Consider the following 71,313-nt stretch of genomic DNA (forward strand, 5'->3'; position numbering starts at 1 on the left):
ATAATTCTCTAGATGTTAAATTCTAAGATTCTAGAATGCTGTGATTCTAAGACTAGCTTGACTGGGGAAGGAAAACACCTCAGTCATCATGTCCTCTTTATAAGATTCATGTCTCTGAAGAGAACCCCACACCCTAAGTCCAAAGCCAAGCAGGCTGCTTTTCTTCTTTCTGCCTCTAAATTGTCTTCTTGCTTCTCGGTGTCTGCTCATCTACACGCTCCCCCCACAGTCCCTCCTCCAAGGCTGGCAGCCACACATTTGCCATCTGCATATAACCCAGTGATTAGCACAGCCGAGCAGAGAGAGGGGTGTGGATGGAGCCCTCGCTGCCTGCCAGTCAGACGGCCTTAAGTCGACCAGGCCGCAAGGAGTCACCCCCAACTCCCCAAAAGGTTCTGAGCAGGGAAAGGGAGACGCATTCACGCAAACACACACACACACACACACACACACACACAGTGAAATGCACAAAGAAAGGCTCCAGGCACACAGACATACAAAGACACGAAGAGAGACATGCACACCACACATGGACATCTTCAAACAGAATGCACTCACACACATGTAAACAAATCAGATACAGGCAGACACACAACCGCACAGTGACACACCCCCAAACACAGAGATGTGCAAAGTCCCAGAGAAAGATAGGCACAGCACACATGGTTATTTGCAATGCAACATACAATTGCATACACACACACACACCCATAGAAATAAAGCCACACAGAGAAACACACAATGGCATGTACAGATACACATATGTACAAACACATGTAAACAAACCCAAATGAAGAGATGCATATTACATAGACCAAGCCTCAGGATGACACGGCACTAACTTGCCAGTGTCCTTGCAAATAAGAATTGGTGGGGAAGTCACCCTCTTCATCTCCCCCTCATCTCTCTGCCACTCCCGCTCATTCATAAAACATTATTGAAGGCCTACTATGCACAACCTGGCTTTGGGCTCTAGAGACGTTCCAGAGCTATGATACAGTGGAGTGGGAGGGAACAGTTCAGTTAGGCCATAGCAGCTCAGAAACAGCTGCAACACATGAAGGCAGTGAGTTCAGGAAACCATTTCCAGAGTTGTACAAAATAGATTGCTCAGAAAGATAGTGAGCTCCCCGTCACTAGAGGCAACCTAGTGTAACAGAGAAGTTCACACATTAAATAGGAGAGGGAGCGCTGGGAGGAACTTTAAAATCCTTTCCAGCTCTAATATTCTCTATAATTTCCACTGAGTTTCAAAACAGTGGTCTTCAGAATTTTTTTTATCATATTCCCTATTAGTAAAAACATTTTAAACATGCACCCCAGTGTATGTTTATTTATTTATAATCGTATTGTATACTACTTAGACTACTATGTACTTCATAGAACAGAAACAAAAAAAGAAAAACTTGAAATAATGAGGTGAAAATACATAGATCGCTGCCTTAAAGGACAGGGAGAATTGGAAGGAGAGATGTAGCATTTATTGTGTGCCTCCTGTATGCCAGACTCCTGATAAATTTTATTTCTTAAATCTTCAAAATAGCCCTGAAAATAGCTGAGTGTTTTTTTTTTGGGGGGGGGGATGTTTTTGTTTTTCTTTTTTTTTTTTTTTACAGATGAGAAACTAAAGCACAGAGAGGCAAAGACTTGTTCCCAAAGTAGGGCCTCCTGTAGCTGGCAGTGCTGGTATCTGGACCCAAGCAGACTGACTGTAGAGCCCAATGCTCCACCCTGACACTCTCAGGTCTTGCAGAGAAGGGGTGGGGCTTGCAAGGGAATGGGGAAGACCCATTCCTCAGGCAACAGTTGCCAAGATCTGGTAGGCAACAGTTGCAAGGTTCTAGCCTTCAGCTGAGTGGGAGGGGCTGCAAATTTTGTCAAGAGCCTCAAATGACATCCCAAAGGATTTGGGCTTGACACTGAGCAGCAAGTAGGATTCTCAGGCCACAGTAGTCAAGACACTTTGCTACTTAAAGTGTAGTCCATGGACCAGCAACTTTGGCTTTACCCTGGAGTTTATTAGAAATGCAGACTCTCAGGCCCCACCCAGGACCTGCTGAGTCAGAATCTACATTTTAAAAAGTTAAAGTTTGAAAAGCCCTGGCTTATGTTAAATCCGTCTGTTTTGTAATTCTACCCCATTGGGATGATGAGAAGCAAGTCCAACCTTGGACATTCTGGGGCTCCCTCCTTTCCAGAGTGTTCTCAGTTCCAGAGTCTTAGAAAGTCCAGGAAAATCTGAGATGGCTTTCAGAAATCTGTCTACATCATTTTCTCTGTAGCTCCTGGGCCCACCTTGCTCTAAGTAAAAGGACCGGGCCGTGTTTGCTCTCCAAGTTCGCCTGCCCCACACTCCCCTCACTCTCTCTGCTGTAGTCTCCCGCATGCTCTGTTATCCTTGAGCATGCCACCTCTGTCTCTTTGTACTAGTTGTTTCTTACACTGATATTCCTGTGGTTCTCCCTCTCCCGTTTTTTCAGAAAATACCATTCCCTGAGCAAGACCTTTGCTGCCACCCTATACAGAATGGCAGCACCTCCTCACACTCACCAGTATCAATACCTCTCCCTCACCCTGCTTCCTTTTTCTCAGCAGTTATCACTGCCTACATTGTATGCAGTGTGTTGCATAACTCACATGTTTATTTTTTCATCTCTCCCACTTGAATGTGAATGCCTCCAGCACCCAGCACCCGGCCCTGGCCTATAGTAGGTACTCAATAAATATCTGTCAACTGGATGAAGGCTGTACGCATTGTCCCACCCAAGGGCTGGCTCAGCAAGGGCCTTAGAACTCAAGTGTGGCTGCCTGGGGCTACCATAAGGCCTGGCCCCAGGTCACATCCCCCCACCCCCAGTCCTGTTGGGGGAAGGGCAGCACCCCCACCAGTCTGGGATCCTCAGCTTCTTAAACATGTTTTGCCTTTCCCCCAGCCTCTTCCAAGTCTCTCTGGTAATTTCTTTAGTTTTAGAGTTCACCAAAAACTCAGAGGACCTTACTATGGGTACCCTTCTGCCCAAATCCCCACACCACCTATTTACTAAGTTCAGTTACTTGCTTAAAACTGGGGAGAAGAAACATGAGGAGGACAGGCACAGACTAACATGTTCTAATTTGGCCCATCATGCTTCTAGGTGGTGAGACTTGGTACCACCCCAATTCCCTCTCTGTGCCTCGATCTTCTTATCCATTCCAGGGGACAATTACTGTTTTCTTTGCTGGACAGAGAACAAGACTCAATGAGAGAGGAAACTCTAATGGTGGGATTGCAGGTTTGAACCACCCAGTGACCCAGGCATTTGAGGTGGGAGCAGGAAGGAGTGTGGATAGAGGATAAGGAAAAGGAATAGAAATTTGCTATCAAAAGATCTGGGTTCATCCCCCTTGCTTGCCACTGACCCTATATGTCACCCAGTCAGTCTCTGCCCGTCATGGAGCCTCTGTTTGCTCATCTGTGAAAATGGGTGGTTGTGAATGGCACAAACTCCAGCCAGGAGAGGCTGGCATCCGAGTCCAGCATTCACACAGCAGGCCGTGAGGCTCCACTGAGGTAACAGGCCAAAGAAGCGAGCTCTGGGTGGACCTCCCATTCCACCTTCCTTCTTGTTCCAGTGGCAATGGCGCAGTGAGGCCAGCATGGCCACCTGCTGCCCCGAGGCCACAGGGCCGCCTGCTCAGAAGCTGGGAGCAGAGAAAGTGGTGTGCTTTGCGTCAGCTTTCCCTAAGAGCCAGGCCAGTTGCTGTCCAGGGACAGATATTTCCTCTCAGGAACAGGAATGAGGCCAAGTGGAGTCCTGGCCTCTCTTCCTGGGAAGGAAACCCAAGCTCATCGAGGACATCTATTTATCTAGGAAACCCAGGCCAAGCCAGGCCATCAGGGCAGAGGAGCCGGCACCCTCGGTCAAGCTGCCAGTGCCTCATGGACATAGCTGCTCGCTCTCAGCTCCTTCTTCTGCCCTGTCAGCAGCTGTTTACTGAGGCCCTGCTCTCTGGAGGCACTACTCTGCTCTGGGTGCTGGAGGACAAAGACCTGGCATAGAGCTCACATTTGAGTGGAGGAAAGCCACAACCACCAAGAGGTATATCATATTCATATGCTATCAAGAAAAAGAGAGTGGGGTAAGGTAGTATGAAACGATGGCACAATTTTAGAGTGGTTGGGACACTCTTCTCCAAGAAAGGGACATTTAAGCAAAGATCCAAAGGAGGGAACAGAACCAGCCAGGCAGCCAGATGGGAAGAGAGGATTCAAGGCACAGGGAGCAGGAAGTGTAAAGGCCCTGAGGTGGGCTGCCGCTGGGCATATTCAAGGAATGAATGCAGAAAAGATGCGTGTGGCTGGAGTGGAGTTGGGTGGGGGTAGATGAAGTCAGAGAGGGGGTAGTGGGAGGAATCACGCAGGGCCTTGTGGGCCACATTAAGAGCTTGGAGTTTCATTCCAAAAGACCAGAGGGAAGACTGTTGGGAGGTCTTAAATGAAGGAGGAACAAGATGGGGAATCCTGTGAGGAAGGAGGAAAGCAATAAGGAGGCGGCTAAACTGAGGGATAGAAGTAGGTGGGACCGCAGGGTGCTACAGTAGTAAGGAGTGATTAGATTCTGGGCCTATTCTGAAGATAAAGCCAAGAGGATTGGCTGGTAGGACTGTGAGTAGAGAGAGAGAGAACGAGAGGGCTCAAGGAGGACACAAAGGAAATTTGCTCAAACAGAACCGAAATGCAGAAGACGGGACAGAGGCAGGGGCCAACCATGGTTCTCAGTGCCGTGTGGTGATTCCATGCCCTAGCCACCACCCTTTTTATCCATTAATCCTGCCTTCAATCTGTCTTCAGAGGAGGAAACTGAAGCTGAGACCCACCCAAGATCGCACAGCTGGTGAAGAGCACAGCCTGCCTAGAGCTACTCACACAGCTCTTAACTACTGAGCTCTGTTGTCCCATCACAACTGGGAAGAGTTAAACTCATCTGTTCATTCATTATTTCATTCACCAGATCCTTCCCCGCCTACAGTGTATCCGCAGGCCTGCTGCTGGACCACAGAGGGGCCTGAAAATCATCGAGCCAGCCCTTGGGTGGTAAGGGAGACGTGGAGAGGGTACTGTGGGGCTGCCCAGGCTCATAGCAAGGTAGAAGTCAGAATGTGCAGCAGCTGGGAGTGGGGGCTGGGGAGTGAGGAGGCGCGGATTCCAAGCCCATAGCTGCGCACTCTTGCACAAGCCCCTTAACCTCTCTCTGTGCCTTAGCTTTTCTCATCTGTGAAATGAGGATAAGAATTATGTCTGGATAACAGAGGGAGTGAGAAGCATGAGAGAATCTACAGAAATCCTTTGGGCTTGGGGCTTAGTAAGCACTCCTACTTTTTTGCTATGATTAGTATTACTACTGGCAGAGTCAGCACTTGAACTCAGGTCTTCCAGTGTATGCTGAGGCAATCAGCTCTCTATCCTGATGACATTCCTTGTATCACCACCCTGCAGGGGACGCCCACCTAGGGGTGTGGTGGGAGGCTCAGCTCCTGGAGAGCTGGATCCCCAAAGTCAGAGAACAGTGTTTAGGACCTGACAGAGCAGTCCCACCCCTGATGAGCTCGAAGAGCTGCCGGCTTGCCTGCGGAGTTGCTTAGTCGCTGACTTCCCCAGGAAAGCACTAATTATGGCATGTTCCTCCCCTCCCCAGCCATGGCTCTGTGATCTGTCACAGTCCCTCAGCTTTGGGACAATGGCTGCTGTTTCTGTCACCCCCCTTTGCTTTGTCTGGCAGGGTAGGGACAGAAAACAGAGGGATAGACAGATTGACCAACAGGAAAGCTGGGGCTGGGCTCATGGACAATTCCCATGAGTCCGTTCAGTGGTTCTCAAAGTGTGTTCTCTAGACAAACAGTATCAGCAATACTCAGGAACCTGTTAGAAATGCAGACCTGAGACCTGCTGAACCAGCAATTCTGGTAGAAGCCCTGGGATCCCTGTTTGACAATCTCATCAAGTGACCCTGATGCCTGTTCTATTGAGGAACCACAGCTTTGAGTCCAGTGCAACTTGGTGGTGGTGGGGGATGGCATGCTGTGAAGAGGTGACTATAAAGTGGGGTGCACTGAAGCACAGGCTCAGAGAGGTCTGCATTCGAATCCAGGCTCTGCCTACATCTTGTCCTGTGATCTTGGGCAGATCTCTTTTTACCTTGAGAACACATTTATTGACAATCTACTATTTACTGTTGAAGGCCCTGGGGCTACAGTGCTGGGAGAAAACAATGGCAATAGCCAACATCTTTTCCCATAGTCATTCACTTGAACCTTACAAGAAAACTTCAGGTACCGTTCTATCATTACTCAATCTGAGCAGGTGAGGCACAGATGGTCAAAGTAACCTGCTCCATGGCTAATCTGAGGCAGTGCTGGGGTTTGAGCCACAGATGTGCTTGCAAAGCCAGGTGCTGGGCCACTGGGCTGGGCTGTCCTGTGGCTCGTTAAGGAGATGGACAAAATACAACATAGACACAGAACACTGGCAGGTCATGATGGGTGCTTTGAAGACAAATAATGTAGGGAAGGGAATAGACTCTCTGAGATGGGGTGGGGTGTAGGCAACTATTTTAACAGGGTGGTCTGGTGAGGCCTCTCTGATTTGTGAACAGAGACCCCTGTAAAGCAGCTTTTTTTGGTCTGTAAAATGTATTATTAGTACCTCCTTCTCAGGTGTGATGTGAATATGTCACAAGAACATGCCTATAAAGCCTAGTACATGCTGAACTGTTGTTATTTGAAGAAATAAATTCAAATCTTAATTGACTCAGCCCCTCACTAGCTGGGTGTCCAGGGCGAGTCACGTCATCCCTCTGAACTTCTGTTTCTGCAGCTATAAAATGGCTGCTAGGACCCTTGGCAATAACTCACATACAGGTCAGAAAACAGGGCAAGGGCGCGGTAAGGGCACCCCTACCGCCTGCTCCCACCCCACTTTCTCTCCAGGCTGTCAGCAGCTCCTCTGTGAGGCTTTTGGTTCCCTGGCCCAGGCCGCCCAGGAGTCCTTGCTGTTTTTATTTTTATTATTCTGGCTCCAAAGCTGAGGCCTCTAAGTGGCTCTTCTTGCCCAGAAAAATAGGTCGTTGGCAGCTCCAGCCTCCTGACAGGCCCCACACAAAGGCGGCCTGGCGGGCCTGCCTGCTGATGCCAGCCCAGGGTTCTGGGAAGTGAGGAGCGGAGCCCCGGCAGGGCTGGTGCCAGGCAGAGCTGGGTCGCTGCAGGTTCCAGCGTGCCCCAGCAGAATGAACTTGGTCGAGTCACTTTCTGCCTCTGACCTTGTTTCCCCAACTCTGGGAATGCAGTGAATTGCTGAGGCCTTGGTGAGACAACGCATATTGAAGGGCCTGACATGTACAGGGGTGCCATCACCCCACCTGCCGAGGCAAACTCCAGATATGCTCCCACCATGGTTGCTTTCACACCCGTGCCGCTGGGAACAGGGTAGACCTGGTTACTCCTCTTTCACAGATGAAGAGACTGAGGCTCATGAAAAAGTCTGCCCAAGTGGCATAAGTTAAGTCAGCAGAGTCTTGGCTTCAGAACCCTGATCCTCCCCTTCTCACACTCATTCTAGTCTTCTTCCAGCTGGTCCTGGACAATAGGGAAGGACGTGATCGGACTTCTATAAAAGGATCCCTCTGGCTCCTGAGCGGATAATAGATGGAGGAAGAGGGAGGCAAAGGTGGAGAGAAGGTGCCTCAAGTGGGAGATGCTGGAGGCTTAGACCAGGGTGTTAGTAGCAGCGGAGGCACTAGAAGTGGTTTGGTTCTGGATGTGAAGGGAAGATCCGGCCAGCAGGACGTGCTACTGACAGATTGCACGTGGAGAGTGACAGAGAAGAGTTGAAGCAATGCAGGATGGAGCCGCTTCTGGCTTTCGATCTCAAGTCTTTCACACCTTGCTCAAATACCACCTCCTCTGAGGCCTTCCCTGACCCCCTCCCCTCTCATTGGCCCTCCTGCATCCATCTCCTGCTTTATATCCCCATATAGCTTTATCCCTATCCAACGGACTAAATATTTTACATACTGATTTGTTTGTTCACTCCCTCTAGAATGTAAACTCCTTGGGGCAGGGGTTTTTGTGTTTTTCCCACCTGCTGCAACCCCAGTGCCTAGCACAGTGCCCAGCACATAGTAGATGTGTAATAAATACTGTCGAGTGCGTAGTAAATGGTATATGTATGAAGGCAATTCAATTTTAATCCAAGGCAGCCCAAGATGACTCCTATGGAGCTGGCTGATTTACCTCCATTATCTGCCATAATCTCAGTGTGTAACCTCAAAAAAAATTGTTCCCCAACCTCAGTATACCTAGCTGCCCATTGGTCTCAATGAACTCCCAGCCCTGATGGTCGGCCAAGGATGATTTTTCTGTGGATGCTGGATCGGGAGAATAAGACTCAGGGCCCTTCCTGGGGCAGAAGTGAGGATGAAATGGCCCTAGTGTTGGGAAGCCCTGCTGGGTGCCTTTGTTGGAGGTACTATATATAAATAGCAGGTGGTTCAATTATTATCCTTCCCTAATCCGCAATTTCCTAATCCCAGGCAGGTGTGTGTGTGTGTGTGTGTGTGTGTGTGTGTGTGTGTGTGTGTCTCCTAGGGAACAGTTAATGGCATAATCTTCTGGAAGCCCAGAAGTCTGTCTCATTTCTGACCTTTATCAGCAGCCCCTGCCCCGACTCCCACCCTTGATGGATTCCAATGATGGATTTTTCCAAAAGTCTCAGCTGGTCACCTTTATGGTCTCAGCCAGTTGTGGCCTGAAGAGTTAGAGACTCTCTACCTCCCTCTTCATATACTAAGAAGACCCCAGAACAATCTCCTAACCAGTGCCCTGATTCCATGCTCGCCTCCCTGCAGCCCACTCTCCACTCGAAGCCAGAGTGGACTTTTAAACACATGAATCAGAACGTGGTGCGCCCCTACTTAAATCCTCCAGTGACTCATATCTGCAGAATGAATGCAGGCACTTCACCAAGGCCCGCAAGGCCACCCAGCTGGACCACTTTCCCTCACCCTTTGCCCATTCTCCTGCAGTCACACTGGCCCCAGGGCCTTTATATGTGCTGTCCCCTCTTCCCCGAATCCTCACCTTGCTGCCCCTTCTTACGATTCAGCTCATAGCTTCTCAGGAAGGCCTTATCCTTATCTAAATGAGGGCACCCTTCTCACTCTCTGTGCTCAATCTTCTGTTCATTAATTATTTCTACTTGTCTACCTCTCTGTCTCCCCACTAGAATGTAAATGCTTCATGGACAGGGACCTTGTGTGGGTCCCTGCTGTATCTCCAATACCCAAAGGAGCAAAAAAAATCCCCTTGTACTTCAGATACTGCCCAGAATCCTGTGGGCTCTGAAGGACTGCTGTCAAACACTTTACTTATTTATCAAATACTATGTAGCACTTGGGACATGCCAGGCACTCTTTAAAGTGTTGTACAAATATTAATTCATCCAATTCTCACACCAGTTTTTTTTTAGGTTGATACTAATTTCAGATGAAGAAACTGAGGCACAGACAAGCTAAGGTACTTTCCCAAGTCTACTCAGCTCATAAGAGGTAGCCAGCAGTATCTGAACCCAGGGAGTCTGGTCCCTGCTATCAAAAGCTGCACCTTGCCTGCCTCTCTGTCTTAGCACAACACCAGGACTAGGGGGTGTCACTTTACAAAGGTCTTTACCCTGCGAATCAGGAATTCAAACCTTGTTTCTACCTTGGGCCTTGCTGTGTGGCCTTAAACAAGTCCACTTCCTCTCTGGGCCTCAACTCCTTTTTGTTGCTTCATTCATACTCTTTAACAGCCTCGCAAAACAAAATTGGTTATTGCTTATTTTCAAGTCCCAACCCCTCCAATTAGCAGAGGGTCTTGGACTTCTTTCTCTCCCACAGTCCAGAGCCACGTTTTGCCAGGTGACCAGCACTCCCACTGCCTGTCACTGACCTGGCTGCTAATGGGAACACAGCTTCCCTTCAAGGAAAGGGGGAGAGGGAGAGGAAGAGAGAGAGAGAGAGAGAGACAGAGACAGAGAGAGAGAGAGACAGAGAGACAGAGACAGAGAGACAGAGACAGAGACTCGGTTCTTCTCCTTTCTTCTCACCTTCCTCATTGTCTTTCTCCCAGAGCCCAGGCCTTCAAGTTCCCTCTCATCTCCACCCAGCTCCCCCCAGTCTGCCACCCCTGACAGAGAGCCCACTTCCCTAGGGAGGCCCGGACCCTTCCCTCCTAGTTTCCCGAGTTACAGCCCCCCTTCTCGATCGTTCTTCACCCTGCGCCTCTTTTCCAGGCGGCACTGAAGTCCTTCCTACACACACGCTATTTTTGTACGATCACTCTCTCCTTCCTCTCCCCCTTCCCCCTACATTCACTTACTTCCTGCTTTTCCCTCACCTCAGCCCAGCTCTGAAAGAATCGGGAACGCTTTGGCCCAAGCCCACCCCCAGAGCGGCCTGCAGCTTTTGGGACACAGGGGCAGGGCCACCTGGGGAGGTGCAAAGGCAGACACCCCCGTCCCCCCCCCACCCCCCCATTCCCCGACTCCTTCGCCGCCTCCAGCCTCTAGACAGAAGGAAGCGGGCACTGACCACGACCAGTCTGGAGGCAGGGGAGGCCAGCGGCAACTTCCCCAGTCCACCTCAAGAGGACGATATAGCCAGCTCGCGGCGCTGACCTTAGAACAACAAGTTTGCGCAAAGTGGAGCAGGGGGCCCGGCCCTGGGGCAGCCCGGCGGCGCTTTCACGGCTTTGCAGCCCTAGCTGGCGGCGCAGGTCCGAGCCCGGCAGGCAGTAGGAGGGGGACAAGGGAGGGGGCAAGTCCAGGGCTGGTGACAGCCACGCGGGCTTCTGAACTGGCACATTGTTGCAGGCGGAGGCTGGTCCAGTCCCGAGACTAAGCGGGGTGCGCCGGCGGCGGGGGCTGGCGGGCCGCCTCCCGGGGCAGCAGCGGTGGGCCCGGGCCGGGGTGGGTGCCCGGGCCGCCGCGCGGCGCGGGCTAAGGGGAGACATCGGCCTCCGGGCCCGGCGCGCGGCACCAGCCCTCGCTCCCTCCCTTCCCCGGGCGCGCTGCTGACGGGCGCTCGCCGAGAGGGTGCTGGCGCAGCCGGAGCCCCGCAGCCCCCAGCGCGGGCAGGAGAGAGGAGGGGGACCGGGAGGCGGGAAGGGGCCGCGGCCGGGCGGGCGGGGGCTGCGGCCGGGACTGCGGCCGGGAGCGAGGTGAGCCGCGCGCGCCGCGAGGAGCCGAGGAGAGGCGAGTGGGCAGCGGCGGGGGAAGCTGGGGTCTGCCCTCGGCCCTGGCTCTGGGTCCTCCTCTCTCCCGCGCTGTCTGGGTCTGCGCGGCGTGTCTCTCTCTCTCTCTCTCTCTCTCTCTCTCTCTCTCTCTCTCTCTCTCTCTCTCTCTCTCTCTCTCTCTCTTTCTCTCTCTCTCTCTCTCCCTCCCTCCCTCCCTTCCTCCCTCCCTCCTTCCCCCTCCTTCTTCCTCCCCCGCTGTCTCCCCCTCTCTCGCCACTCTGAGTCTCGGGCTCTCTGCCTGGCTCCCCTGGGTCTGTTTCCCTCTCCCGCCGCCTCTCTCTGGCCGCCCGGGCTTTCTTTCTCGCGCGCTTGGGGTCTGTCCTCCTCTCCGTCTCTCGATCTCTCCGGGGGGTGGGGGGTGCTCCGAAAATCGCGGCCGTGACGGCAGCTCCTAAGCCGCTCCAGGCGCCCGTTCCGGGGAAGGGGGGGAACCCCGGCCGGGAGGGGAGAGAGGGGAGGGGGGAGTCTTAGTCATTTCCCCGCTCCAGCCCGCGCCCGCCGAGCGCGCACTCACGGCCGCTCTCCCTGCTCGCTCCGCAGCCGCGGCCCATGGAGCCCGCCAGCCCGGCCCCCGGCCGCCTCGGGCCGCTGCTCTGTTTGCTCATCGCCGCGTCCTGCGCCGGTTCAGGTAAGCACCTCTCTCCCCTCTGCCGCTGTCCCCCAAACTGCGGGCTCAGGCCTCTCAGATTGCCACTGGGAGCCCCTCGGCTAATGTCAGCAGTAATAGGGGTAGAGAGATACCTGTAACCAGGGTTATAGATGCGGAAACTGAGGCTCAGAGAGGACCAGCAACTTGCCCAAGGTCACACAGCCAAGGATAGAACCCAGACTACGACTGTGTGGCACCGGGCTGGGCACTGGGACACACCCAGGTGAGTTGCTTAACCCGACCCCTGCCCAAACTGGAGGTGGAGGCAGGCTGTCGCCAGCTTTCAGAGCAAGGCACCCCTGGCTTCTCTAGAAGCTCTCCCCCTGGACTGATGCTGTCCATATGTTTGACTTCAGCGTCTGAGAGAAGGGGGTGGGGGCAGAGGTCTTCCAGGTACTGCCTGGGATGGAATAGAAACAGGCTGTTGCAGTCAGGGAACAGTGAGCATTTCCTCTGGTGTGCAGAGTAAAACAGTATTAGTGCATGTATGGGGGAGAAAGAGGAAGGCAGACCACTGTAACCCTGGGGTGAGCTGCTGCCATCAACAGATCTTGATATGAAAACACGGTAGATTGTCACTGTAGTTGCCAAAAGCTTCTCACTGGATGGCTTGCTCCTTGCTGCTTTCCCACCCCCCGTCCTCCACCCTCCACTTCTTCTTGCCTTCTCCAGGCTGCCAGGCAGCTCCCTGCAGTTCAGGGGCTCTGTGGGGGCTGTTACCTGTGGCTCTGAGCATGTCTTTTTGTTGGCCTACATCAAACACCTGGCTGTCTCCAGCAGGCGGGCTCTGAAGGCTAGCATGTGTTCACTAAGGGGTGAGGTCACCATTCAGGAGCCCTGCTTCTTAAAGGGGTTTTGCAAAACCATGGTCTCTTGGGAAGGTGTGGGGAAGCAGGGAAATGACATTAAAGGATAGGGGTGAGGAAGAAGAAATGGGGATCTTGTTTTTTGGCTTCTTAAAGCTGTGTTGTTAGCAGAGGGGTCTCTGTGCCTTCCTCCCTAGAGGAAAGAGGCAAAGATGAGCTCAGTATCCACACCCCCTCCTTTGCATTTGCCTAGAGACGGGTAACCATCTGAAAGCAGTGAGAAAGGGAGAACTAGCAAAGAGTGGGTGGAAGGAGAAGTGGAGATAAACAGCCACTTTTCTCTGCCCTTTGGTTTCCCCTGAACCCAGGGGACTCACAGAGGCATCCCCCTTACTCCATCCCTGGTCTTTCAGTTATAGTTAGATCCTTGCTGGGCCAGAGGAGGCAATGATATATTTCATATCTCTCTTATGAGTGGCATCTCCGACCTGCTCCTTCCTGCCTGAGCCAGCTATCTATATACCCTGCAAAGTCCCAATTCTTGCCCTTCCTGGCCTGAAAATACATGAGCTTCTTTCACAAATGCTTAATTTTCCTAAAGCAGGGAAGTGGGCCCAAGCTAATTTCTAAATATGTTTCAGACCCTTCTCCAGCAAGGACCCTATGGTTCAGTTTCTGGCAAATGAAGAGTACCACCGGTTAACAAGTGTTCAGATGGATAGCCTGCCTTTCTCAGGATCCTGGCTAGGAATACCACCACCCTTCTTGTGGACAAATTTCCCCCTTTTGTCTATAAAAACAATCTATAAAATGCTAAAGATTAGGCAATAAAACTTTCGTTCCAATCCATTCAGCATCAATAGCCTGAAAAAGTGGGAGCAGCAGAGGGGCCAGGATTAACTTTGAAATAAATGGATCTTAGGAAGTGAGAATAAATTTCTTGGCTGAGGGTGGTGGGGAAGGGATGGGGTGTCACCATCATAGCTGAAGCCTCCCAGCATTCTCCACTCTATGTTCTATGGGGTCCTGATCACACTCTGGGCCCTGGCCTGGAATTTACCTGATTTGGCTGAGGGATGGGACCTCAGGCCCCTCCCTTAGTTGCTCTAAGCATAGAATTTATGACGAAGCAGAACCGAAGGAGGACAGAAGGGCAGGAAGGTAGAAGGAGGCAGTTGTCCAATTTTCTAAGAAAATGAATTTGTTTGAGTGAGGAACTCAAATGTCAGGCTTAGGAAGGCGGCTCTGGATTGAATGACTACGAGTGTCTCAGACAGAACCGTCAGCCTGGGAGGTGTCACATGATTGCTGTGGCTTCACATGATCCCTCTTTGGAGGAGGCTGGTCGTGGAAATTATCTTGATTAGGAAAGAAGTTTCTAAAGATTTCTTTTAGCATGAATACTGACAAAGGGAGATTCTAAAACAATGTCAGTGAAGTGACCAACCCGTGTTCTTAGAGCCAATGTGAATCCTGTTTCTTAAAACAACTTCACTGAGAGAGAGTATGAGACTAGGAAAAGGGAGGGAACCGGGGCTTGGGGACACCTGGGTAGCCTGATTCTGCACCTGACACTGAACCTGCTGGTTCCTCTCTTGGCCCCACCTAGCTCTTGGGACATATGAGTCACCTAAGGGGCCAGCTGCAGATGAACTCCCATTCATTCTTCTCTCTGGCCTGGAGAAGGCCAGGGCTAGTTGGGGTTCAGGCTTTGGGGGACAGCTGGGCCCTCTGGTAAACTTCTGACCCTTTGGTAGAGGGTGGCATGCTGGTGGCTCCTTTGTACTTTCCTAAATCGTGAAGTTAATCTCACTTCCTCTTTCATAAGAAAAGAAGGGCTGATGGCTCAGGCTATTGGAAGGTCCTTACCATGTGTTCTCTGGGTACTTTCTGGCCATTAATTATTCCTTTACCAACCCCACGGAGACTCATTCATCAACCTGCAGTCACTCAGCACGTACGAAGTCCTGATGTGAACCACCTATTGAGAGAAGCAAGGCGACTCAATGTTTTTTGAATGTTAACTCTGTTCCAGGCTGTGTGCTGACTGCCTATTTGCGTAATCTCATCGATCAGTAAAGCAAAGTATGAGTTGGCTGTTATTCCCACTTTGCAGATGAAGAAAATAAAGTCCAAAGCTGGAGAAGTAACTTGCCAAAGGAGTAAGTGGTAGGGAAGCCTGAATTTTGAATCCTGGCCTCCTGGCCGGCTAGCCTCTGAGGGAAGAAGTTCACTGAGTTGCAGAATTACTTAGTCCAAGCTGGAGAGAGAGAAGGGAGCCCCCTCTAGGCTTAGGTGGAAGTTCGTAGAAGGGTTCCTTCTGGGGCAGAAGTTTTTAACTGAGTCACAGTCGCTTCTCTGAAAATACACTGAGGATGGAAACACTGACAGCCCCTTGGCCCTCACAAATGACAACTCATGGGAGCGGTATGGCTCCTGTCAGAGCCCCCCATCTGGGCTGCCAAGCTCTGGAGCCCCCAGAGCTGGAATTTTCCTCCTTGCATCTATCTTCCTGGTGCCCTTTGCGACAGATGGAGAGGGGGTGTGTGAGAGGAAGGCAGTCTAAAACTGTTGTACAGATCCCACACTCACTCGCTCGCTGCTTCCAATGGCTCCGTGCGACAGGTTATTTTTTTATTTGTAGTCTTGGACTGACGGAAGGTTCCCCCACCCCCCTCTATTTAAATGTGCTCAGATTTTTGGCCTGTCAACACAACTCAGATCATGTCACTCCCCTGCTCAAAACCGTTGAGTGGGTCCAAATTTTCTCTCTAAAAAAAAAAAAAAAATGTGCACCAGGGCCTGGGCTTTCCCCTACGATAAGCCTTATTTCTCAGCCACATGTGTTTTCAGAGAGCTGACCTGTTGAGATGCTGCAAGATACCTAGGCTTCCTTTATGCAAGCCACAGCTACTCAAGCGTGTTAGCACATAGAAGATCCTGAGAAGTCCCATAGTTGCAGAATCACCAGTAGGACCCTATTTACTCCTGTGTTCCCCAAACATATGAACAAGATGCGTTTGGTGTGTATACCACCCATTAACATGCAGCCTAACCCAATTTGGTGAATGCTTTTGTGCAAATCCATGCCCTTAGCTAAACTCTCTCACCTCTGTACCTTTGCTTATGCTGTTCTTGCCATCAGAGAGGCTCTTCCCTGCACTTCCTTATCTCCATATCCTTCTCATCTTTCCCCGAATCCCACTCATCCTTCATGCTCCCAGCAATCTCTTTCTTCTTTGAACCCTCCTCCAAGATTTCATCTGCCCCTGCCTTGGGCTACATATTGCTTTCCTCCTGTTTTATCACCATATGCATGCATGTCTAACTCTAGCACCTGCTTGGCCTGGCGCTCGTTTAGCCTCCCCTTGTAGAGACACAGCAGAGCCTAGTGCTGAGTTGTAGGCTTGGAGCCAGACCCCTGGGGGTGAATCTCAGTTCCACTATCTATTTGGACAACTTACTGAACTCTGCGTCTCAGTTTCCTCATCTATAAAACAGAAATGACGTCAACAACTCTGTTTCGAGGACTGAGTCGGTTACTGCATGTGTGATTCTTAAGGCCGTGCCTGGCATGTAGTAAGCAATCAGTACATATTAGCTAGCGTTGTAACCATCGGTTTTGTTCTACAAGAATTTCCTCATCTGTAAAAGCAGGACTGATTCTTGTAAAGCATCTAGCACAGCTCCTTGCACAGAGTGAGTACTCACAGAACAACAAAGCTGATAAGGGAGTGGATGTCTTTAGTCCAAGGTTTTCCCCTGTAGTTTTTATGACAGCAGGGGATGAAGGAGTTGAGCAGAAACCTAGGCTGTGTGGTTTAATTGTTAGTGGGATTGAGTGCTGTGGGCACAGCCTGCCTCTAGGTGTCTCTATCCTGATCCAAGGTCTGGAATTGTGGGTTCCCAGACCTGGCAAGCCAGAGGGGGCCTGAGAGAGCTGTCAGTCCTCTCATCCAAAGCCTCACTGAGAACACTACAGCCTGAGAGAGGAAGGGACTGGCGGACTCACACAGATGATGACAAGGCATGGGTGAAACCCCAAGCCTCCTGTCGTCCAGGCCAAGGCTTTTTAAAACTGGAGTATACTGGAAGTTTCCATCATTAAAGCTAGAAATCTGACAAGATCCCAAATTCCATGGAAAAATACTGAAGTGATAATAATGGGAGCCATCATTTCTGGCCACTTACTGAGCCCAGCACTTGGCATGGATAATCCCAGTGGTACTCAGTTACCCTGGGTGCTGCGCACAGTTACCATCAGATCCGTTTGACCAATAAGGAAGTGAGGCTCAGAGAAGCAGAGTGACTTGCCCAAGACCACACAGTAAGTGGCAGAGTCAGAATGACGACCCCCACCAGCCTGACCACATAGCCCATGCTGTTAACTAGACATCACTTAGGCCTGTTTGACAGGTAGGGAAACTGAGGCCCAGGGGTGCTGGCATCCCTGGCTCTCCTCTCATATTTCTGTCAATCAGTGTATCTTCCTGGGAGGTGGAGGCAGCAGGCAGCGGGTGTTCCCAAGATGTGTTTCCGTCCCATACGGGAGAAGGAAGCATCTATTTTTACAGCCGAAACTGCTTTCCTGTTCACTTGGGCGTTCCTGGCTGGGCAGGTCTTCTGTTGGAGGCCTCTGCAAGATGAACTTTCTCTCCCAGGTGTCTTGCCAGGCATTCAGTCCGGAGAGATGCAAAACAGCTGAAGTGGAAGTTAGAAGCGATGCAGAATTGGATCTTAGCGTCTGTAAAATTTCCTGGCACATCCATTTGGGGGCGCAGGGTGTTAGATGGCTGCAGATTAGCGCCAGGAGCTGAAGGAGATCAGGTGTCAGATCAGGATCGAGAGGGAGATTGGAAGCAGGGAGTGAGCCGGTGGGATGGCCAGAGAGGGTGAATGCCGATGCCGGAGTCATCTCTGCTGCCCCATTCTTCAAGCACACATTGTCTTCGAGAAATGGAAGGTCGTGGTAAAAGGATGCTAGGCATCCTTTCTGGATGCTAGGCATGCACTGAGCGGTGTTATCTTCCTATTCTTTTTATTTTGGAAAATTTCAGATGTACACAAAACGAGAAGAAATAGGGTAGGGAACCCCAGTTTCACCAATGATCTGCCATTCATGTTTCACCTGCCCTCACTTTGTTGGGTGTGGGGGGTTGGGGGGTATTATAAAGCAAATTCTAGACATTGGGGGTCCTTTCATCGGTCAATACTTTGATGTGTGCAGTTGTCTAATCCTCATAATGAGCCATAAAGCATGGAGTCCCTCATCCCCATTTTACAGATAAGGAAACCGAGGCTCCCAAAGCCAAATCGGGCTCTTCCCAAGGCCATGTAGCTAGTGAGAGTGAAAGCCAGAGCCAAGCCTTAATTTACTCTTAACCACTCTCTGTCCTTATTATGGTCATTTTAATTACAAATATTTGTACAACACATATTTTTGAGCATCTTCTATGTGCCAGGGGTGGCTCTGGATGCTGGTGATACAATGTAGACCAGACAGACAAAAACACCTGTTCTCATGGTGCTGACATTCTAGCGAGGAAATAAAAATAGACCCAAGTAAAGATTACGTCAGGTAGAGACAAGTGCCATGAAGAAAACGAAGCAGGACAAGGGAATAGAAGGTTGAGTGGGAACAGAGGGAGGGTATCTCTGAGAAGCAAAGGCCTGAATTAAAAGGAGGGAACAGCCATGGGATATCAGGGGAAGAGCACTCCACACTGAAGGAATAGCACGTATAAAGCCCCTAAGGCTAGAATGAGCTTGCTGTGTTTCTGGAATAGCAAGGAGGCCAGTGAGGCTGGAGTGAAGGGAGACAGGCAGGAGGAGAGTTAGGAGAGGTCAGGACCAGACCAAATAGCACATGCTTAATTGAGTACCTGACACTGAGCATGTCAGGCCGTGTGATATGATTACTACCGTATATACTTTCTCATTTACTTCTCATCACAGTTCTGTGAGATGGGAACTATTATTATACCTATTAAACAGATGAAGAAACTGAATCTCAGAGAGGTGAAGTCATTTGCCCTAGGTCACACAGCTTGTAAGTACAGAGCCAGAATTTGAGTCCAGGCCTCTAAATGCTGCAGCATCCTCATCACTGCTTTCCTCCTTCCATTCTGGCCCCTGCAGTCTCTTCACCCACAGGAGCTGAGTGAATCAAATCCTCTTTGCCCCTGCTCCAAACTTTTCAGGGATTCCCATTGCCCTTAGAATAACATCAATTTCTTTACTCACGAGGCATAGCATTTTCTGGACCACTTCTATCTCTCCAGCCTCATTTCGTACCATCTTTTCCTTCCTTACGGGTTGCGGCCACAGTGGTCTCCTTTCTGGCCCTCATATGCGCCAGCTTCTTTCCTACCTCAGGGCCTTTGCATTTGTTGTTCTCTCCCATGAGAACCACATCTCCCCTGACCTTCGCTTTGTTCAGGTTTCCCCTGCAGTCTCACCTCCTCAGAGATGCCTGTCTCGACCACCCCAATCTAAAAGCAGTTCCTTCTTAGTCTCTATTATGGCGCCAAACTTGTATGCTTCCTAGCATTCCTAGCCATTTCTAGATTTGTTTCATTACTTCAGACCAGTCTCCCTCACTAGGATGTAAGCTACGTGAGATAGGGGTTGTCTCTGTCTTTTTTACTGCTAGGCCTCCTGGGACCTTAGCACAGGGCCTGACAACATTGGTTGGTTAAGAATATGTTGCCTGAAGAAGGGAACAGGTGGGTACTAAGATCCCCATTTCAAGGAAGAAGCTCAGAGCCACGGGAGCAGAGTTGTGACCTAACTACTGCATAGTCCCTCAGTGGCCAGGGCCATGACCACGCCATAAATCCCAGCCCATCGTGCTGATGTAAGGATCCCTAAAATATCAGGAAGTACAAAAATAGTGTCCGCCGGGGTGGGGAAAATCGGCCAAGAAACCCCAGAATTTGTATTTAAAATTATGGCTACACAAAATGAGCAGGCAGACCACGAAACACGACGCGATCAGTGCCACGCATTCTCAGCGAGGGTTTGGTGTGGAGGGCCCGACTCAGGGCCAGGTCCCTCCAAAGTGTCCTTCATTGCACGAGGCCATCTTTTACTGTGGGTGCAGGCACAGGTGGAGTCAGACTATGACCTTGGCCAAGTGGCTGTTCCTCCCTGAGCCTCAGTCTTGTCCTCTGTGGAACGGGGTTGGTGACATCTTTGTCATGCTGGGTCCCTGCAGAAGTTTGGGGAGACCTATCATGCATCTGGTAAAGTTGGTGCTCGATGCTTGTTAGCCACTATCACTACTAGTGTTATTGTTGTGTAGTCATCATTTCATGGTTTGGGGCTTGAAAGAGCAAGTAGAGACCTGCTAGGAGATTTGGAACTTACTATACTGCCCCTTTGGGCCTCAGTCCCCCTTCTGGGAAGCAGGAGCTTAGTTGGGCTGCTCTCCTGCAGGTCTCTTCCAGCCCTAATGCTCCATCCCTGATACCCGTCTCATCCTTCCTCATGAGGACACTCCAGAGCCCCTCCCTAGCAGGGCAGGCAGAATATGAATTCAAGATGTGCTCCTTACTGGCCGTGTGTTCTGGAGCAAGTGTTTTCCCCGCTCTGATCCTCAGTTTCCTCATCTGCGCAATGGAAATACTACTACTGTTTCCTCTTACGTGGGAACTATTGAGGGTTAAAAGAATTAAGAGTGTGGAAAGTACTTTTGCGAGTTGCAAAAAGTGCTATAAAAGGCATCAGTGAATAGTGTCAGCTTAGGGGAAAATCTCGTCCGGAGACTGTTTGCTATGGCAGCAGAGTATGCCTAAGCCTTGGCAAACGCTGTTTAATAAATGCATGTCGCTTTTAAGGGGGCCTTTATCTAAGCTGGGAAAATGTGTGTGCGTCCTTGGCAGCCTAAGAATCCAGAAGCCTGAGCCGGAGGGGACCCTGTTGCTTGTACATGAACTCTAATGACAGATGATGGCAGTAGCAGATGTCTGTGTTTGACTCCTGCCTCTGCCCCTTCCTTGCCTCTCAGGGTATCAGCTTCCTCATCTGTAGGAAGTCGGGATGGTGACAAGAGCACTGGCCTCACTAAGCTGTTGTAACGGATAGATGAGGGTTTCTTGTTATCTGGTCTTATCCACACAAGTCAGGAGCCTGTCCTAGAGGAGCCATTGAGCCTGGAAGCACTTGGGATCTCAGTCTCTCCAGGCCTCAGTTTCTCCCTCTGCAAAATGGGGAGGTGGGAAGAAGGCACCGAGCACAGTGGATGGTGGGTGTTGGTGTCCCTGCATGCTCTCTCAACCTCATCCGGTCCCCCCAGGCCAGGTAAATACGAAGGGTGTTCACAGCACACGCATATTAATAGTTGCTTCCCTCCTACTGTGCAAACAGGGCCACACTACAAGCATTTCTTCATCACCTCCAGGTTCAGTCTGAACCCAGCAAACACTCACCAGGGTCTTTGTCCCTTTCTGCCTCCCAGCCTCCTTGCCAGCAGGATGCTTAGCCTGCTCGCCCTCACCAGTCCTGCTCCAAGTGGTCTCGTGCATACATGAGGGCAGGGCTGGTTCTGTTTCAGAGAGAATTCTTAGCTTCTCAGACTTAAGGCTGTGATGCGTCATCCCCTTCATCTTGAAATGTCCGCTGTGTGGTAACAGCTGCTCTGCACCAAGCGCTTCCTCTGTGCTAGGCACGATGCTGAGATCCTCACTCGCATTGGTCCTTTTCATCCTTAGAGCAACTCTAGTTATCATCATCATCATCATCATCATCTCCATTCTACGGATGAGAAAACAGAAGTTCAGAAGGGTTTAGACATTTCTTTGGGCCTGTGAAGTGACAAAGTTGAAATCCAAACAAAAACATACATTCAACGAATGCCACATACTGGTATAAACCTAGAGGGTATCGCAGGGGACGAAACTAAGTGCCTCCTCTCAAAGGACTCATAAGTAATCTAGGGTAGGAAGACGGACACTCAAGAAATTAACAAATACATGCTGCGTTGGGTGGTGTGTGCAGAACACGGGGCTCGAGGGAGTAGTGTTTTATACTGCGTGGCCAGGGAAGACCTCTGAGGCCTGAAGGAGGTGAGGGAGCCAGTGTGTAGCTATCCAGGGGCTGAGAATGCCAGGAGGAGGCAATGGCAAGTGCAAAGGCCCTGAAGTGAGCGGAGAATCCGGCATCTCTAAGTGCAAGGCCCTAAGGTCCTGGGCACCACGGAAGGATTCCAGGTCTTACTCTGAGTGCAGTGGGGGCTGTGGGAGGGTTTTGAGCAAAAGAAGGGTTTTGGCTCAGGTTTCAAAGGCTCCTCTGGCTGCCGGGGGAGTATATGTTGGAGAGAGGTGAAGTGGAAGCAAGAAGTCCAGTTTAGAAATTGCAATAAGGATCCAAGTGAGGAATGATGGTATAGGAGAGGTAGTCAAGAGAGGTCGGAGTTTGGATAAATCTTGAAAGTTGAGCTGACAGGATCTGCTATTAGATGGGGAATAGGGGAGAGAGGGGAATTGAGGAAATATACAGTTCTCAGTCCAGCTCTTCTGATCACTGACCATCTGACCTTGGGGAGAGAGATGGTGGTATACCCTTGATTACAGGTGAGAAAGTAGAGGCTTAGAGAAAAGTGACATTGCCAAGTCACTCTGCTAGGGATGAGACATATGGGTCTTCTTGCCCCAGAGCCTGAGGTACAGGCTGTGTTGCCACTTAAGCAGTTTACCTGCTACCTGGAAGGGCTACAGGGCCTACGCTTTCCCTGCAAGGATGTGGCCTGGTACCCAGTTCCCTGAGTTGCCTGGAGTGGGGGTAGAGGAGAGTACCCTGGGCCTGCTGGGCCCACTCCCGCCTTATTTACAAGGCCACATGCGTTCCCGTTTTTGCTGGCTCCAGTGCAGGTGATAATCTCTACCGCAGCACCTGGTTTGTCTCCACTCAATGGTTTTATACACCGGTAGCAGTAGACTGCTCCCAGTGGTGTCCTGCTGTTTAGGTGGCAACCGAAGCCATTCTTCAGTATGCCAGGTTAGCCCAGTCCTAGGCTTGCCCTATCTCAGCTTGCTCACAGCCAACAAGCACGTTCCACAGACTCTGCCTTGGTCTCTGGATTGTCCAGAGCCCTTTTCTCTTCTACACCTTCGCTCATGTGGTTCCCCCCTCCTGGAATGTTTTCCTCCCTCCCCAGCCTCGGTCAGACTTCAAGACCTATCTTAGAGGCCACCACCTCCAGGAAGTCTTCTCAGTTCCCACCCTTTTCCCAAGACTCCATCCCCAAGCTTCTACTTGCTCACTGATTTCCCCGCATTTGGTCATTGCCCATGTCTAGTACTCTGCCCCACAAAGGCAGGGACCTGTCTTAATCAGCTGTAGCATCTAGGATGAGGGCTGGCAGCAGAGTGAGGTTTGAGAGGGCACGAATGAATCTGTCTGACTCCAAAGGAAAATCAGTGCCTAGCTACAACTTTCAGTGCCCTGAAACACCTGCTTTGGAGCTTCAATTTCCCTTGGGAACTACAGAGTCCACATAGCCATCCACCCATGCAGCCTCCTCCATGAATCAGCCCAGGGACTATCTGTCCCCCACCCAGGGTCATGAGCTTCAGCAAGGCAGTTCCAGGCTGACCTCTTCAGCACTGGGCCCTGTAGTCACATATAGTAAGTAGGTGTCAATAAAGGTTTGAGCCTCCTCTCAAGGGCAGGACCCTGTGCCAGGTGCCATGCAGAGCCGTGCCCACCAGGAGCTGATGACAGAATTGAGGAAAGCATCTCACTTGCCCACCTTCTTCTTTACACCCTTGTGCATGGAAACTCGCACATGCCAGGCATGTTCACAGCTCAGCGTGTGGACACACGGGGGGTATCCAGACAGTGGTCCCCACACGTGCGATATGTCAGCACACCCTCTCACATTAACACTCCTGTGTACACCACGACCCTCTCACACATGCCCTCCCTGCACACGCACCCTCTGCACACACACGCATGTGTACACGTCCCACTCATGTGCTTGTCTCTCCTCTTCTCCCATACACGTTCACATGCGCCACCATGCTCACACCTCTCCTCAATATCTGCTCGTACACTCAGGCACAGACACACCCTCTCGTGCCATTGACATGCTCACACACACCCAGGCCACCTATGATTCATGAGGGGTGTGAACTCTCCTGCACACAGTTCACACCCCTCTTGTCCTGGTTCACTGGCACCCATTCAAACACACTCTGAGCTGCCCCGTTGCACGTGATTGCATGCACGCTTCATCTTGTGCACACGCTCACATGTGCACATATCCTCTGGGGCCCACCCATGCACATGTGGCACTCGGCACACTCAAGCACATGTGTACATCCTTGACACACTCGCACACCTGCTTTCTTTCATTCCTGTGTGCATACTCTCATCTGCACTCCTGTGCTCCACATTCTCACACGCAGCCATCAGATCATAACCCAGAAGATGCCAAAGGCAGCACGTGATGAGACGCTGCTGGGTGTGGGGTCTGATAAACCAGCAGCCCTGAGGACGGGCACTAATGATTGTGGTCAGGGAAGGAGATGCTGAGTGGCCCCAGCTGTGGGGGAATAGAGTCTCATTCAAGCCATCTTGGGATGCTGAGCCCCTGGCACTGCCAGAGCTCTGGCCACAGCCTTCTTCCCAGTCCCTGGGCTCCTTGAATTTGCGGAAACCTGAGGGGTAGCCTCTATCCTGTCCCCAAGGCCCTTGCTCTGGTGACTCACTGCTTCCAAGGGATGGGCAGGCTCCCACGTGTCAGTGAGTGCCTGTGTGGGCAAGGCTGGCTCTTGGGAATTGCACATTTCAGCTTCATTCTCTGCACCCCGATGAGGCAGGCTTCTGGAGGAATCACACCCAGGGATTACAGTGGCCCTATTTCCCTCCCAGCAAGTGTCAGTTCTAAGTTAGTTTTTTCCATTAGAAAACCATCATTCAATTTTCTGATGAAAATTGTTTTTCTGTTTTCTTAATCTCAAAAACCAGATGTGAATATTGGGGGGAAAAAATCAAATACATTTGTCCACGCCTAATGGTCAGTTCTCAGCCCCATCTTACTGCATGTCTTATGTCTTCCTTGGACTGTTCATGGAAAATAAGGAAGACAGGTGGTGGGAGCAGCAGGTCACTGGGAGTTGGCGGGAGATGGGGTCAGAGATGCCAGCAGGAGCCACTCGTCTAAGAGGTCGAGGTTCATTCTAAATTGGATTTATTTATTTAAAGTCTATCTTCTCTGCCTCCGTGCAAGCTCCACGAAGGGACACAGCCATTCCTTAGCCCTTAACTCAGAGCCTGGCGCATACCACATTCCCGTAATTCATCCCTGTCCGCTCCTGTGCTATGGGCTCCTGCATCATGGGGACACTGAGTTCCTCTTAGAACAGATACACAGAACAGATACCACTCACTGTGCCGACTTCTCTCATTAGAAAACTTATTCATAGGTTTTATTTCATTAATTTAATTTTTTTTCAAAAGCAATAAATGTTCTCCGCAATAAATAAAAAATAAAAAAATTAAAAAAAAGAGGCTTTAATATACTCTTTACTATAAAGTAAAAAGAAAATGTGCCCACCCCGGTCCCATTTTTCAGATGTAACACACATCAACATTGTGGCAATTATTACTCTAGCCCCTTTTCTCTAGACATTTGATTGGTCAGCCTGCAGCTATTTATTGAGAATCTACTCTGTGCCAAGCACTGTATCAGCAGCTGTGGAAAATAGCAGTGAACAAAACAAACTTCTAAGAGGGAATTTTCATTCAAACGATTAACATATATGTAACATGCATTGTATGTATAGATTTTTCTTATTACAAAGAAAATACTGTAAATATTCTTTAATACTCATCCAGTTTAGAAAATCTGAAAAATCCCCAAAATGGAAGGGGAAAAAAAAGAAAAAGAAAAACTCATTGGCTTTAGATTCATTATCCAATGAGAGTTGTGTTTTATAGCTTTGTATAATACTTTGCATTTGTTTATTTGCATATAGTTTTATTTTATTTTACAAAGTCATGAGCATACTGAAAGCAGTTTTTCCTTCTTTTTTATTGCACAGTAGTGCAAACAGAAAACATAAAAACAAAATCCCTCATAAATCTACTACTTGCAATTAATCACTGCTAATCTTTAATATCATATATACATTTTTTTTTCAAAATTAGAAGTTTGGGATCATTCTGAAAATATCACTCAGTAACTGACTCTGAATTTCTAATATATCTCTGTGTCGACAATTGCAAATCTATGCCAGCATTTTCTTGGCTATAGATTTGGTCATCAAGTGGGTTCCCCATCATGGGATCAACCAGTTTCCTTTTCTTGGCTATTAGGCTATTTCTAATTTTCTGGTTTTTGTAAGAACACCCAATTGAATGAAGCAAAATGTTTGCACATATCCTTAGTCATCTGAGTATGATTTTACATTGTTTTCATTCTCTCAGATTGTAACTACATCAAAGCACTGATCCCATTTGTCTCTGATGGTATTCTATGAGATTATTATTTTGTTTTTATACTTTTCTGTTTTCTCTAAATGCTTTGTGACAACAGGTTATATTTGCATAATCACAACATCGTTTGAAATTACGCAATGCGAAAATTTCCAGATTATCACAGTTTTCATGTTGGTGGCTTTTAATGACTACCTGTAATCCCATCTAGGGGATAGGCCAAAATTCACTTAACCATCCCCTATCTTTGGTTGTTTAGGTTTTTTCGCAACTTTTTCAAGCTCCTTATGCAGGCGCCCCGTTCCAAACAGCTTTCACACATTTGGTACATTCGGCCGAACTGCCTTCCGTAAAGGATGTTCCAATTTCCACTCCCACCAGCAGTGCGTGAGAATGCCTGCCCAGCCACCATCCTCTCCCTGAGATGGACCCTTGGACAGTCACTCTCTTTGCCAGGAGGGTGGGAGAGAGCAGGAAAATGGTTTTGTCGGCATTGCCAGCATGATGACTCCCCGGCCCAGAACCGCAAGAATGAGTCTTAACAAGCCCGGTTCCCAGAACAGAACCTGCAGAGAGAAAGAAAAGCAAGCAAGCAGTGAAAAACTCTCTGCTGGAAAAAAACACACATACATAGATTAAAATAATATTTGGCACTTACGTCGCACTTTAAAATTCTTCAAACGCTTCATAAACACTAGCTAATTAATTAAGCCACCTAAATCTGGCTGCAGTTGGTGCAGAGAACTTTAAAAAGTGGGGAGGGGCAGCCCTACACAGCTCCAGATTTGATTGTCGCCCGCCCGGGGTGTGATTGCAGGCCTCCGGCTGCACCACAAGAATAGCCCTGCTCCAACACACCGCATGCCTGACTCCACAGCCTCCTCTCCTGCTCACACCACTCCCCTCACAACTGCTGACTCACAGCCCTGTGTGGTGTTATCGATAAGGATAATAATAACTGCCATGTATTACAGGCATCTTCTGTGGGCCAGGTACAATCCCAGGCTCCAGGCTTGCCCGTCACCTGGATGTGCCTGTAGCAGCTCCATTAACAGGCAAGGAAAGAGGCTCCGAGAGGGGATTTGCCCAGGAGCAAGTAAAAGCCCCACCTTCGTTCATTCATTCATGCATTCATTCAACATGTATCTGTGAAGGGCCTGGTGTGTGCTAGACACTGTTGTAGGCAGGGAGTTAGAAACACTCCCTTGTGGATCCTACACCTTGGATGGGGGGGACATGACAATCTAGAGAAAATCGAGTAAGCAGTATATCTATGATCATAATAGGAACAGAACTCAGAATTTAACCAGCACCTCTACAGCAGGCACCTATGTCCAACTGTGTCATAGCCCTCACGACTATCGTGGTGGGGTGGGTGGCAGTACCTCGCTTTATGGAAGGTGGAGTGGAGGCCCGGGGAGGGCGGGTGCTGAGCTGGCGAAGGGGAAACCCCTGCTCTCCCCAGGCCCGCTGGCCCCAGCCGGTTCTGCCTCCAGGCAGCATTTCCAGTTCATCCAGTCTCCACGCCAGAATACAGATCCACTGGGAACGTTCCTGACTGGATGCTGTTGGCAGTTGCTGGTACTGCCTCAGATGTCTCTGGGTCACTGCCAGCCTCTTTTGGCCTCCTCCGTGTGCCTCTCACACACCTGGCCACCAGCTCCACACGTGCCCCTGTCCTCTGTGCGCTCTGGTTTCTTTCTTTCACTGGTGAGGGTCAATCCATCCTCAAGCTGTCACTCTGCCTCTCCACTCGCCTGCCATGAGAGCCCAGGGATCCCCGGCATGAGAGTCAGGGCTGAGACAATAGTCAGGTGGATGAGACTGGGCTTGACCGCAGTAAGGGCAGACTGGAGTCTAGGGGCCTCCTTTCCCTCTGGTGCCCGGCCCCTACCAGTGGAGTGGTCCCAGGCCATGGGCTGGTATGCAAATTTACATAGTCCCTCTCCTCCCCTGCCAGAGCCAGAGGGGGCAGGGGGCTGCTCAGGGCATCAGCTGCAACCCTGTCTTATGTGCCAGGGAAAGGTGGCCTAGGTCAGGACAGGACAAGGTCACATCACGGGTCAGTGGAGCACCCAGCCAGAGATGACACCGTCTGCCTGCACCCAGGCTGCCGCCCCTCCACATCTGTCAGTTTCTCACTCTGTCTCCACCTGCCTCTCCTACTGTCTATCTCTGCGGTTCTCTCTCCTCCTCTCTCCCTTCCCCTCTCTCTCTGTTTCTCCAAAGTCTTTATAATGTCCTTTCTCCCAATCCCCTCACCTTGCTCAAAATCCAAGCCCTGGCTGTGCCTTGCTTTGAGCACCTGCAGCGCACCTCATAGCAGCTTCACCTGCCTCTTTATCTTCCTCTGCCTGCGTCCTTCCCGCCTATCCCCTATCTTCTCTACCCAGAGCCCTGTCTGATGTGCTTCAGCCCTCTCCAGTTTGGGGTTCAGGCCCTCCCCCTCCACTGACCTTCATGACTCCTTCCAGCTACCCTACCTGAGAGCCCTTGAAGCCTGAACTGGTTCCACCTCCCGTGTGTCCCCAGCACCCAGCATGGGCCTGGCCTACAGGACCATCAGCAAGGGCTGATAGGAATAAAGTTTGAGCAACAGACCCTCTCTCATTTATTCATCATATAATGACAGTAGCTTCTCCTTTGCCCAGCTTGCTGCTAAGTGACTGAAAGCAGAAGGCTAGGAGGTGTTTACCCACCTCGTAGATAAGGAAACTGAGACTCAGAACCAATGGATAAATTAAGTCACATCAGACTGAGAAGAACTTCCTAAGAGGCACAGACTCACTGAATAGAGAGTGAGTCAGCTTTCAAACTCCGTCAGACGTATCTGAAGACCAGCCACTTCTTTTGACACTGTCCTGGCCCAGCCTTGTTGGGTGGTCCTAACAGAGATCCATCAGAATAGGGTCATATAACTATTTGACAGATGAGACTAAGGTTCAGAAGGCAGTAAAGGGACCTGCCCAAATGAAGGGCAGCACTCACATGTAGTGCTTGGCAGTACTAAGTGCACATGCAGGAATCCCTGTTGGCTCGTCTCAGTGGCCCAAGTGATGGTCAAGTCATGTAGCAGTACGCCCTGAGCCAGGATTCGAACCCAAGTGCTCCTGCTTCACAATCTGCCTCCTGGACGAGGTCCACCTGCTGAGGACAGCTTCCCTGCTCAGGGCCTGCTTCCTGGGCCAGCCTGAAACTAATCTAAGCCATCGTAGAAGCACCCACACACCGTGCTGCCGCCCACCGCTGAGCCTTCGCCCAGGCTGTGCCCTCCGTCAGGAACACTGTGCCCCTTACATCCCAGGAAATTCAAATTTGAATTCAGAGTCCAGCTCAGGTATGACTCTTCCAGAGAGGGCTTAGACACTCGCACCCACTCTCTGCCATGTCATTTAACCTCTCTGTGCCTCAGTTTCCTCATATGTAATAGACTCTCACATTACAGGTTCATTGTGAGGGTTATATATAATGATACATGCAGTGTGCTGAGCTCAAGGCCTGTTCGCAGTTCAGCTCAGTCACTGAAAGTCATTACTGATAAACACTTGACAAAACCTAAAGGATTGCCTGTGGATAAAAAAACTATCCTCTCTGTGTTTCCCTCCAGGAGAGGCTGCTGAGAAGGAGCTGCAGGTGATTCAGCCGGACAAGTCGGTGTCAGTCGCAGCTGGAGAGACGGCCACTCTGAACTGCACCCTGACCTCTCTGTACCCCGTGGGGCCCATCCAGTGGTTCAGGGGGACAGGACCAGGCCAGAAGTTAATTTACAGTTTCAAAGGAGGTCATTTTCCCCGAGTAACAAATGCTGCAGACACCACAAAGAGAAACAACATGGACTTTTCCATCCGCATCAGTAACATCACCCCAGCAGACACCGGGACCTACTACTGTGTGAAGTTCCAGAAAGGAGACACTAACAACGTGCTGTTTAGGACTGGACCGGGCACTCAGCTCGTTGTGAGTGGTGAGTACGGGGTGGGTCCTTCGTCCCTGCTGTGTGACAAGTCAATAAGAACACCATTCATTCTCTGGGCAGCAACTAAGAATCAGGGGCACAGTGAGTGCTTACGGTCATGATCTGATTCACAGTCTGATTTCACCCTTTGTACAGATCGGGGACATTGAGGCCAGGAGAGGTCATGCTGTTTGCTCAGGCCCCACAGCTGGTAAATGGTGGGAAAAGTCTGGAATCCATGTCTGCCTGGCTCCCCGGCCCTTGCCTTTTCTAAGCCAGTCCAGCCCCTTATTCCCAGGGATGAGGGAGCTGAGAGTCTGAGTGACTTGCCTGTCACAATGCCAGACCTCACTCCCGCCTCCAGAGAGTGCTCTCCTCAGTGTGCTGAGGCTTCTCCTCCCTGACACTCACTGAGCACCTGCTGTGCCAGGCTCTGCTCTGGGTGCTGTGGCAGCAGCAGTGAACAAAGCAGGCGTAGACTTCTCTCACAAAGCTTCGTTCTCCTCCTTCCGGTGAGGAGAACCCCATCCAGAGCAGGAAAGGGGAAAACGTGTTTCTTTATTTCACCTTCAGAAACATCAGACTGAGAAGAAATTCCTAAGAGATACAGACTCACTGTTTACTGTGACAGGCCTGATGGGAGGAGGTGCCCAGAGGTTGGGGGTCACTGTGGGTCTGTCCAGGAAATCCTCCTGTGGTTCAGGGACCAACTCACAAAGTCACTGAAGACTCTAGGCAGAGCTAGGTCATCTCAGAATGTCCCTCACCCATGGAAGAGGTTAGGGGTCACCTCATTGAGGCAGCAGCGTCATTTTTGCTAGAGGCCAAGGATCCTGAATCTTGGAACGAAAGCACACAAAGGACCTTTAGACCATCCAGCCCGACCTTGAATCTGTGTGGTCTTGGCCCAGTTTCCATGAAGTCCTGTTTCCCCGTTCAGGTTTCTGTGAGGATGGGACAGAATGTCTAGAAAGCCTTGGATCTGGTAGTATCAGGGTATTACCGGGCATGCAGAGGTTGAGAGCGTGAGCCCAGCTGCGTGCCTGGGTCACATCCCAGCTCCGTCACTTTCCAGCTCTGCTATGTCTGGCCAGTCACCCTCCACATTGGGCCTCGGTGTCCTCATCTGTCACTGACCTCACGGAGCAGCTGCAAAGAGTGAGTGAGTGAACATGCGAAGTGCTTAGAGCAGTGCCCAGCATGTAGTAAATATGAGCTGTGATGTAACAAAGCTGTAGGACCTTGGCTGGGTCATGTTCTTCCCCAGGCCTCGAGTATTAATGGGTTGAGAGTTGGGTTCGGGGCCTTTAACCTTGGCTGCTCATTAGAATCACCTGGGAAACATTGACCAGGTACCCAGACCCTGGCTCCACTCTAGAAATTCTGATTTAAGTGCCCAGACATGGGCCTGGCAGCCGAACTTTTTTAATATTTAGAGGACTTGAAGGCACAGCCAGGGCAGAGAGCCCTGAGCGAGTGGATCCCTGAGATCACAGAGGAAAAGTCGTATTGTTTTTTCCCTTGGCAGAGGTGGTTCCCCCTGCTGCTGGGGCTGCAATGACAACTTTTAGGGCTTTGGGTGCGTCAGAATAGCATGGGCCTGAGACAGTTCATGGGAGCACAGGAAAATGAGCCTGAGTGGAGTGTCAAGGACACTGTCCCACAGAGCAGACCTGGACTGAGAGTGACTTCTTGTCCTCTGCAGCCCCAAAGAGGGGCAGCCTGGACATCCTGTACAGATCTGAATTCTACTGCAGGGGATGCCTTCCCATCCTTAAACACATATGTGTCTAAACAGGCACTAGGATCCCTGCAAATACTCACGGCTCAGCCCCAGAGCCCTCCCTGCCGCAACACACCAAAACGTCACTGCTGAAACCTGTCCTCCCTCCTTTCAAAATGCTTTCAGGTTCTTTAAAGAGCCAACCTGCATGGAAATACCTGTGATCTCATGTGTGTTTTGAAAGCCAATTCACCAGACCTGTTTCCTGAGGAGATGATTAAAAAAGGAAGGAGAGAACCACAATTTGGTGGTTTCTCTGCTTTTTTTCTTTTGCGTTTTGTATGGGAGCTGCAGGGAGCAGGATTTGAGACTTTCCTTGGTGTTTCTACTATGCATTTACTTTGCCTTCTTACATCCTAAAGAACAACCAAGTACTCTCAGAACAAGTAAGACCAGGTCTTATGGTAACAATGATAGCTGTTATTTATTAAGCACCCACTATCCGCTAGGCTCTGGGTTTTATACACGTCTTCACTCCTCTAACCGGGGTGGTGTTTTGACCCACACTTTGTACTAAAACAGACACAGATCAAGGATAAAGAACAGAGGTGCTAAAATCAATCAGTCCCGTGTATGGTGAGATGAGCTCTACCCTTTACTCACTGTGTGCCCTTGGCCAAGTGGCATTCCTCCCTGGCCCTCCTCGCATAAGAAGGACCACACAGTGCCTCCCTCACGGGGTGGTGGGAGGATGAAGAGCTGAGGACCACAGAGGGTCAGCCCAGCATCAGGCTCCCACGACGCTCTCAATAAGTGGTAACTGATCCCAGCATCTCATCCCCGTAGGGGCGTCCAGCTACTGGTGTTCTTATGACTCGTCTTATTCGAGTGACACACTTATGTCCTCAAAATGTTTGATGACTTTTAGGAAATAAGTCAAATATTTAAAAATGCAAATATTTGCCATATTCACTGCACGCCCATTGTTACAGAAGGTGTTAGAAAATAATTAATAATTTAGAAACACCCTTAGGGCCCTTCTATAGGGAGAAACTGCCTTCACTTCGATTCATGGATGCATTTAGGACACAGAAGGAGTTCTGCCTGCTTCATAGGCCTGTGTCTATGTCTCCTTTAATTTAATAACAATTAAGAAATGAACCACCTTTGGCTTTCTCAGCGCTCAGTGATCTTTGTTTTCAACACAACTGACCCAAGAGAACACCCCCAATTTAGAAAACATCCCTTCACCCCGTCCCTCTTAAATTCAGCGATTGACTCAAATTAGCCCCTCCTGGAATATCTGTGGAAAGAATGAAAACTATGGAGTAAATCGATAAATTCCAGAAGGGAGAGCTCTGGATACAAATGAACTGTGGGTTCCAGATAGATCCGTGTTTGTTTATTTTCACGAAGCAGCTTCTGTTACTCAAAGGAAAAATGCTTCCGTTGCCTGACTAAACCCTCACTGCAGCCCCAGGAATGAGAAATGCCTGCTGTCCCATTCCACAGATGGGACTGGGATCGTGCCCCGGTCGCGCCATGGTTGCCGGGCCAGCCTGGTGCCGGCTTTCACAGCGGTCCCGCTGTGCCACTGCTCCCCCAGCATTTACCTCTGTAAACACTTCCTCTGAATTGAGGTCTCCTAGGGAGGTCACCTAGGAACAACTAATACAAAGAGTGAGACCGATCAGTAATTTTGTTCCTGTGCTAGGCTTGGTGGGAAATCACCTGGCAGAGGAGAGAAAGTAGACTTTGAACTCAGGCCTGGAATTACCTCTCTGCCCTGCTCCTACTCAGAGTTCGCCTCTAGGGACCTGTGTATCCTGCTTTGTAAGATGCGGATGATGACCCCACCCTCCCAGCATTATTAGAGAGATTAAAAAAATAATACATGAGAAGGTCCTTAACAGTGTTGCATACTTATCCTTAGTGATGATCATCACAAACACGTTTATTGTTCATTATGCTCCTTTTAAAGCCAAACCCTCTCGCCCCGTGGTATCTGGCCCCACGGCGAGGGCCCCACCCGGGCAGACAGTGAACTTCACCTGCAAGTCCCACGGCTTCTCCCCCAGAAGCATCACCCTGAAATGGTTCAAAGATGGGAATGAGTTCCAAGCCTCCCAGACCACCGTGAACCCAGAAGGAGACAGCGCTTCCTACAACCTCTCCAGCACAGCCAAGGTGTTGCTGGTCCAGGGAGATGTTCGCTCCCAGGTCATCTGCCAGGTGAACCATGTCACCCTGCAGGGGGGCGCTCTTCGTGGGACTGCCAACCTGTCTGAGACCATCCGAGGTAGACGCCCCTCACTACCTGCCCCAGTCCACACCTGGCTCCCACCCTCCAGGCCTGCTCCTCCCCCCGCTCTTTGCTCCAGGCCTGGAATTGCCTAGAATCTATTTCCTGACACTCCTTTCCATCATGGGGCACCTGGATGTGCTGTCCCTCACTAGTGTTTAACGGCAACTGCCAAGTGAACAGCTACCACTCCTTAAGTAGTTTCATTTACTTTACAGTAGCAACTCCAGTTATTGAGCTCCTACTGTAAGCCAAGCCCCTGTGTCCTTGGTAATTTCATTTATCTTACTACAGTTATTAGTATATTCCCACTGCATGCGGGCTGTGTTTGTTGATTTCACAAACATCACCCTAATAGCAGCTACTGGTCCTTGCGCACCTACTGTGCTCGGTGATTTCATTCCTATGCTAAGAGCACCCTCAGCGTCTGAGGGCCTGCTGCATGCCTAGCAGTGTCCTGGGTGACCCCCCTTGCTGTGGTGGGGGGAGCTAAGTTATGGAGCCCCTGCCCCTGTGATCTGTCTGTTCCACGAGGTCAGAGCCTCTGCGCTGTGCTGTTTCAGTTCCGCCCATCGTGGATGTTACCCAGCACCCCTTGTCAGAGAACCAGGTGAACATCACTTGTCAGGCGAAGAAGTTCTACCCCCAGCGCCTACAGCTGACCTGGTTGGAGAACGGGAACGTGTCCCGAACAGAAACAGACTTGGCCCCCACAGAGAATAAGGACGGAACCTTTAACCGGATGAGCTGGCTCCTGGTGAATTTATCTGCCCATAGGGAGAATGTGGTGCTCACCTGCCAGGCAGAGCACGATGGGCAGCCGGCAGTCACCAAAAACCATACCGTGGAGATCTCTGCTCACCAGAAGAACCAAAGCACAAATGGACCCCCTGGTGAGGCTTCCGCTACACTGACCCAGCTTTTAAAATTTTATCTTCATTTTTAATGTTAAAAGTAATAATTCATGCTTATGGTAGAATGATCTAGAAGTCTATAGATAGAAAGCAGAAGCCCGAAGTTAGCTCCTGTCCCCAAAATCCCACACTCCAAGAGTGACCACAGGTAAAAGTTTGGTACACATCCTTATAGATTTTTGACATCAGTGCACATTCAAAACAGAGAGAAGGGAGGAGGGAGATGATCTGTTCACAGCGTCCTGCCTCATGCTTTCTTCACCAGTTCACCGTTCCACGTCTGCCTCCACCCGCCTCCTTGCTCTTTTCTAACTGCTTGTTAGTGTCCCTGGCTGCCACTGCAAGCCTGCTCCACGGGGAATGGGGCAGGGGTTGGAAATGGAGCAGGGGCTTCAGGACGTTGGTACTTTTCTCTAGAATAATCACTGCTGCAATATTGTACATATTCTGCTACATGTGCAGCTATTTCTGTGGGACCATTTCCCAAAGAGCATTTCTAGGCCAAAGTGCATGCCCATTTAAGATGACGTAATCCTGCCACTCTCATGCGAGAGTAAAAGGTGTCAGAGTTTCATTTTCTCAGCCCCCTTCCAACCTGTTGTCAATATATCTCTCTTCTTTCTTCAAAACGGCAGCACTATTTGGCATTTCGGTGTCACTGTGGAATGTTCCATCACTGTCATTAGTGTGGCTGTGCCTTAGACAGCAGACCCTTTAAATGGATTAGAATAGAGGCCATTTCTTTTCTTCATGCAACCTCAAGGGAATCGGGAAGCTTTAAAGAAGACTTGATGTCACCAATGCTAGTTTTCACTGCACTGGGAGACAGGATGTGTGGATAAATCTCTGACTCGGTCACAGATTTGCTGGGTGACCTTGGAGAAGTCAGTGTCTCCCTCTGGCCTCTCCACTTGCTCACGGCAGTGTTGGAGGAAATGGGCTTTCTGACTCTCAGCTTTGAGTCTCAGCTACTAGGGACCATGGCTACCTTCTGTAGCATCGTAGCTTCAGGACCTGGCACACAGCCTGGCATATAGTAGGCACTCAGGAAAGGATGAAAGTAAGTTGGTTCGTTGATTAGTTAGTGGGTGAGTTAATCCTCAGAACTATCCAATGAGGTAGAGATTATTCTTGGCCGCAATAACACGAGAGGAAGCCTGTGTGTAGAGTGAGGTTTAAATGACTTGCTCATGGTCACTCATTGATTTGAACTCGCGTTTTCATTGCTCAGAACCCTGGTCTGGACTATCCACTATGCTCTAGTGTGGGATCCCCTACCTGTGCCCTGGAGCCAGCCAAGTCCCCGTCTCCATTTCAAGTGTCCTGGGCTCAGAGCTCCTATGCCCAGGTCTCAGGCACAGATTAGCAGACAGCCCCTGAGAGCTCTGCAGAGCCCATTAGTCAGCTGCGTGTCTGCTGTTCCTCACTGTCCCTTTCTCTGCCCCCTGGCTGCTGTGTGACACCCAGTCACAGTTCCGGGTTCTAGATGGACCTGTGTTGACATGGTGGCCACTCTGGTCCACTCAGATGAGGAGGGTGTTTATGTTCCTAGGGAGTGAGATTTCTGCCCACATCCTGCAGCTCGGGTTCCTTCATGGCTGTCAGCACCAAACAGTTTCCCTCCTGGCACCTCGGCATGATTTTAATGCTGCCTGTGGGTGACCCACAGGGGGAAGTGTGTGCAGACCCATGAATATGCCTACATGGCTCAAAACATCTGAGAAGGCCTAGCCAGTTGTTCTCAGTTATTGATGCCTGCCTCGTGGTGAAAAGAGGCAGTGGGTTTAATTTTCTTTGTTTTCAATTAATGTGCATGAAGCCTCTATTCTGTCTGGTCTCTAGGTGAGAATAGCAATTTGAATAGTATCTTTATTGCTGTGGGTGTGGTGTGTGCCTTGCTGGTGGCCCTACTGATCGCGGCCCTCTACCTCCTCCGATTCCGACAGAAGAAAGGTGAGTGGATTCCCTGCTTCTTCCCCAGGAGTTTGCCTCTGGGCTGTCCTTCCCAGAGGGAGAAGCCACTTGAGTACTTGGAGCTGTACATAGCTTAAGCCGTAAAGATGTTCAGTTACCTCTAGTAGCAAGAAGTCCAGAGGTAGCAGTGCCATGGATGACATGGCACCTTCACCAGGCTGGAATCTGGGTGGGTCCCTCCTGCAGCCTTCTCCTCATGGCTGCAGGATGGCCATCAATTCGCTGGGCCTCACATCTTCATGGGACCACTACTGAGGTGGAAAGCAGGGAGCTGTCAGGGTGGCAAAAGGGTCTTGGGAAGAAATAATATTTCCCAGGGGCCCTCTGGCAAACTTCTGCTTTCCTTTGACCTGCCCAAGTTACATGCCCAGACCCTAGGCAGGAGACTGGAAGGGGGTAGAGATAATACCACCACCTGCCTGCAAGGCTGTTGAGAGGATTAAATGGCTGACTACATGTAAAAGGTTAAGAAAGTACCCGGCACACAGCAAGTGTTCAATAAATATTAGCTCCTGTTGTCAGCATTATATGTGAGGCCAGAAACATGAGCCACCTCCCTGGAAAGCTCCCCTCACAGTGGCAAAGTGTGCAGTCTTTGACTTGACAGCGGGAGCATATAAGTTCAAACACAGGACATCATCCGTGTGTGTGTGTGTGTGTGTGTGTGTGTATGTAGGTGCTACTGTGGCAAGGCCTCTGACTTTCGGTTCAGACAAACCAGGGTTTTTATAGGCTCTAAACAATTAGTTTAACTGACCTCCATGGTCCTCAGCTTCCTCACCTGTAAAATGGGTATAACAATGCCTATGTTGAAAGGTGGTATGAACCCAAAGAAGCTCATGTGAAATAACAGCTCTGACACATTCTCAGTCCTCAGAAAATACAAGTTCTCTTTCCCACTTTCAGAGGAAACAATTTTAGGCCAATGTTTCTGGAACTTATTTGACTACAAGTGATAGAAATACATTTCATGTCTCAACCCAACACATACACACCCCTATAGATAAAATTAGAACTCTGATATTTTTCATTTTTGTCATGTTCTATACTAAGTTCTCTTAAAAATGCTGGTTGTGAACCACCACGTGCCACAGCCTGCAAAGTGTGAAGTGTTGTCTTGAGCTGCCTTTCTGCATTCGGTCCCCCAGGCTGAGCTTGGATGGGCATTTTGCACATCAGTCACATGTCCCTTCTGCACATGCTCACCTCTGCGCCCTAGGTGTCCCTCCTTCCTAGGCTGGCTGGAAGGACTTAGCTGTGAATATTGGCCGAGCCTCAAGCTTCCATCCAGTAGGGCCAGAGTCAAGCTCCACATCTCTGCCAAATGATCCACCTGGGGTTTGCCTAAAGTTCTGGAGAACCCTACGCAGGAAGGACTCCTTCTTGAATGGCAAAGCAGGGTCCTTTACCCACCAAGGATGACAAGCCAGCCCAATCAGATGGAGCATTCATGGTAGCCATTAGTGAAATCTCAACCCCTCTTTAAAGGTTCATCTCTGAGCACCATGTCACTTCCGGTACACGTGAGCTGATTACTGTGGCTTAGGCATAAGTGAACCAGTTTCTAGAGGAGGAATGGGGGTTTGGAGCACTGCAAACACAAGTGCAGGTCATTGAGTCCCTGAGCTGTGTGTGCAGAGCTTAGATTTCAAACATAGGCTCCAGTGACAGGGACAACTAGCACTCATTCAGCTCTTCTGATGTGCCAAGTACCATTCTCACCACAGACCTGTGCTGTGGTATTACTAACCTCATTTACATACGAGGAAACTGGAGCATGGGAAACTTATTAAACTTGCTCAGGGCCTCACACCTGGTGAGTGATGGGACCAGGATTCAGACTTTGGCAGTGGGTCTCCAGACACCACTCTGCACATCACTTCCACTCTAATGAGATGCTCCCTTCTCCCTCATTGGTTCCTGGAAGTGTCCTCAATACTCTCAGTGAAATACCTTAAGTTCAACTCAATCACTTACTAAGTCTGTGATCCTAAGGAGTCACCTAGTCTTTTTGGTATAAAATGAGAGCAATTGGTGTCCTGTCATTGAATTCCCTGAGACAACTCATGTCCCAGAACTTTTCAACCTACCAGACTCCATTCAAACATTAGATGCTGAGCTGCAGCCTTCCCAACTCATCTAAAAATCTGATACCTGTCCAGGCACCAAGCATTAATCTGGCAATAAGAATTCTTGCATTGTAGCAGCCTCCAGCCTGTTAACATGTGGTACAGAGCACATTTGAGTGTGCATGTTGCTTTTTAATTACAATTTTGCAGTGAAATTCAACTCAAATGGTGGCTGAATCCTGGCGGCTTCTCTGCTGGATGCCCCATATCACAGGTTTAAAAATCCCTGAACCAGATGGACCCTTTCTTTCTTCCCAAGATCCTTTTTTGGAAAGTGGTGACATGAAGATAAATGCATGTCCAGCCCAAACCTGTGAATTAGAAAGCTGAAATCCTAGCTCAGAGAGGGAAAATGACCCATCCATGGTCACACAGCAAACAAGTTAGTGGCAGAAATGGGATTCATACCCACTCCCTCAACTAGCAGCCCAGCGTAGAAGGACCCACACTGGCACCCAGGATTGCTCTAGGGTCTCGGGTAAGGCGCATGGTGAATGGAAATGGGGCCCAGATAGAGGTAGGGCAGGTGGACCCTCCCAGGCTGAAAGCTGCTTTTGGATCTGACTTTTGGCAATTCCCAGAAGTGGGAAGGCAGGAAGGCCCAGCTCACTGGTCTTCCTCAGTGGAAGATAATGGGCCACCCCACTGGGGAGAGCATGGAGTTTTCTGTGTTTGGAAAGATATAATTTCAACATTTGTCCCCATGTCACTGGAGGCAAACCTTTGCCCCCCCCCCAAAAAAAAAAGATTACATAAGAAAAGCATGGGTTAAATAACTGGCTTTTGTTTCTTTTCTCTTTCAGCCAAGGGATCTACTTCTTCCACAAGGTAAGTGCATTGCTGGGCTAGGATGCTTTTGCAATTATTATTTAGTTGTTTGATAGCCCCCAAAACTGCAAAGTATAATCCATACCCACTGACCCTGTGCCAGCCAACCTTTCTATGTCTTTCTTTTCTAAGCTCCTCATACCAGGCCCCTTTTTTGGTTTTGCTTTGTTTTGTTTTGTTTCTGGGCCCATTTTTAATTATGGTCTCAAATGAGGAGATTTCTCTGCACGGAGGCACCAATTGCTTTTGTGCTGTCCACAGAAAGCGAGACTCTTATTAAATCCTATTTGGACTGTGGCGAGGCCTCCTACACATGCCACCCCCAGATCCAAGTTGTATACTTTGCTTTTTCCTTCATTAATTAAATATTTACTGAGTACCTTGGCACAGGTGGCCCTGGGAACACTGGGTGAATAGGAGAGAAAGCATCTGTTCCTTCCTGAAGCCCATGCCCTGGTCAGAGGCTAAGGTGATGACGTTATATCACAGATGGTGCGTTCGTTTGTTGATTCATATTATCAGTGATTTTTACTGAGACCCTACTATGTACCAGCTCTGTTCTGGGTGCTGGGAATACAGCGGTGAATAATAATCAGTCTGGGCCTAAATGGGCCTCAGACACAAGTAAGAGAAGCAGGCAGTAAGTACAGAGGTAAAATGATATATAATGTCATGTCAAATGGTGACAAATCAAGCACAGCAAAGGGATGGAGATTTATTGCAGGGCTATTGTAGGTGGAGGAAGGGGCCTCCTCTGAAGAGGGGAAGTGATCAGGGTCCTGAGCTGGGAGCTGTGAAGCAGAGGTGTGTGCTGGGTGAGAGAGCAGGCACGGCGAAGGCAAGATGTTCCAGGAGGCACAGAGGAGGCCTGTGCAGCTGGAATAAGGGGAAGGGCAGGGGGATAAGGTCAAGGAGATGCAGGTCCATGGTCTCTTAGCTGAAGCACATGCACCCAGATGTTACTCATCCAGACTTTTCATCTTTTAGGAAGGCCCCCAATATTCACCCTGGTAGAGTAGAGGCAGCACCTCATAATCTACCATATAAATGTATCTGCTTGGAAATGTATGAGCATCCATACTAAGGGCAATAAACAAAAATTATAAATAGCTTCATTTGGTTCAGGTCAGGTTTTACCACAAAACAGGTTTTGCAAATTTTTGAAATTTTTAGAGCTTAGTGGATTTCAGAATTACAGAGCAGAAACTGAGACATCTGGAGTGTAAGCCAGCAGTCAAGGACCTGTGGCTGTTAGAACTTGGGGTTTTATCTCTAGTGAGATGAGGAGCCATGAGAGGGAGAGGATCTGACTTTAATTTTAAAAGCATCACCCTGAGTGGTGTGTGGGGACCAGGCTATAGAAAGTGAGGGTGGAGGCAGAAAGGCCAGGGAGGAGGCCACTGCAGTGGTCCAAACAGATGATGGTGGCCTGGACCAAGATGGTGAGAAGGGCTGAGAAATGGTCAGATTCTGGATATATTTTGGGGATACAAAGAAAATTTGCTAATAGGTTGGATATAGAATCCCAGGGTTGGGGGCAATGGGGATACTGTGTGTGTGTATGTGTGTGTGTGTCTATCAAGTATACTCTTTTCCAAGGGCAAGACTTGGCTTCCATCTTTTGCCTAAACACCTTCAGTGGTTCTCATGGCCCTCAAAATAGTCCAGATGTCCTCCTGAGGCCCTCGAGCCCCTCGTGGTCTGGCCCCTGCTGGCTTGGACAGTCTCACTTTCGGCCACTCCCCAGTGTTTAAATTCTGTGGCTCAGCCGTGCTGCACTCCCTTCTCTTCCTCCTGCATGCCGCGGCCTGGCTCTCCTCCTAGCCCTCGGAGGAGGCCGGCCCCTCTCCCTGAGGCGTGCTCCCCCACCCCTGCTCACACACCACCCGAGGCCGCCGCAACTCCAGGTGGAAGCAGTCACAGTGGGCTCCATGAACAGTGACCCCCGGAGTTGTGTGACATGAAAGCTAGAGCAGCTCCCCTTCTTTCACCTGGTTGCCTCCTGCTCTTACTTCTGGGTTCAGCAAGGGCATTACCTTCTTCGGGACCAGCTGCCCTACATCTGAGCTCCTGGTGCCCCTGCATTGACATCCTGGTGTGTTCGAGCTGTCCCTGCACTCATCCCCAGATTATAACCCATCCCTCTCGAGGGCAAGGACCATTTCCCTCATGTTCACTGCTAATAGCTGCTGAACATGGCACTGTGCCTGGAATGGAATAGGTGCTCAGTAATGAACGAATGAATGAATAAATGAATGAATGCCATCCCAAACCCCTGCAGCAATCTCCTCCTCCTTCTCTGACTCCCTAAACTCGCCCTCTCAGTGGCTTCACAGCCCCAAATATGAAAGTATCTCTCTTTTGTGTTTTGTTTTTATTGTTGTTATTATTTTTTACTTGTCTTATCTCCCCAATTAAGCAATAAGTTCTGAAAGAAGAAGGCAGTATCAATAATAACAATAACGGCAGCATCAGCAGCTAACATTTATCGAAGATTCACTGTGTTCCAGAAACTGACCTATGCCTTTTACCTATATTAGCTCAGTGGTGATTTTAATTATCTAAAAAAAAAAAAAAAAAAAAAAAAACCTATAATTTCCCATTATTCCAATTTAACTGAACAGTGGTTCTCAAACTTGAGTGTATAACAGAATCCTCAGGAGGGCTTGTTAAAACACAGAATTCTGGGCCCCAACCTCCAGAGTTTCTGATGCAGAATTTGTATTTCTAACAAGTTCTCCGATGGTGCCAATACCACCGTTCCCAAGCCAGACTTTGAGAACCCCTGTTCTACAAGGTTATTATTGTCCCTGGGTGTGGTTGAGGAAACTGAGGCTCAGAGAAGTCATGTGACATTCTCAAGGTCCCACCTTGTAAGCGCTGGCACTGTGACTCCCACCCAGATTTCTCTAACACTCAAACTGACGCCCTTTATCTGTACCCATGCCTCTTGCTGCCTATTTCTTCTTCCCCAGAGAAGCCAGCCGTTTGCTGCCTGTTTTTTATTTTTCCAGCATGAGCCTACCCAGGGAGCCGTGAGATCACTTGCTCCCTTTCATCTCTCTAAAGCAAAGCGATAGCTAGCGAGCAGTAATGGTGTTTTCCCATGTAGCAGCTGCTTCCACTTGGTTGGCTGGGATCAGACACTTTCCGGAGGACGGTGGTGTGGGTAACACTGAGCATCACAGGGAGGGTGCCAAGGGGGCTGCCGCTGCTGTGAGCTCAAAGGGCTCTTCAGGCTGCAGGGCCAGTAGAGGGACTGGCTATTTTCAACCCCCTGGGTTAGGAATGTACAGGCAGAACATCATCTGTAATCTTCCCCAGCTCAGACGACAGGAAGATGTGTCTGCTCCCTTAATTGGGCACTGGGGTTTATGCAGTTGGCCATTTGTTCACTTGTCAAACATTCACTACGTTTATTCTTGAAATATTGAGGGCTTCCTTGATTCTTTCATTTATTCATCTGATTGAGCCCAGCTCAGTGCCAGGCCTTAAGCTGGGAGATTGCAAAGGGGAATAAAAAAAAAGACACTAGCCTCGGTCTCATGGTACTTTTGATCCGATGAGAGGGACGTGTATTCATTCATTCATTCTACAAAAATCTACAGCGAGCTAACGAGACACCATCCTGTTACTGGGTGGCAAGGCTCCAGTGATGAAGGAGATGGACCTAGTTCCTGCTTACAGAGAGCTCACGGTCCATTGGGTGGTAGGTGACCAAACGAGCCAGGAGGTTAGTACATAGCATGATGCCAACTATATAAAATAAAGCTAAGCATCTAGCAGAGCAGGAAGTGGGGTACAGTGGGCAATCAGGGAAGGCTTGTCTGAGGAGGTGACATTTAGAAGATAGCAGAAAGATGAAAAAGTTCCAGCCATGGGGATATCTGGGGCAAGAGTAGACCAAGCAGAGAGAACAGTCAGCATTTAGACTCCGAGGCAGAAGCAATTGGACGTGTTCATGAACATGGACGAGGCCAGGGCAGCTGAAGTGGGGTGGGCCAGGGAAAGAGAGATGGGAGGCTAGAGCAGTCCCTGGGGGCAGGTCATGTGGGAATGTGGAGATGGACATAACTGTGTGGGGAGAAGGGGTTAGGGTTTTGAGCAGAAAAAATATGTGACATCACCTGTGCATTTTACATGCGGAATAGTGTCCAAAGGGGCAGAATAGAAGCAGGGACACAGGGGGGCACCTCAGGGGTCTAGGGAGCTGGGGTAGTGGAGGCGATGGCATGCTCGGGTCTGAAATGTACTTTGGAGGCAGAGTCAACAAGCCTTGTGGTGGATTAGATGTGGGTTGTAAAGGAGGAGAGAGGAGACTCAGGGGTGGTTCCCACTTCCTTAGCCCAAGCACAGGGCTGAGTAATAGCAGTGCCACTCACTGAGATGGGAGAGACCAAAGGAGAAACAGATAGACAAAAAAATTGATGATTTCTTCCTGTCGGAAATATTGCTCTGAAAGAAAGGAACTTGGTGTTTTGAGAATGGAGTTTGAAGATTCAATGACAGTTTCCCTGAGAAAGGACTATTTGAAACAGGATCTGAGGGAAGAGGCAAGGAGGACCGAGTGTGCAAAGGCCCTGGGGCAGCCTGACTGGCATTCATTCCAAGTCGCTTTTGAGTACTTTTTGAGCACCCATGTGGTGAGGAAACATGACAGGAAGACAGAGACATAAACCATATTGGAAAATATGCAAGGAGGTTTGATGCTGTCGTGAAAGGGCAGCCTAGCCTGCCCAGCACTGTCGCAGAAGACTCCCCAGGTGTGTGAAGCCATACTTGAGTCTTGAAAGATACACAAAAATTAAATAAGAGAAAAAGTGGTCAAGATGGTCATTCAAGGGTATTACTGACCCATAAAGCATGTTGCATTGTGCAGCCCTGTTGAAATATTTGGTGGGTGGCTAAGTGAGTAAATGAGGGCAGAGGAGTGAATGAGCCTGGGGGGAGGGGAGTCAGCAGGGGCCAGACCACACGGGGTTTACGAGCTGGGTGATGAGTCAGACTTGAACCCAAGGCAGTGGGGGCTCCAGAAGGCTTGGAAGCTGGAGGAGTGTGGATACATCTGCGTGAGCTTCCTTACCAGACAGTGTCTCTGCCCCTGGAGGGCCGTTTCTGTGGCCACGTGGGGCCTGTCATGCCCCAGAACTGCTTTCTGAGCCAAGTGCTCATGCCAAATCCATTAATAATCCCACGGCCAAGCCCCATTGCTCATTTATGACATTATCCAGGCTAACATCCCCAGAGTCGCCGGCTGGAGAATTTACACAACTCCTCCGGCAGAACCAGTGGCTCTGGTTTGCTCACCACCTGGACCATGACCCTGCAGTGCGCCAAGGCACGGCCTCCAATTATAGAATCAAGTGCACGAACAGCTTCTTTGATTAACCAGGGCACTTGGTTCTCTCTCTCTCTCTCTCTTTTTTTTTTTTTTTTAGTGATAACACCTAGATGTGTATAATATAGAACATTTGGAGAATATGGGAAACTAAAAAGAAGAAAAAATACCACCCAAAGACCACTCCTGTTAGCATTTTACTGTGTTTCCTTCCAGTGTTATTCACACATTTTTCATAATTGAGATTATTCCACTGAGAATTTTGCTGTTTCACTTATCTTTTAATATAATTATTTGTAATAAAAAAGAAACCTCTTCATGAACGTTTTAAACCTTTATCTATGAGTCCATTCTCATTTCCTTAACCAGTCCCAATTGGCAGAGCTATAAGATTGGCAGACCTCCCTCCCCTGCCCTGCCTTTCGACAGATGCTTCTGTGCATATTTCTATATTTTGAATTCCACTCCCCCACCACCAAAAGCAATTATGAGTCAAAAGATGAGGACACCTTCTAAGCTCTTGATTTGGCTAAGCTTCTTCCCAAAAAGGTTGTGCTGATTTACCCCTCCCACCAGCAATGAGTGAATGTGCCAGTTTCACCATACCTTCTCCAGCACCGGGTATTATAATTTTTAAAGCTCCTTGCCGACAAAGGAGGTAAAAAATATATATATATTTGATAGTGCATTGATTAAAATTTCCTTTTAGTGAGACTGACCCTTTTGTCCAAATATTCGATAAGCAGTTGTATTGCTGATGTGAACCACTCATCCATGTCCTCCGCCCATATAGGAAATGAAACCTCAATGTTATTCTTATCAATTTACATGAGCGCTTGAGATAGGAAGGATATTTTTATCTTTGTGTCTCTTTCCTTTTTAGGTTGCATGAGCCCGAGAAGAACGCCAGAGAAATAACCCAGGTACGGTGCTCGCTGAGACGCCCTTCCTGGGAAACTCAGTGGTGTGATTTTCTTGCATCGAGCAGAATTGCAGATCCTGTTCTAAATTAAGATTCCTTCCCCAGGGTGGGAGGGTGCGTTTTCCCTTGTCCTCTGCACATTCTCTCCCTCTGCTCCAGCCAAGAGAGTCTGTCTCCACCTCCTTGACTCAGTGCCACCCGTTGCACAACGCCGGGGAGCACCCTTTGCAACGTGGTCTATGCACATGGAGCCAGGCTGCGGTCTTCCTCAGTGCAGATCATGTGCTCCTGCCTCCATGCTTTTCCCCAGGCCAGCCCCTCCACCAGGAGCACCCTGCCCAGCTCACCCCGAGCTCCTCCTTGTTTCTCACGTGGAGTAACACGCAGTGCTGCCAGTTTTTCTTGCCTTTGCTCATGGAAAGATCCTGTGTCACTAATTACCTCCTGCAAGGACAAACTCCCTCCAGCTGGCAATGTCTCTTCATTGCTGAGGAGATTTCACAGGCAGCATGGTTGGCCTGTTTCCGGAAAACCCAGCCTTGCTCCTTACCGGCTGACACTGTCAGACCTCGGAGGCAGAGAGCTCCCCTGTGTCTTATAACAAGACAGGCCCTACCTTGGACCGGGAACAAGAGGGCACCAGCTGTCCTTGACATTTCCCTGGCTGTTGTCATCATTTTATATGTAATCTGTTGAAGAGAGACAGGGCTGATAAAAGGCATGATATTTGTAGGCCAGAATGCTGTGGCCTGCTCCTCTGATCCAGTGCGGCCCCCCAGCAGCCCTTGGCACGAACTCCAGTCCTAATTGGAAGACAACTTCCAATCATAGGATAGGGCGACCTTCTCCCCAGTCATATTACCTCTGGACTTCTTTCTGGAACCCTCTGGGGAAAGAATGACAGTAAAAAGAACTGGTCACTAAAACCTGTGCAAAATTTAGTCAGCGAAGACTTACTTATGGGCCCGGCCCTGGGCAGTGAGCTGGGCAGTCACAACCCAGCTCTTGTGGAACTTGCAGCCCTGTGTCTGGGTGCCAGGTGCCAGCCCTTGTCAGGGGGAGGATTTAAGGCTGTTGATGTAGGTTTCTGAGAAAGAAGTGTGAGCGTGCAGGGTTCGGGACAGAGAAGCTGCGTGGTCAGACCACAGCTTTAGAGTCCGACAGACTTTGGTTCTTCTCTAGCTACGTGACTTTGACCAAACTTTTTAACCTCCCTAGGTCTCAGTTTCTTCATCGGTAAAATGGAATACATAATTCCTACCAAGCAGGGTTGTGAGAGGGCCTAAAAGGGCCATCCAGGTGATAGCATGATGCTTCTAAGCCATCAGGAACTGACATCTGTGGTTATTATCATGTACCCACCAGGGGTTACATTGTCAGGAACTCCTCTCCCCTTCTGCAGCATAGGCGCGGGGCATGGAACAAGCAAAGCATATCATTCCTGACGGGTAACTTTAAGGTGCAGTTGTGAGTGATAAGATTAGCAAACGGGAGATAGATGTTCAGATTTGCTGGTCGAATAACCATTTATTGAACATACATGCTCACTCAGTAGATGCCAGGCTTCATTCTAAGAGCTTTACCTGGATGGTCTCATCCGATTCTCACAGCAACTCTGGTGATAGATACAATTATTATCCTTACTTTACAGATGGGGAAACCAAGGCCCAGAAAGGTTAAGGGAATTGCCAAAATCCCCTAGCTAGAGAGAACAGATCCAGGATTTAAACTCAGACTTCTGACTGCAGAACCTTTACCACCCTGCTAACTGGTGTCTCATTCTCACATGCCTCATTCTCTGTCACCCAGTCCCCAGCTTCACTTTGAGTGGGGCTGAAATTGTTGCCATTCATTCAACACTGATTAGGCTTCTTCTGTGCCAGCTTTTGTTTCTGAGTCATACAAATACCTAGTGAATATTTGCTGGATAAATGAGTAAATGAAGAAATGTCCCCGCCCACTGGGGGATCGGCATCTACTCAGACCACCAAATGGTCACAGTCCTAGATGGTGGGTACTGTAATGGAGAAACATGGGCTGAGGAAGCACAAAGAAGGAGCCCTGGACCCAGCCAATAGGATGGTCTCAGGATGAAGTGATGCTTGTGCTTAAATGCACAGGGTGGATTGGGTTTCCTTACGAGGAGAAGAAAGAGAATGGATGCTAGGCAGAGGGAGGAGCATTGACAAGGCAGGACAGAATCGTGGGAGGTGACGTTGAGTGAAGTGACCATACTAGCCTTTAGGAAAATCCTTCAGGCTGTGAGAGGAGGGAAGTGGGCTGGAGGATAAGGCTGGAGACAACTAACCTTGGCCAGAATTAGAGCTGAATCGGTGGAGGCCAAGAGGAAGGAGACAGAAGCATTCAGATGTGGTACTTTTGAGTAAGTGAGAGGCTAGGAGCTCCAGAATGACCTTGCCTTCATCTCATTTAGGTCCAGGACAACAATGACATCACATATGCAGACCTGAACCTGCCCAAGAGGAAGAAGTCGGTCCCCCAGGTCGCCGAACCCAAGAACTACACAGAGTATGCCAGCATCCAGGCTGTCCCACCGCCTCCGCCTGAGGACACCGTCACCTACGCCGACCTGGACATGGTCCACCTCAACCGGGCCCCCAAGCAGCCAGCCCCCAAGCCTGAGCCATCCTACTCAGAGTATGCCAGTGTCCAGGTCCAGAGGAAGTGAAGAGGGCCTATATCGTCTCTGGGTCTGTGCCCATGAGCCTTCTTGTCCCATGGGGGGCATCTGTAATGAAGACAGCCAGCCCAATTCCCGGAAGGCTGGGGTGGCGCCGGTCCTAGGACCCAAGAATGAGGCTAGCTCTTGTCTCCACAACCCACCTGGCTCTCCAGTATTTCCAGGGTAGCCACAGCCCCCCACATTGCCACACATGGAGGCTGATGTTGCCAGACCAGCCATGGAACCCCCCCACCTAGGAACTGGCCAGAGCCCCTGGAGGTCCAAGAATGCTCATGCCTCTCTCCATCAACCGTGGGTCTTGGTGACTCCTGACTGCCTTCTTGATTCTCTGCAGGCTGATCTTCCAGGGTGTGGAGGGAGAAAAACCCTACCTCCTCTTCCCGCCACCACCACCACCCCCACCACCCAATGGGAGCTTTGGGAAAAGTTTTCTCTTTAGATCGAGCTGCCCCATTCATGGAGAAGCTGGAAAAAAAATCTGGGACTGCACCCAGAGACTCAGTGAGGTTGCTGCCAACTGTCCTGGTCTCCCTATCCCTGGACTGATGAGCCACAAGCCCTGGGGAAGAGAGGACCCTCTGAGGAGCCCTCTACCACCACCACCAAGGACCGAGGAACAAGGCCCTCCTCCTCCTGCCCTCTGAGACTCCTTGAGGACCCGGCATCCTGACAGTGACACTCCATACGGACCCACCTCTCCTTTCTCAACCTGAGCTTGCTTCCTTCAGCTAGCACTAACTCAGCAACATCTCGCTGTGGACGCCTGTAAATTATTGAGAAATGTGAAACGTGCAATCTTGAAACTGAGGTGTTAGAAAATTTGATCTGTGGTGTTTTGTTTTGTTTTGTTTTTCCTAAAACAACAGCAGCATTATCTTGGCTCTTTGTCACGTGTTGAAGTACATGGTTGGGTCTTGTGCCGTCTAAGGTTTAGCAGTTGATATCCTGGAGGGAATATCCTACGACAGAAACTAACTTCATCCATGCCCCAGAGCCCTGAGGATGGGGAAGAAGGTTCCAGTTTGGCTGCTCCATGGAGATGCTTAGACTTCTCTCCAGTATTAAATTGGCCACGTTCTCAGCCAAGCCACGTGGCTGGTACGACTGCCTTCCTGCCGCTGTGTGGTAAGTCCAAACCTGCCAGTGCTTCTCTAGGCTGCCTCCTTCACCATGCCGTCTTGTTGCACCCTAATGCCTCAGTCCACTTACCCAGAAAGAGGGGAGAGAAAAGATGCCTTCCCTCACCCCGCCTCCCCCACCATTGCTCACAAGCACTTTAGAGACATGCAGGGTAGGAAGTTGTGCCTGGCTGTTTCCCCCACCCCTTCAGCAACCTTCCCTCATTCCAGCTCTCTGAGCTGATCTCTACAGGAAGAATCTTCCATTTCTGCTCTCAAACCAACCCTATTGGGATCAAACTGGAATAAATCCAAGACAGCCAGAAGGACTGGGCAGCTGTGAAGTCAGGATTGACCCGCCTTCCTGTCCCTCTGTCTCAGGAGGTTGGGCAGAGACTGTGACCCATTATCCTCTGAGCCCCACCCTTCCAATTCAGTGTAGGGGCCTGGCTGGGCCCAGGGTAAACAAATGTTGCACTCTGTGTGTGTTCAGTCTTCACGTGTAGCTAACTGATCAGCTCTAAGAGCTGAGACACAAATCTTCACTGCCCACCGCCCCCCCCACACACACACCCACCTGAGTCCAGCTGTTTGGTGCCCAAGGGATTCCTGGTTCGGGCCATTGGAGTGAGAAGCTGAGCCATCCTGCCTGTCAGCATGTCCTACAGGTGGAACTCCGGGAGCTCAGCACAGACCCAGCTCTCTGGGGGACAGTGATTTGTTGTTTTACATAATGGCATCCAGGAATGAGCTGAGCCAACAGGCCATGTGGGCAGCTTTGGCCCGACAAGTCAGAGTTTCTCTGTGGCATCTGGGAGCGCAGTGGTCCAGCCACCTGGCTCAGGCTTTTTCCAAATTCCAAAAGGTTGGCTTGTAAACTTTCATCTTCATCGCTTCAGCACAGAGAGACCATGTGCGTGAGCGCACACACACACATGCACACACTCACACAGAATCTTGAAAGAATGTTTTTTCGGTGCCATTTTAATTTAATTTTATTTTGAATTTTGGAAGGGGAGTAAAGGAATGAGGCCAAGGAAGCCATGTAGCTTTAGCTCCAGCCTGGCAGCCTGGAGATTCTCATACCTTGTGTATCGAACCCCAGGAAAAGGAAGAGGTTAAAACAACAGTGCGGAAGGAGCGTGGTTATCGGGAGTTTATTTTAAGACTGCTGGGAAGGAAACAGGCCCCATTTTGTATATAGTTGCAACTTAAACTTTTTGGCTTGCAAAATATTTTTGTAATAAAGATTTCTGGGTAACGATGACCCCTTTGGGTGTTGAGCGTCCTTGTCTCTGTGAGTGTGTCCCCTGTTCCCTGCGAGAGGATCACATGTGGTCCTAGGGCTTGGCAACGACTGTAGTGTCTGGTCCTCTCTTGGGTTTTATATAGACACAAAGACTTTGTTTCTCTGGCTCAGAGGGAGTCAGTGTAAGGTTGTGCTCAAGGCACCTGCATAAGCAGAATTTCAACAGACAACTGAGTTTGAAATGGGCTCTGATGCTTCATAGCAGCAGAAATTCAAACCACTCACCTCTCTGAGATCAGGACCATCATCAGCACAGAGGAGACAATAATATCCCCAGCCAGGGTTACTGTGAGTATTAAAGGGGGTCATGGGGTGAAAAGCCCATACTTGGCACATAGTTCTTCACTAAGCATTGGGTCTTTCCTCCCCACCCTAAACATTGTACAGCAAGGTCTGGTCACCCCTCACCACTGGTGGGATCTTGGAGAAGCAGAATCTCCTTCCTTCTCTACTGAATGCAGAACCTAATGTTGGTCCTAGAATATTCTTGCCAGGTGATTCATGTTAGTATATAGTAGGTGCTCAATAAATGTTAGCTTCTTTACCTCTCTTCCATTAGTATATTAAGCATATTAATCACAATTATATTAATATTTAGTGCTTACTATGTGTTGGCACTTTTCACTGATTAACTGCTATAAACCCCACAACTCGAGGTAGGTAACATTATTGACCTCATTTTATAGACAAGGCACAGAGAGGTGGCAAAACTTATACAGGGTCACACAGCTAATGTTAGGACTCAAACTCCAGCTGTCTTACTTCAGTGCCCAACTTCTATTCCTTGAGCTCATATGAATACATCATGTATTGTTACTGACTATGCAATACGATAAGTAATATGCCAAGTGCTTTACAGTTATTAACTCATTTAATCCCCCAACCACCATGTGAGGTAGGAACTTTTGTTATCCCTACTTTATACTGATGCGTAATTAAGTCATTTCCCCAATGTCCCATGGCACAACCAGGGTTTGAACCCAAGGAGTCTGGCTCTTTACCACACTGTACTGCCTTGTTTAATTCTCATCGCTGTTAGTAGTACTTGTGCCCATTTTGCAGAGAAGAGAACTTGATGCTCATGAGTTGGCTAATCTCAGACAATAAATCTCTAGTCAAGCTGGGACTTGCACTCAGATCCCCAAGCACACCCGGGACCATCCCTGGGCCCTTGGCTTGGTCTCCATGTGATTAAAAGGCACCTGATATAAGGAGCCTCCTGCAAGACTCGGAGGTCACTTGGCTCACAGGCCAGGACCTTGGGTGTGGTGGAGAACTCAGCTCTCTGTGCTGCTTGTAGGGATAAGGTGTTCAAGGTATGAATACAGGCCGAGTGAGCAAAAAAAAATGCCTTCTGTTTTCTGGGAAGGTGGGGGATGAAGAACTTCGCATCCAGGCAAGGAGACTCGGGGGATGTATTTCATGTAACACTTGGGCGTGGCTTCTCCACCACCTGAATCTCCAGGGCTGTAGGTTGGCAGGTGAAACATAAGTTGATAGGAGCCAAGTGATCCTCTTCCTGCCCGCTAGGAAATCAGTCAGGCATTTGGCATTTATCAGGCACCAAATCTGGGTTCCTCATGCAAAAGAGAACGATAAGGAACCACCCCCTCTGTGAGGATCCAGAGACCATCTGCAGCCCCTGCCCACTTTACATGATGATCAGGAAAATCTCTGCCCCTTCTCAAGATTCTAATGCTCAGCTGGAAAAACCCCTGTGTCTTCTAGCATATTTTCCACCAGCCAAGATTGGATCAAGTTTATTTTATTTAATTTTTATATAAGCACTTACTGTGTATCAACAGTCTCTTAAACTCTACAAATATTAACTTATTTGATATCAATTCACTCCATCCTCTTAACAAACCTATCAGGTAGGCACTACGATTATTCCCTGTTTAACAGAGAAATGGAAGCACAGAGAGATTACACATCTTGTTCAAGGGCTGCCTTCCAGGAGTGGGGTGTCTGTGGGTGTAGGTGGGCACCAGATGGGAAAGGTGGGGATCTGAGGGTTGCTAGAGAGACAGCAGGGACCACAGAAAGTGTTGGGGTACACTGAGCTCTGTAAGAAGCCAGGAAACACCACATGGTATCACCCCCAAAGCATCAGAGCTTCAAAGTGGTCCTGGTCTTCTGCCTGGTCACCAGTGAGCAGATGTACCCTTGGGCCTCCCTAGGGCTTGGCCTGCCACCACTGGGGTCCCCACTGCACCCTCCCCTAACTATGGAGCTGTACTTAACCAGGGTCTGGGTTTATTTTCTGGAAGCAAAATTATAACATTGCAAGTGCTTTCTCAAAATACATGTGCTCCAGATGTTCAGAAACAGGCAAAACCTGGGTGATGGAGGTCAGAGAAGGCTGTCCTTAGAGGGAGAAGTGATGAGGAGGAGCAGGAGGGGCCCTCTGGGCGACGGGATGTTCTGCATCTTCATTTGAGTGGTAGTTACACAGGGTTTGTGGATGTAAAAATCCATCAATGCAGACCTAACATGTCTGCATCCTCCTATGTATAAGTTATATCTCCAAGTGTTACAAAGACTGGTGCCCTGTGCCCCTGAGGATTCAACTTTGAAGCCTGCCCCAACCTGACAGTTCCTTAAAGATGGTGGTAATGTCTTATCTTTGGTCCCCAAGCCAGCCCAGAGCCTGGCTCAGGTGAGGGGCTCAAGGAGTGTTGCGGAATTCATTTGAAAAATAGCATCCCAGAGACCAAAATAGCATAGGAAACTGTGAAAGAAAAAGTGCTGAATTGGACATGAAGACCAAGGCTGGCTGTGAGCATGAACCATTTATCTGTCATTTCTTCATCTACTGAGACTCTGTTAATTACTCTCCCCCACTCCCCACTCACCCTATACCCACACCCCTCCTCCCTCCACCCAGGGTTATAGAGGCAGCTGCGCACACAATCCTCACCTTGTCACTTCAGCAAATCGCTTCACCCCTGAGCCTTGAGTTGGCCACCTGGGAAATGGGGCAGTAGATGTCTTCACTCCAGGGACTTAGAGTGAAGGTTAAATAGAGATTAGATCTAAGATTCTGCAGCAAAGTGTGGCAGACAGCAGTCAACACACACATATCCCCAAACACACACACGCTCTTATACCCCACATACATTTACACACATGCACACAACCATACCCACACACACATTCACACTCCCATACTTTCATGCATTCACACGCAATCACACATATAATCACCCACACATTCACACCCACACCTATTCACACACTTGCATATACTCACACACAATCACACTCTCACATTCATATGCTTTCACTCCCAGATACTCACACATTCACACCCACATAGTCAGTCTCTCTCTCTCTCTCTCTCTCTAAGGCTAGGTTCTCTCTCTCTCTCTCTCTCTCTCTCTCTCTCTCTCTCTCTCTCTCTCTCTCTCTCTCTCTCTCTCGCCCCCTCTCTCTCTCATGCACACACAACCCAAGGCTAGGTTCTCAGAGAGCTCAACAATACCTGGCTTCCTCTCCTGGCTGAAATAAAGTTGCCAAGTCCCTCCCTCATCAGCCTGGACTGCTCACTCTTATCAACTTCAGAGAATCCAACAACCTGGCCTGGATTTCAGGATCCTCTTCCTTTAACACGCCTGTCCTTTTAAAGGACATTTTCTGCTCTTCCCTGCCCCAGACTGGTCTAGTCTTCCTGTCCCATCAATATTAGGTGGAGCCTCCTGTGACTGCCCTGGCTCCACAGTGAGTCACGTGCAGGTGACTTAGTCCTCATCCCCAAGCAAATCATGAGTGTCTGACACCAGAACTTTATTTTCTACCTTTGGGACTCAGTCCCTGGGGAAAAGGGACTGAAGACCTCCATATGCCAGACAGGACCCCGGACACTTGAATTCTTTATTTCACTGAACGTTTATAATCTTTTGGAGTTGGGTGCTCTGATGTCCATTTCGCAGATAAGAAAACCGAGGCTCACAGAGGTAAAGAGATAAGCTCAAGATGTCTCGTTCAACCAGTAATTATTTCTCAAGCGTCTCCTGTGAATCTGGTTCTGTGCAAAATTCTGAGGATTCAGTGTTGACAAAAGATGGGCTACATTCTTGTGAGCTCATGGGCTGTGAGGGAGCCAGAGCATCTGGTAATCCAACACGTGCGTGAGTGCCGCTAGGACAACGGGGTGTCAGCATGTGACTTTCAGGAAGTTATAAAACATGATACACACAACTACACAATGAACACATTAATGAGTGAGCCAACAGGAAGGGAAAGCTGATTCCAAGAGTAAATGAGTATTAACAGGCTTTTAAAAAAGGGATATGAGAATAAGATGTTTAGATTACATATAAAACTGGTTCATGATCTACAAGACAATAAAACCTTACCTTTGGAGTTATCTTTCTACAGACAGAAGTCAGTTGTACCTTTTCTGGGAAAAATGTCTACAAATTAGCATGTAACTTTATAAAACCTGGGTTTTAATCAAAGAGCAAAGTCAAACTCAAGTGTATTTCCCATAGAATGAACTAATCCTTCAGTGGGCCTTTTTAAACAGTGCCACAGTACGGCAACGAGTGAAAGTGCCACTTTTCCTCCCTTATTTCTAAGTTTGAGATGCTTTTTCTTATTAGGAGAAAGTACACAGGCCTCACTCAGCCTACACGGGGCAGAAAGGCTTCCCGAAAAGGAATCCCTGAGCTGAGACCTAGGCGGTGAGTGTGCACGAGCCAGGTAAAGGAGGTATGAAGGAGGCAGTGCCTTCCTCCTGGGGGCTGGCCGCTGCCGCCGAGCTCTGACCCATCACTCCCTGCAGTACGGTGTCCCGGCAGTTCCTGGAATGAACCGTGGGGCCTCTGCGTATGTCGCTCCCTCTGCCTGGAACGTTTGCTGGGTCTTCTTCCTGCTCGTCCTCCAATCCAAAGACTGGGCCAAATTCTTTTGTTAAAAGTCATCATAAAAACCCTGCCCAGAACCGCTCTTTGTAACACTCGACACCATTTGTAATTGTACACTGACCCCGTGATTATCTGACTGACATCCGTCTCCTCCACTGCCCTGGAAGCTGCCTCAGGTCAAGGAAGGTGTTGGTTTTCCTCACCAGGGCAACTCCTGTGCCCAGCCCATAGGAGGCATCCGATAAATATTTATTGGCTTGGATGAGAGGAAGAAAGAAGGGATGGGAGGATGGAGGATGAGAGAATGAATGGATGGGAAGATGGATAGATGGATGGATGGGAAGGATGGAGAGAGAACGAATGGATGGATAAATAGATGCATGGAAGGATAGATGTATAGGTAGGGAGGAGGGAAGGAAGGGAGGAAGGAAGGAAGGAAGGAAGGAAGGAAGGAAGGAAGGAAGGAAGGAAGGAAGGAAGGAAGGAAGGAAAGAACATGAAGAGAATGTAAAAAAGCCTGGAAGCTGGAGACTGCATAGCCTCTTAGGAGAACTGAAAGTGCCCCAGCTGGCAGATTTGGAACTAGGATTCAGACCCCAGTCTGTCTGACTTTTCCCACTGAGTCAGTCTGCCTTTTATCATGATCTCGGGTTCAGAGCAGTCACTTTCTAAAAAATGGAAGCATGCTCCCCATCAGGCAAGGAGCCAGTGACCCTTGTCAGAGCCTTTGATGCCTCATCTGGGGAAACTGGGGCCATACTCAGAAGGCAGGATGAGAGATTGCAAAGATCTTTCTCTATCCTGAAATTACACAACACTGGCGCCGCTGGTGGATGGCCTGACTTTGAGAGCTGGCGGGGCTCAGCCGCTCTGCAGACCTGTCCTCTTGGCCCCACTTCAAGGACAACAGGCCAAGCCCTCATGGTGGAAGGTGCCATTCCCAGCAGCCCCGGCCTCCTGCCCCCACTAGGCCCTCTGGGCAGGGTCAGCTGGTGTGGCAGCCGGTCTCATGGATCTGGGCCACAGACCTGTCTCCAGAATGAGGCCGGGTGAGAATTTAATGGTGAGAAGGCTGTGGCCCAATTGAGGCTGTCAGCTCCGTTCAGCCCCAGCTCCCTTAGGGCCAGTAAATGGACCCCGTGCACATGCGGAGTGCGCATTACCACTAATATTATGTCCAGGATGCAAAGGCGCTGGGGTAGCCAGGCCAGGAGCTGCCATTATTGCAGGACCTTTCGCTGGAAAATTTTTCTTGGGGCAATTAAGTCTTCAGCTGTCTCCTCCTCTCAGGGAGCGCCAGCTTGCATTTTAATTATCCGTAAAAGAGGGAAATAGGGGAAAGGACACAAGGCAAAGTATTTTTTTAAAAAAAAAGAAAAAAGAAAACAGTCTGCTTTATAAACATGGCCATCATCTCAGGCTGAACATCTATTCACGAGGTTTCTCCCCCATCACCTCCACAAGGCCCTGACCCTTTGGGCCCCAGGCTCCCTGGAACATGGGAAGGGACCCGTCCCAGGGGGTACGGGGATGGTGGTGGGAGAGCATCCCTGAGTGGAATTCTCCTCTGTGGGAGAAAAACTGGCGACAGCATTACTCGTGCTCCTGTTTGTTCTTCACCACGTTCTACGAGGTGGAAATTATTAACCTCATTTTACAGATGAGGAAACTGAGACTGAGAAAATAATTGCTAATAACTTGAGTTATGGCAATGAAAAGGAACAAACTACCAATACGCGCAGCAACATGGATGAACCTCAAACACATATCGTGCTGAGCAAAAGGAGCCAGATGCGAAAGAGTGCATGATTCCATTTATACAAAGTTCTAGAACCCGCGAAACAAGCCTATCATGACAGAAAGCCAAGAAGTAGATGCGGGCAGCGGAGAGGGGACTGACTGCAGGGGCAGAGGGAACCCTTGGGGAGACGGAAATGTCCTTCATCTTGGTTGAGGCGGTGCTTACATGGCTGGATACGTCTATCAAGACTCATCGAACAGGAGACTTAAAACGAGTGTAAGTTACACCTTGATAAAGTTGATTTAATCATAATTTAAAAAATAATATGAGTTAATACTTATTTAGACCTTACTCTGTCCCAGTCCTGATCATAAGTGCTTTCTACGCGCTAAACCGTTTATCCTTCACACCAATCTGTGACATGGACATTGCGAAGGCCCCATTTCCTAGGTGAAGAAACTGAGGCACAGAAAAGTTAAGAAACTTTCCCACAGTGATATGGCTAGTAGGAGGCAGAGCCTGCATTCAAATCCAGAGCGGCTGACTCAGGAGCCTTGAAGTTTTTGAAAATAAACTTCAAAGTTACGCAGCTAATTAGTCCTAGAGGCAAAATTAAATCCCAAGGGCTTTCCAACATGACAAAACTGGCAGAAAGGGAAAACTCATTAGAGAACTATTTACCTGGCATCTACTGCAGGTCGAAAGGGGGAGAGGGCCAGGTGAGGCTGGGATTGCCAAATAATCACAAAAATGAACGTAAATTTGCAGTCGGTTAAGGAATACTCAGAAGCAGAGGTTTCAGGGAACCCAAACACACAATCCACGCTGGGAGTATGCCCAAGGCCACACCCGCCAGTGGACACAGTGCTGCCCAGGCAAGTGCCAAATTCTTGAGCCACCTGCTCCTAACTTGATTTCCCTTCCAAGCTGCCATTTCGCTGATACCAGATACATTTTAAAAGTCCTGTCTTTCTTTCAAGAGATGCGGCAAAGGCCCTTTGAAATCGTGCCTGCCCTACTCTTAACACCTTGAACTGGGAGCTCAGCTATGTCAAGAATGACCCCTGTGCATTCCCCTGGCTGGGCTGCCCAGGGAGTCACATTCCAGCACCGTGGGAGCAGTATGCTGGGCAACAGCTGGGAGTGCCTGGGGCCCTAAGGAAAGACCTTTGTCTTGAGCCAAGTACCCAGGCCCTATGGAGACCTCCTGTGGCTTTGGTTCCAAGAAATGGAACAGGGTTTTCAGGCAGCAAAGATTAGGCATGTTCCCAAATGCTCATAACCTTTGCTGATAGCTACCATGTATTTAAGGCCCCAACTGGGGGCTTAGGGCACCTTAGCCAATTTATTCCTCTCAGTAGCCCCAGGCCACCACCCAGGTTCCCAGGTGAGAAAAGGCCTGAGGCAAGTTGCCAGAGATCGCACAGTGCTATAAGAATAGAATTGGCATCTGGCCCCCCACGCGCCCCCCACCCTGCTCCTGACATCCAGGACCTCCTGTATCTCACCTCAGCCCCCACTCCACCCCCTGAGATAATCACTCCACATCATTTAACAAATATATTTTTGGAAGTCAGACTCTGTATTCATTTTTTGGCTGCTCTGCTTTCCAGCTGTGTGACCTTGAACAACTTTCTTAACCTCTCTGTGTCAGTTTCCTCCTCCGTAGAATGGTGCCTAGAACTGTACCTCTCTCAGAGGTCAAATGAGACAATAAATGTAAAAGTGGTTACAATTGGGCCCAGATGATCTTGAGCATGCAGAAACTGACAGGTATGCTTATTGTATAAGCTTCGTTTTTACATAAATGAGATTGTATCCAACTACTTTATGTATTTGGGGTATTTTTCTAAGTAGCAATGGAGATCTACCTTATTCTTCTAAATAGTTTTATAGAATTCTTCATTCATTCATTCATCCATTCATTCATCAAACATGCATGTAGTGGCGGCTGCTGTACACAAGGCAAAGACACACAACACATTAAGTCCTTGCTCTCAGTTCTCGTGGGAGAGGCAATTAACAAGTGCATAAACAAATAATCGAGATCATTTCACCTTCTGCCCAATGCTATGAAGAAAATAAGGTGGCGCAAAGTAATAGAGAGATAGTAGGTGGGGGAGGGAGAGCAATTTAGATACAGTGTTCTAACTCCCTGAGGAGATGGCGTTCATATTGCCACCAGGAGAAAGAGAAGGGAGAAGGTGAGGGAAAAACCTGGGCTAGAATATCCCAGGCAGAGGGAAGAGCAAGAGCAAAGGTCGTGAGGCCGGATGGACTGAGCTCAGCATGGTTTGACTGGAGGGAGAGAATGAGCGTTTCTGAAATGATGCTGAAGAAGCCAGCTGGGGCCCGGTGAGGTAGAGACCGTGGTAGGGAGCTGGGCTTTTGTCCTGAGAGAAATAGAAAGCCACTGGAGCAGGGGAGCAGCCTGCTTTAATACAAATTTTTACAAACCACTCTGGCTGCTGGATAGGAATGAGTTGGAGGGGCATTAATGGAAGAATGAGGGAGGTAATGAATTCTCCACTGATGGAGGTTTGGACTGTTTCTATTTTTTCCCTCCTTGCAAATAATTTTGCAATAAACTTTATTGTACAGAAATTCCTAAAAGTGGGACGGTCAGATTTAACAGGCGAACATTTTTTCCATCATCTCCAGATTGCCACGTTGCCTTGCAGTTCACTACGGTCATACATGCAAGAGTTCCAGTTTCCACTCTGAACTTTCTCCACTTGCTTTGTTCCTGGGAACATTTTCTCCAACCTCTCCAGCCCTGACACAAACCCATGAGTCGTAAATGTGTTCATATTTCTTGTTGCAATCTGAAATTACAAGTTGTTAAAAAGAAAATCTCAGAATCAGGTTAAGTGGCTAAAAAGACTGCTCAGGGGCCGCCTTTTCTAGTGGAAATCAGAGAGAGGCCTCCAGCACCTGGAAGAAGGCCAATTTACCCCTATTCTTCCAACCACAGTGAACCTGCTTCTTTTTTTCCCCCCTGTTCAGCCGTGAAAATAAGGCACGGCACTGAGATGGCAGTGAAAACAGGCCCCGAGTTTACAAATGATGAAGGGTCAGTTGGAAAACCCTTCTCCCTCCCACTCTCTGAGCACCAGGAATGGAGAGAGGGGCCGTCTGAGCCCTCTGCCTCCTACCCCTCGTGGCTTCAATTGGCCTCGGCAGTGCCCCCTGGTGGTGGCCACCACCTGCGGGTCAGTTTCCTGGCTTCCATTCCACACCTGCTCCACTGCCAGACTTTCCTTTTCATGAGTGGCCTTTTCAAAGAAAGCATTTTCTTTTAATCAGCAACCACAGCATCTGCAGCAGTGTTGAAGCATAATTTTACTGTTTTCTCATCACTTAGGGCTTATTTGTATTGTATTATCTTGGGGGAGGGGAAGGGTTGCTGAAATTCTGGAGATTTATAACTAGTATGTGTGTGATATTTGATTTTAATCTTGGCATTTGGAGATGCTTTGAAGAAGGTTTATACTATCTTTCCAAGACTGACCTGGTGAGTTACTTAATTGGGAGAGGATTTTGCAACATACCGTTTTTAATATTTTATCTTTTAAGACAAGTAGATTTTTTTTCCCATAGCGAAACAGATGGATAGCTACCTCTTTGAAACAAGTAGTCATTATTATTCATCAACTGCTGATGAGGTGTCGGCTGTCAGATTGGACTCATCGTCTTTTTATCTTCTCAGCAACACTGTAAAGGAGGTGAAGAAACTGAGGCATGGAGAAATTAACTTACTCAAGGTTATGAGGCTAGTCAAGGAAAGAACTGGGATGCAAACCCAGCACTCCCCTTCTTGGTAATCATGGTTTGTGCCAGCCACCAGGCCTTGAACTGTCTCACCGAGCCACGCTGGAGCTATTTCCCAGAATTCCTTTCCCGTGTGGTTCTGGGTTGACATTGGCCAACTACAACATTTTGCTCAAGGTTGCAAAGGCACAAGTGGAAAAGCCACCATTGTTTTATCCTTTGAAAGTCGCCGGGCAGAGAGGCCACTCACGCATGCCGTTGCTGACCTCTATCTCATTGGCGTAAGCAGCCGGCTCAGAGCCGCAGCTCCCACCAGATCTCGCTCAGCTTCCCTGAGTCCTGAGGCGCCACATGCGCGCGCAGCTCCCCTGTGTACAGCACCTGGTTCTCCTGTAGGTCATTGCTGCATCGAGATTGGAGGTAGCAACAGACAGACGCAGGTTCCAGTTTGTACTTGCTCTCGCTCACAGCAGCTCTCCATCCCGACTTCTGGGTCCCGCTGACCTGTAGAAGCTTCCAGCTCACACTGGATGCAGGGGCAGCAGCCTACACAGACGGCCCCACCAGCTCCCACACTGTATAAGGTCACAGCCCTGTGATGACTCCCTCCTTCCAGATCACTAAAGGTTCTGCTTCTCTGATGGAACCCTGACTGACGCACAGGGCTTTGAATTTTATTTAGAAAGTGGCCAGCTCCCCTCCACCTAGATTTGACGGATTTAGCAAATAAAAATACAGGATGCCCAATTAAATTTGAACTTCACACAAATAATGAATTTTTTTTTGGTATGTAATATTTAGAACATACTTCTACTAAAAACTTATTTGTTAGGTTGGGTTTAGCTCAAGCAGTTACTTTGTCATGACAGACTACTAAACTTATTTGTTATTTATCTGAAATTCAAATTTAACTGGGACGGGCATCCTGGATTTTATCTGGTCCCCCGTCTCCTCCCCATGACACACACCCTTCCAGGAAGACCCACATAACTGAGCCTCTTTCATTTGCCAGACATGACAAGAATATTTGAGTTAGCACTCAATCAGCATGTGGGAGCCTTGGAAGCTGAAGTAAGACAGGTTGAGGTCAGCCTTTACAGAGCCTCAGTTTCCCCCCTTGGGCTACATTGTGAGGCTGAGAAGTCCCCAAGGAGCCCTGAGTCCATACAGTGATCCTCATTGCCTTCAGGATAAAGTCTCAGTTCCTTAGTGGAGCATTTAAGGGCCCAGCCTGCCACCTCACCTCACCTCCTGCCCAGCTCACACAACTACCTAAAAGGACTAGGAATCCCCCAGACAATCTCCTCCACCTGTAGGGCTTCACCTTTACTCTTCTCCTTGCCTCGAATGCCTCTCCCTCCCTTGAATGCCCTTTAAACTCCTATTTCACCCTTTATACCTTTAAGTCACCTCCTCCTAGAAGTCTTCCCTGACCACTTTAGGCAGAGAGGCATCTGCCTTCACGTCTCTATCCTTTTGGGCTTCTTTCACACTTAGATTACAATGGAATCACAGCTTATGCATGTTTAATATGCTCTTAAGACAAAAGAAAAGAGAAAAGAAAGATAAATAATTAAATAAGGCACCAATGGCCCAAGGGCACATGCATACCTTGAGTGGATGTGAGATATAGGTGAGAATCTGTGAGAATCTTTTTTTTTTTTCATCAATGCACAAGACTTTAATGAATAGTCAGGTTTTTCACTGATGATATCACTTACATACAACAAATAGCATGACACAAATATATTGGAATATAGATACAGTCCAACACAGTATATATCTGCGCTTAGTCTCCCAGGCCCTCTCATCTTACAACTACCTGAGGATAAGTTTCAACTTTAGAGATAAATGTGGGTTTAGGGGTGTTTCTTAACTAACAGGATAGTGATCAAGAATGAGGGGTTTGGCAGAGCAAACTTGCTTCTAAGTTCGGATTCTGGCTCTGCCTCTTACTAGCTATGTAACCTTGAGCAAGTTGCTAACTCCTTGGTGCCTCAGGCTCCTCATCTGTAAAATGGGCATAAGAAGAGTACCTTCTTCATGAGGTTGTTGAGAGGATAAAATAAGTTTACAACAGTGGCTCATAACCACTAACAGTACAATCTAGCATTACACCAGGCCCGTGAGCTCCAGGGAAGAATGAGAAGCCTGCCCTAGTGCTGTAGAAAAATCTATCCGCACCGGATTCACTGGGAGATGCTATGTCATTCTCCAACCTGGTGTCACCTAAGGACCTGTCTAGGGCAATTTTTGTTATACTTGATTTTTGCTTTTCAAGCTCACACCACTGCTTAGCACCCTCAGATGAATGTAACTAGCAGATAGTCCTTGGCTGAAATCCTATTCTGCCATTTCCAGACATATGACCTGGAGCAAGTCACTTCAGCCTTGCTCATTTCCCTTGTCAGGTGGAGATGATGATACCCATATCGCAAGGCTATGAGGAGTTACTTGTGCTGATAAATTTGATACCTGGCTGCCTTTATTATTTTATTATCCATATAGCTGTTATCACACCATGTTGCATTTTCAATTTGCATGTGGTTCTCCCCCAGTCTGGGAATCCTTGAGGATGGGCACTGGTTCCAATTAGCCCAGGTGTTCAAGGTCTAGTCTATACTCAGAATCAGAGAGGCATCCACATAAGTGAAAGGTAGCAGGGAGGGAAGAAGGAAGGAAGGAAGGAAGGAAGGAAGGAAGGAAGGAAGGAAGGAAGGAAGGAAGGAGAGAAGGGAGAAAGGGAGAGAGGGAGGGAGAATTGTCTCCTTTCTCCTTTGGCCCCTGGCTTGTCTTACAAGGGTCTAATCAGAGGAATGGATCAGCAGCCCCTGTTCATTCTCATATCTCTTTCTGGAATCACAACTTAGGTTTGTAGCTGTCTAATTTATTATTATATGGTGCAGTGCAGGGTAATTATACACTGTGGTATAATTTGTTATAACTTGGGCTGAGGCCTATAACTGTATAATTTATTATTATACAGTACAGTGCTGAATAATACAGAGTATATAATTTATTTCAGGCTTACGAGCCTAACCTGTAATCCAAATGCAGCACGTATACTATGTGGATGAGTTAATGTTTCTACGGAAACCTCATCTTAGAGATTTCTTTATTTCTAACTTCTTTTCTTGGGCTTCTCAGAACACTGCCTGGTCATGAGTTGCCAAGTTCCTGGTACTCTCTGTTTCAAGCAAGGCTGAAATCTCAGACAGCCCTGGCCCAGGTTCGCCGGGATTTACACATCATAGAAAAGGAGGACCCAGAGCTGTCACCCTGCCTGGTGAATGTGGGGAGCCCACAGCTTGCCCAGGAGGATGCCAGCAGCAGGTGCAGGACCACAATCAAAATCTGGTTTCCTGAGTCCCTGGCTTGCAGGGTCGCCGTGCTTGTACTTGATAACTCTCCTTTGTTCTCTTCTTAGCGCTAGGAACATATCATTGAACCAGAAAAGGTTCCCTGTGGAGCCTGCATTCTGGGAGTTGAGAACTAACTGGTCCCTTGTTTCGACAAGTGTGGTCTCTGGACCTGCAGCACCTGGGAACTGGTTGGAAACCCAGAATCTCAGCCACCTGGACCTGCAAAATCAGAGTCTGCATTTTAACAGGACCACCCTAATGATTCCTGTGCATTTGAGAAGCACTGCCCAAGCTTCTTCTACAAGACTTAGGAGCACTTTTCCTCTAAACATCCCCCTACCTCGCAAATACATACTGGCTCATTGAGCTTTAAGAGAGAGTTTCTTCTTCCTCTTTTTCTTTTCTTTCTTTCTTCCTTTTTTTTTTTTTTTTTTTTTCCAAGAACATCTTTTTTCCCCCTGGTCAAAAAAGTTCATTGTGTAACTTCTGAAAATGGCAAAAAACTCACAAAAAGGAAATCAGCCAGAATCTTATTGTCCAGAGATGATGCTGTTAACATTTTAATGACTAATTCATCAGACATTTTTTTATACATTCATATACATTTTCTGAAAAAAAAATTCAAAAAAAGGTAGAATAGTGTAGAGCAGTGGTTCTCCAGATTCAGCGTAGATGCACCTGGAAGGCTTGCTCCAAGGACTTACTGACTTACGTGGTGGGGATCCACCCCAGAGCTTCTGATTCGCAGCCCTGTGAATTAGCAATTCTAACAGGTTCTTGGTGATGTGGAACTGCTGGTCCAGGCACCATCTTTCGAGAATTGCTGGTGTGGCTGTTAAGGTCCCGGACTCTGGGATTTTGCATCAGGGGTTGGAATCCTGGCTTTCCTACCAGCCACCCATCCGTGGAGAAGCCACTTGGCCTCTCCATGCTCCACTCTTACATCCACACAGAGAGTAACTGCCTGAAAAGATTGTTGCAGGGACTAAATGAGTTAATTAAATAAATAAAGCACATAAGAAGTATTGATTATGATTAAGTATATATAATTTTATAATTGCATTTTCTTAACCAACAATTGTTCATAAACATTTTTCAAACAATTGTTCATAAACATTCATTCTTTTGCATATTTGTTTTTAAAGGCTGCAGGGTTGTCTTTGGAATTGATGCTTTTATAGTCTTTCGTTTTTTGACTAATATATAAACAGTACTGCAATGAGCGTTCTTGTGGATAAATCATGGTGCACCTGTCTGATTATCTCCTTAGGATAGAATGTTCTAGATGTAAAATTGCTTAGTCAAACAATATGAACATATTTAAGGCTTTTGATAAGCCTTGCTAAATAGCCTTTCAGAAAAATTCTACTGATTTATAATGCCATCGGCAGCACATGAGAATATCTTTTCCTTGTATTTTCATCAATATCTATGTTGTTTTTTTAATTATGCTAATATTGTTCATTTGAATTTTTTTTGATGACTACTGAAGTTAAATATCCCCTCTCCAATATCTTAGGACTTAAAAAAATTTTGTTTTAAATCCCTCGAAAGCAGTGTTTACATGAAGCCAGCCAGTCTTTTTCCCCTCTGATGAACCAACTCTGTCTTGGCATCACTCCACGCTCCTCATCCCCGTGGTAGCAGAGGCGTCACCTCACAGGTAGCAGCTGCCTGATTTAAATCCCACCTGTGCTGCTGGTAACATACCTCCCACTTAATAGACAGGTGTGGACTAGAGAAGGCATGCAACATTAAGAGGGCATGAAGTCATTTGTTTAACAAAAATTACCTCAGCTTCTCCTACAGGTCAGGCCCTCTGCTAAACACAAAGGGTTGAGGAAGAAGTATACAGAAAACACACACAAAACGATGTGAAATGTAACAGCAAAGACAAGAACAAAGTGGTAAGAATTTTATGTAAGAAATGGCACTGGCTTCGAAGTCAGAGAGGACCAGGGTTCAAATCCTGTCTCTTCTAATTCCTAATTTTGGGCAAGTTGCCTAACCAATCTGAGTCGTCAGTTCTGTAATTATGTAAAATGTAAAAAATGTCCATTTGAGGCTTAAATGACTTAGAAATAACAAGTAAAAAATATCTGGAAACAGGTAGAGTATAAGTCTCAAAATGGCAAGCCAAGGGCCAAACATAAGCTATTGAAGGAATTTTTTGGTCCACCTACCTAGTGTTTTTGCACAAAACTTTAAGAGGAGTTAGGATGGATTAGACCAATAGTTCTCCATCCTAGTTGCCCAATAGAAACACCTAAAGATATATTGGTTCTTTGAGAAGATCTGGGCTTGTTTATTGACTTTCCTTCTGGCCAAGATGAAGTAACAGGAGAATAAGTTTATTCTCTCAACTGAAACAAAAAAAACTGGGTGAAATATACAAAACAACAAGACATTGGACATCAGACAACAAAGGTAGTAATCCCTAAGAGATAGAAAATCAAAGAGGGGAGCCCAACGATTGCCCCCAGCTTACTATCCGAAGAGAGTTTCCAGACCACAGTGGAGGAGGAGAACCTCGGTGGAGCCTGGAGGTCTCCCTGAGCCAAGGAGATGCAGTTGGGAGGCCAGGGTGGCTAGAGTTCACGGGGCAAAGTGTCCCTGAGGAGCAAGCTGTACAAAAAGAAGGGAAAAAGGAAATAGAGGGATTGAAAAAGAGAAAGAGAGAGCACATGAGCAAGCTCAGGAGATCTGCAGGGGACCCCCGAGTCTTCTGAGTGCTGATGAGCACATCTATATTAACTAGGATTCTCCAGAGAAACAGAATCGATAGGGCAAAGAGATTTGTATAGTAGTCCCCCCTTATCTGTGATTTCGTTTTCCATGGTTTCAGTCACAGTGGTCAACCACAGTCCAAAAATATTAAATTGAAATTTCAGAAACGAACGATTTATATTTTAGATTGCGCACTGCTCTGAATAGCATGATGAAATCTCACACCGTCCCACTCTATCCCGCTGGGGACATGAATCATCCCTTTGTCCAGCTGTATATGCTCTCCACCTGGTAGTCACTTAGTAGCTATTTCAGTTATCAGATTGACTGTCATGATATCACAGTGCTTGTGTTCAAGTAATCCCTATTTTACTTAATAATGGCCCAAAGTGCAAGAGTAGCGATGCCAGCAATTCGAATATGCCAGAGAGAAGCTGTAAAGTGTACATATGTGTATGGGAAAAAATAGTGTATGTAGGATTCAATACTGTCCTCGGTTTTAGGTATCCACTGGGGGTCTTGGACCGTATCCACCACCCATAATGGGTTTGTAGGAATCAGCTCACGTGACTATGGAGGCCAAGAAATTGCACGATTGGCTCTCTGCAAGCCGGAGAGTTAGGAAGCCAGTGGAGCTGACAGCATAAGTCCCATCCCAAGTCCAAAAGCCTGCGAACCTGGGCTTCTGATGTCTGATTTTTGAAGGCAGGTGAAGACAGATGTCCCAGCTCAAGCTAAGAGCAAATTCACCATTCCTCCACCTTTCTGTTCTAGTCAGGCCCTCAAGGGACTGGATGATTCCCTCCACCACATTGGTTAGGGCAATTTTCTTTACTCAGTCTACCAATTCAAATGCTAATCTTAACCAGAAACATCCTCACAGACATAACAAGAAATAATGTTTACCAGCTCTCTAGGCGTCCCTTAGCCCAGTGAAGTAGACTTATAAAATTAATCCTTATAATGCATGTGGAAACATGAGGTCCATAACCATCATAAATCTACCCCTTGTTAATTTGGTATGCATACATATCTCCTTAAACCATACTTAATCTCCAAATAAAGACAAAAAAGTCATAATACCATATGACATGATAAAATTACCTCATGTACAACCAAAAATGCACTAATTTCTTTCCCAGAAGAAGAGATAAAGTCCTAGAGTAATATTTACTCTTCTCCTGATATCCCATAACTTAAGAAGTATGATGTAAAATTAACAATACTTAAGTACTGATATAAAGTCAATACATCTTAACACGATAAGGTAATAAGAGAAGGAAGAAAACAAAGATATTTACACACACACACACACACACACAAATGTATTCACAATAAAATGAGGAGGAAATACTCACGACAATGACAGTTCTTGTTTCTGCAACTGAATCTGCTGGATCATGTGGCCCAAGCGGTAGAGCAGCTCGCACAGCAGCCTGGACCTGAGGCATACTTTCTCTAGCTCTGGGTCTCACTCAAAACTGGCAGCAAATGGGCTGGAGTAACCACCCACGTGAAGATATTTTGCATCCAAAATCCACAGAGGCCCACTAGCCATTGTGTCCTTTTTTTTTTTTTTTTTGGTTGGAGGAGAGGCCAGATGCAACTACTTGACCTTGACCTTGGAAAGAAGATCTCCACATGCCCCATATCACTGGACCTCTAGAAATTTCACTAAGGTAGAAGGCCCCTAAGGTTTTGTCATGTTTATTTTCCATGCTCTGACTCACAAATCTCTTACTAATAAGTCTAGAGGAGTTGCTATTTCCTGCTCACTGGGTCCAATCAGCATCATGTCATCAATGCAGTGGATCAGTGTGATATCTTGTACAGTGAAAAAGCAATCAAGATCCCTGTGAACTAAATTATGACATAAGCTTAGAGGGCTGATGTTAGCCAGGATTCTCCAGAGAAAGAGATAGGACAGTAAAAGTGTATTGCTAGCCTTGCCAGCTGAAAGCAAACTGCTTTTGTTGGGTCTTATAGGCATGTATGAATTAAAAGGCATTTGACACATCAATAACTGCATACCAGGTACTAGGGGATGTGTTAATTTGCTCAAGGAATAAAGGAAAGTGCAGCTGCAATTTGAGTCACTCCTTAGTTAAGCTATGACAATCCATTGTCATTCTTCAAAATCCATCTGTCTTTTGCACTGGCCAAGTAGGAGAGTTGAATGGTGATATGGTGGGAATCACCAGTCTCCCATCTTCATGTCCTTAATGGTGGTGCTAAACTCCGCAGTTCCTCCAGAGATGTGGTATTGTTTTTGATTCGTGATCTTCCTAATGGCTTCCATTTGGCTTTTTCTACCATCGAGGAACCAGAGTGGAGATTCTGCTAAGTATGTCAGTTCCAGTTATGCATTCTAGAACCAGGGAAATAACCACAAGCTGGATCTGAGCTAAAACTACTTTGAACGCCTGACCTCCATAAGCCCCTACTCCAACTGGTGGACCTCCTAGAACTAATGTCAGCTCAGAGCTAGTGTAAAGCAGTCCAGTATTTCCTTTTCCCTACTGTATAGTTACCATAGTCAAAGGCCATAGGTCCCTCTGGAGAAGGCTGAGGTTAACAGTATAAATTTTCGGTAGGGTACTGGGATCTTTCCTCAAGGGGAGCCGGCCTCATTCAAAGGATTCTGGGACTGTCAATTAGCTCAAGTCTGGGAATGAATTCAGGGGCCATGACTCTGTTTTTATGATTCAGGTTTGACTTTTGTTCATTTGACCTAGAACTTTTCTGCTTATACAAATCAAGTGAGAGTTTAATAGGCTTCCTCTCTATTCTACTTCTTTAAACACCATCATAAATAAGCCAATGCCCTAGGTCTATGTGAGCCACGCTATTCCGATAGCCGCTTTGATTCTGCCGTCCACAATGGTAACTAAGCCCACTTTGCCGGTGATTGTTGAGTGCAGCTGTTTGGCTCCTACCACCCCATGATCCAATTACTTCCATTGCATTTAGGTTTGCTTTTAGAGTGTCTTCATTTCTTACTGTGAGATCTGTCCTACAGAGAAGAATGATTATCCTCAAGGATGCTAAGACTCCTCTCACAAATTTATTTCTCAAAGTATTGATAAAAGGTATGTCTTCTGGACCCTCTCAAAGTGAGCTGGTAGATCTTGAATGAAAAATCCTCTCTAACATTCTAATATCCCTAAACCTCTGAATCCCTCTGCATTAAATCTTGGGAGGTTGAGCATTTCCAACGTACTCCGTGGGCCATCTTTTGGTTCATGTTTTAGCCAATCAATCAAATAAACTATTAGAGCCCTTCCTAATTTCTTGAGCCACAATAGTAAATGCAGAATCTCTGCTTAGCAAGCCCTTGTCAATAAATTTGACCTGACCCAATTCTATGTTGTTTCCACCATTATCCCACACCCTTAATATCATTCCCACACATGTTCTTCGGATTTC

The 71,313-nt window shown here is 48.4% G+C and overlaps 1 protein-coding gene across 2 annotated transcripts; it reads left to right on the plus strand.

Moving 5' to 3' along the window:
* Nucleotides 1-10,561: 10,561 nt before the first annotated feature.
* Nucleotides 10,562-51,376, plus strand: SIRPA (signal regulatory protein alpha). 2 transcript variants are annotated; one of them, XM_036229567.1, is made up of 9 exons: nucleotides 10,562-10,788; nucleotides 11,848-11,935; nucleotides 29,810-30,166; nucleotides 33,862-34,179; nucleotides 34,746-35,075; nucleotides 36,939-37,049; nucleotides 40,003-40,027; nucleotides 46,249-46,288; nucleotides 48,722-51,376. In XM_036229567.1, exons 2-9 carry the CDS (start codon nucleotides 11,857-11,859, stop codon nucleotides 48,974-48,976), a joined length of 1,515 nt encoding a protein of 504 aa, XP_036085460.1. In that variant the 5' UTR covers nucleotides 10,562-10,788; nucleotides 11,848-11,856; the 3' UTR covers nucleotides 48,977-51,376. The 2 variants fall into 2 exon arrangements, with proteins under 2 accessions (XP_036085460.1, XP_036085462.1); XM_036229569.1 differs by lacking the exon at nucleotides 10,562-10,788 and adding an exon at nucleotides 11,551-11,621.
* Nucleotides 51,377-71,313: the final 19,937 nt, after the last annotated feature.

This window comes from Rousettus aegyptiacus, unplaced genomic scaffold, assembly GCF_014176215.1.
Source record: "Rousettus aegyptiacus isolate mRouAeg1 unplaced genomic scaffold, mRouAeg1.p scaffold_m13_p_12, whole genome shotgun sequence".
Lineage (NCBI taxonomy): Eukaryota > Metazoa > Chordata > Mammalia > Chiroptera > Pteropodidae > Rousettus > Rousettus aegyptiacus.

What these genes read in the sequence shown, in the direction of transcription:
- SIRPA (XM_036229567.1), top strand. Translation starts at nt 11,857, where the DNA reads ATGGAGCCCGCCAGCCCGGCCCCCGGCCGCCTCGGGCCGCTGCTCTGT. An exon ending in CCGATTCCGACAGAAGAAAG is followed by an intron (nt 37,050 to 40,002) that starts GTGAGTGGATTC and finishes TTTCTCTTTCAG; the next exon opens with CCAAGGGATCTACTTCTTCC. An exon ending in ACGCCAGAGAAATAACCCAG is followed by an intron (nt 46,289 to 48,721) that starts GTACGGTGCTCG and finishes CATCTCATTTAG; the next exon opens with GTCCAGGACAACAATGACAT.